The sequence below is a fragment of the Carya illinoinensis genome, chromosome 12 (genome assembly GCF_018687715.1).
Source record: "Carya illinoinensis cultivar Pawnee chromosome 12, C.illinoinensisPawnee_v1, whole genome shotgun sequence".
In the NCBI taxonomy this organism is placed as follows: Eukaryota; Viridiplantae; Streptophyta; class Magnoliopsida; order Fagales; family Juglandaceae; genus Carya; species Carya illinoinensis.
The window spans coordinates 24,101,257-24,172,272 of NC_056763.1; the positions used below are offsets into that span (position 1 = coordinate 24,101,257).

The window sequence follows — 71,016 nt, forward strand, 5'->3', positions numbered from 1 at the left end:
TGTTGTGGCCCCATGTATTCTACGTGTCACAATTGCTGTGTCTCACGTAGTGTATGCATCACAATTGCTGTGACCCCATATATAAGTAATCAAGATGAACTATGACTGGAATACGAAAGGACTGAAGCCCTGACGTAACATAATGTGACTTGAACATAACTTGAAATACATGACCAACTTGAGATAGAAATATTTCGTAATATGGCATAACATATAATAGACAACATATTTAACATGGCATACTTGCAACAGTGAATATTACATGACTTGACATACATGTAATAAATGGCATACTTAGCATGACGTACTTGTAAGGTACAGTAATACATGACAGAATATATTATGTAACAGATAAAAATTGATGACAGAATAAATTCTATATAATAGACAATTACGTGATAACTTGGCATGGCATAACATATATGATAACACACATGAATACACTGTAGTTCCTTTACTTAGCACACATACACAGTAGACTGCTAGTAAGTTAAAAGCTAACTTATCTCGATCTCTGCGTTTCTTATAAAACTTCAAGTGCGATCACGAGGAACTGTAATTAGTGATTCTAAAAGTTAGAACTAAATCACTAATAATTTGAAATATGGAAAATACTAACTTAAAAAGTAAAATTTTCATTTTACTCTCTACATGTGGGAAAATGACCGTTTTACCCATAACTTAAGGATTTTGCATACTAATTCCAAAAGTTTCTAAAATTTACATTCCTCATGTAAATTTTGTCCTAAACTTAAATATCAACTCAGAAAAATTTAAAACAAAACACAACTATAAAAAACACACTATGGCCGAAACATCTATAGGCCATTTCCCTTGATTTTTTTTTGTTGCAATTCTTTTCAACTTCAAAACTCATGCTTAAACCAAAATTTTGCAACAAACATCTTCCAATCCTAAGTTCAAAACCATACTTAAAACATCCATTTAGAAAAAACTAATAATCAACACCAAACTTTTTTGTAAAAAGATCCAAGCACTTGAATCACAAATTTTGACCTTAAATCAAAACATCTCCAAGAATTTCAAAAATCAAATCTTACTTCTAACATATTCATAATATCATCCTAACATCAACCATGGTTTAAATCATCAAAATAAAGTCACCAAAATCACAAAATAACATTTGGAGTTTTTGGTTTTGCACTTAGTCCAAAAACAGAAACTTTTTCCTCAACTAGTTTTGATAAATCTCTTGATCTATGATTTATAAATATATGATCTTCAAACCAAACCATCACATGGTTTAAAAAGATGTCCTAAAATATATATATAAGCTTCTAATTCAAGATCACATGGTTAGAAATTAATCAAAACATAAATTTAGCCAAGAATATCCACACTTTGGCCTATCTAAATATCTCTTTGCATAAAATTTCATATCTTTGAAACTAACATCAAATATTTTCAAAATAATAATATAACATGTATATAAGATGCTTAGGATTCTCCAATAAAATTATCAAAGTCATTGGAATAGGTTTAGACCACCAAAGAGTTAAACTTTCTCAAAACAGAAACTGTTTTTTCTCTTCCAGTTTCTAAGTTTCTAAATCTAAGAAAATCTTTCATCAAAACCTTTAATCATGCAAAAATCCTCAACCAATAATCATATAAACATGTTAACAATACTCCATAAAAAGTTCGGACCAATATCTATCCATTAGCTTGGTCAAAAACTCCAAACTATAACATATTCTCCAGTTTATCTCCCAGAATGACCTTTTTATAGTTTATACAATATTTGACTGACCAAATGATCTTCAAATGGGACAAATAAGATATCCACATAAACTAGACTAAAAAATGAACAACTTATATGAAGGAGACTTTATGATAAAATACTTACAAAAGCTTCGAAATGGGTGTGCAAAAGACCTCCTAAAAGCTGTCCGAGAGAGAGTGTTTGATATTCTTTCAATGGAAAGTGTAAATGAAGATAATTTCGTGGGGAGAGGTGGCTGGAGATACTTATGGATGAGATATGGAAGAGATGAGGCTGGAGTTGAGAGTTAAGTGTAGTTTTCTCCTACCCAAAATATCTATAAAAGATTATCTCATAATATTCTATCCAATAGTATCTACAAAAAATCAACTTAAGATATTTTTATCTAATAATATCTATAAAAATCAACTCAAAATATTTTTACCCAATAATATTCATGAAAATTATCTCAAAATATTTCTTTTTATCTAATAATATCTACAGTTTTGAACAGACGTTTTGTCCGAAAATATGAAAAAATGTTATTGCGCCATAAGACTTTAAATAACCCTCCGAGTCTAATAGCACAAACCATAATACATTTTGACACTTCTAACTATCTCCAATAATCAAAAACACACTTCTGATATCATAGTAAATAATAACACTAACTATGTAATTAGACAAAAACATATACGATTAATGGATTCGTGAAAACTTATGGGGTTTTCACGAGGTTCCTAAAGTTAATAGAAATTTCACAATTGAATTTCTGACGGGCTGTTACAGCGACAGTAGCATTATTTTCTTCTGTGTCTTCTTCTATATCAGCATTAAAATTAGAGTCACTTTCTTCTTCATTCACAGTTGCTTCTTCCCCATCATCACCCCATTCTAGATCACACACGATGGCTTCTTCATACTTCTTATCACAATCCCAATTCTTGTCTTCTTCAAATATAACATCCCTACTGATTATGATCTTTTGTGAAATTGGGTCATAGAGTCTGTAAGCCTTTGATTCTTCACTAACTCCCAGCAATACACAACTGAAACTCTTATCATCAAGCTTTGTTCTTTTACTGTCAGGCACATGAACATGTGAAATGCATCCAAAACTCTAAAATAGTCAACTGAAGGTTTGAGTTTACCCCAAGCTTCTTCTGGAGTTTTGTTTTGTACTGCAAAGGTTGGACTTCGATTCAAAACATGCATGGTCCAATTTACAGCTTCAGGCCAAAAGGTTTTGGGAAGTTTTTTCGCCGATAGCATACTACGAACCATATTCATAATGGTTCTATTTTTATGTTCCGCAACTCCATTCTGTTGTGGCGTGTATGCAGCTGTTAACTGTCGTCGTATGCCATGAACATCACAAAAATTTGCAAATTCCTGAGATGTGAACTCGCCTCCTCGATTAGTATGTAAACTTCTAAGAAATGCACATGTTTCCTTCTCAACATGAATCTTAAAACTTTTGAAAATAGCAAGGGCTTCTGATTTCTCTACCAAAAAATAAACCCATGTTTTTCTACTAAAATCATCAGTGAAAGTGAGCAAGTACCTTTTCTTGCTGTTTGAGATTGGATTAATCGGTCCACAAATGTCTGCATGCACTAACTGTAGAATTTCAGCAGCTTGCCAGTTGCTTTTCTTTGGAATTGAATACCTGTGTTGTTTTCCCACCAAACAATCTTTGCATAGTTAGAGGAAGGCTGAAATTGTGGTAATCCATTCACTATTTTCTTTTGTTGAAGAGTCTTTAAACCTTGAAAACTCAAGTGGCCATATCGACAATGCCAAAGCTGCAAAATGTCTTTTGTGACTGTGTTAAAACAAGTAGATGAAATCGGCTGGGATAGAGCATGCAACATAAACATCCGATTTGAAGACATTTTGGTATCCATAATCAAACCTTTCTGTGAATGAAACACCTTACACTTGCCATGTTGGAACAGAATGGTAAGCCCTTTTTCTTGTAATTGTCCAATACTCAGCAAATTATTCTTCAACTCAGGGACATAAAAGACTCATGTGATGATCTGTGTCATTTCATTCACTTTCAGCCTTACATTCCCCTTTCCTAATACAGACATGCTCGTGTTTTTTCCAAGTTTCACTGAATCTCGAAAGGTTCCATCAAAATCTGAAAAATAATCCTTTTTTCCACACATATGATTGCTGCATCCAGAGTCAAGAAACCACGTATCTTCTTGATTGGTTTTGTTTAGATCCACATATGCCATCAACAACATCTCCTCTCGATTCTCTGCATAGTTAGCCCTTGTCTCTCGGTGTGGACATTCCCATGCAAAATGTCCTAGCTTGTGACAATTATAGCACTCCACGGTAGCCTTATCAAAAGATCTTCTGTTGCGTCCTCTTCCTCTTCCTCTATAATTTCCACGACCACGACCACGACCTCTGCTCCTAGAGTGATCGCCATGAGTAACTTTCAAAGCTTGTTCTTCTTCTAACACATGAGAGTTCATGCATTGTTCATGGACAAGAAGACTACTCTGCAATTCATCTATGGTTAAAGTGTCTAAATCTTTAGACTCTTCAATGGAACAAACAACATAATCAAATTTGGAAGTCATAGATCGTAAAATCGTTTCAACAACAGCAGTATTTCCTTTATCCTCACCATTGACTTCCATTTTGTTGACAATGGCAAGAGTGCGAGAGAAATATTCGTTCAGAGTTTCTCCCGACTTCATGTGAAGAATTTCGAATTTCTTTCTCAAAGCTTACAAATTTCCACGCCTCACTCGTGTGGTGCCCTGATATTTCTGCTTCATAGAATCCCATATATCCTTCGCAGTTTTTTTGTTTAGAATTGTCTCTAGGATAGAACGATCCAATGCCTGAAATAGATAGTTCTTTGCCTTCAAATCCTTTAACTGCTGATCTTCAATGTGCTTTCTCTGTGCATCTGTGAGAACAACACCTTCAGCTACTGCAGGAACTTCATTCTCCACAAGTCCCCAATACTCCTTGGAATGCAAGAAGTTTTCCATGAGCATTGCCAAGTGATCATAGTAGCCATCAAATTTCGGAACAGCTGGCTGGACAAATGAACTCTCTATCATCATTGTTCAAGTAGAACACACGTAGAAGATTGCTGCTTCTAAAAAATCAGGCCCCTGTGATGGGGCTCTGATACCAAATGTTGGAAAATAGAAGTTGAACATAGTATAGATGAAACTGAAGAAAAATCAACTTTATTCATTGAATAACAAACTTGGCTAATATATAGTCTTACAGAGCAAATAGAAAAATAACTGAACAAGCGTGAAAATAGCCCATATCTAAATAACTCATACAACGTGCTGAGAAGACCAAATCAGCAAATAACAGAACCCAAAAGAAAAGGTACTTACAGACGTAGTGGTAACTAACCACTAAACCAGTAAGATAAACATAAAAAACTAACAGCTATGATGTGTTAGACCCATGATTATGTTTTTGTCTGATCTCTTCGACATCATGGTCAACAAGTACTGGAGTAAAAGGAATGCTGGTTGCCATATCAAGGTTTAAATCTGGCAAGCTACACGAATCGTCATCCTCCAACAAGCAACTTCCAGCGTCGAATACTTGGAAGAGAGTTTCGGGAGAGAAGAAGGAAGAGAGAAGAGAGAAGGGAGAAAGAGAGAATGGATATGCACCCATTGTAAATTCAATAAGTCTATCACGTGTTGCAATTTTATATATTATTTTAATGATTTTATGATGTGGTATTAAATGATAAATTTATTAATAAAATATAATAAATAATTTTTTATTATTTAAAATCATATTATAAAGTGATGAAATGATAATAAAAAAATAAATAATAAATAGCATTATTCTAGCGAAATATTTATCTTAATAAATGAGATTATTTAAATATAAAATGCATGAACAAGTGTAAGAAAACTCTATAATCTTCAAACATTATACAGTAGTCTATGTCGATTGAAAAAAGCTATTTTGTCGCCCGGACGGTACTGTTTAAGTATATTGTTTGAAAAAAAAAATATTTTTTATTTATTTTTATTTAATAATTAAGAAAATATTTTTAAATATATTGATGTATTTTTTTTATTTAATAATTAAGAAAGTGATTAAAAAATTAAAAAAAAAAATTTTGCGCTGGGCTTACCGCCCAGTCCAGCGGTAAGGTGGGGCGGCAGAGTAGGCCCACCCATGAGGAATGGTTCAAATTCAATGACTCGAATCATCGAAATTCCAACTCCGTGTCGGGTGCTCTCAACATTTAAAAACCCTTCCGTGACGGTACTTGCACGTGCGAAGACTTTGCCGGCGAGCGACACGCTCCACACACGTACGGCCAAACACACAACACCCCCGCTTCTCCCTCCTAGAGTCTCTCCATCTAGACATAGATTATCCCTTTCAGCTCTCTCTCTCCCACGCCCTTACCTCACATTTTCCGTCGGGAAGACTCTGCAACAGTGAGAAAGATCTCTTCTTCTTCGAAGCTATTTTACGATGTCGGTTAGTCTCTCTCTCTGTTTCGTGTATCTTTACGATAAAGGTTTTTTCTTGATTTATCATGATTTTATCGATCGATCGATTGCTTATGGTATAAGTTTGGTGTTTGACTTGGTGATAGGCACAGATCTGTGTGAAATTGTGAATGATATATTCTTTTCACAGTTTATCTTTTTTTTTTTTTTTAAAATATATGAAACTACTGTTTTTTGTGGGTTAATCGAATGTTTATTTAACACGAGTATTGCGCTCATTATTTTCCGGCTATGCTGCTTCTTCTTTCTACTCAGTTTTTTATTTTTTTGTCGAATAAAGTTTTTATTATCAGAAAGATGTTTACTCGTGTTTCGATTATTGGATGGGGACTATTGGGTTTGATTCGTACTGTTTTTCTCATGGAAAGAAAATCTTCGGATGTTATCCATCTGTCTTGTGCAAAATAAAGTTATTTTAAGGACATGTGAACGATTAATTTATTGTATAGATTGATGACTCTATGTAATTTGATCGGACGGGAAGTTCATATGTGTGCACCATTTGTTAATCGAAGGCTAGATACTTCCCTTTTATCCTAATCATATCATTTCTGAGAGAGTCAACCTTAATGGATTGAAACACATGCCATGAGCATGATAGTCGTAAATGGCAGATGTGCTTATTGACGAGGCATTAGGTGGGTTTACAGATGTGTCGCATGGGTAAACTGGGGCTTGACGCTAAGTCGCTAATCATAACTTGAGAATAACTTATTATGAAGGAGCGATCTTAGAAAGAAATTTCCATTCAACTAATTTTCTTACTACGCAAGAATTTACTCTCTGCTGTAAAAAGCTTCTTTTTTTTTCATTCTTCATTGCTTTCTACGCGGTGGTTCTCATGGATATTCTTTTCTGACTTGCAGTTGATGATCTCAGCTTCTAATTTTGTGTGACCCCTTGTTTTGCTACATTTTGAGTGCTTCTGTTATTATTTTTTTTTACAAGTTAAACACATTATTTATTTTTTAATCTTTAAAACCTGATCTCCTTTGCTGTACTGGTTTTCCCCTGTGCTGTTTAAATTATATATTTGTTCTAATTGCAGGCGAAAACTGTTAAAGTTAGCAATGTGTCCTTAGGAGCATCTGAGCGAGACATCAAAGAGTTCTTTTCTTTTTCTGGTGATATTGAATATGTTGAAATGCGAAGGTTAGTGTTTCAATTTGTTCTGTTGTTCTCTCTCTCTCTCTCTCTCTCTCTCTCTCTCTCTCTCTCTCTCTCTCTCTGTGGATCATTATCGTATGAATAGCAAGCTTATCAAATGCTTATGCAGTGATAATGAGCGGTCTCAAATTGCTTATGTTACCTTCAAGGATTCACAGGGAGCTGAGACTGCAGTTCTTCTTTCGGTAATTTCACTTACGAGTACATATATTTTTTGTGAAAAAGGGAGAAAACCACATACTTAAACCTTCTTTAATTTTTCCATTTTCCAAGACTCTAAAGATGGGGTTTGCCTAAATGAAAATGCATTTCTAAGATGATACTAAACATGCCGTACACCTGGGATCCAATTGAAATATGGATTAGAGGTAGCCTATAAATTAATCCTGGCTTTTTGGGTAAAGACGTGATCTTAGGGTAAGCTAGGTGAAGAGAAAAGAAATCAACTACGGAGCGATGCAATCCACAGGTGTGTGGTCCTTGAAGTTAGTGGGAACATCCATTCTTGACGAGCTCAAGAACGATTCCAGTCTAGAGATGCAAACTGGTTCTGCAAATAACATTTTAGGAACTTTATTAGAAGTTGTATTCCCATTCTTTCTTCCTCTGTATGCTCTGCTTCAAGAAATCATCCCGCCTTCTCATATGTGCTGCCTTTATCGAGAAGAAATTTCTAAATGTGAAAATTCTCTTGAATGCACATACATTTTTGGCTGTTTGACTTTGCACCTTCAACCAGTCCTAGCCGTTGGACTTTGAAGGGCTTGGTTGTTTTAGTTAGTGGATGTTAAAGTTTGACTGGCAATTCTGCCTTACTGAAAGAGAGATTTTCTAATTGAGACAGAAATCAAGGAGAAGAAGCTGGATTGTTTAAATAATGTCTTCAGTGGTACTAATGCTGAAGAGGCTACAGGACAGCTGCAACAGAGGGCAAAGACTGCCGCGACTCATTCTCATTTATAAAACAGTTCTCCATATGAAGTCATGCTATCTAGTCTCCATTTGTGGGGGAGTATGTGTCCATTGCAAAAATGACATGGTTTAGATTGGGTGTATTTGTTGAATATCCCCACTGTCTGTAATGCCTGTGCTTTCTCCTGGCATCCTTTTAAATCGGTGGAAATTAAGAAGCTGGGAAAAAATTATGGGGCCTGTGACCTGGCCAGGAGAATTAATTTGGCTTTTTTAAGTTCTCTGTAATCTAGCAGAATAGTGAAAAGTCAAAGTGCTAGGGCTACATCAATCTTTTTCCAGCTTAAAACATATGTAGTTTCTTAATTTCTAATAATGCTAGGAATATAGAAACACGTGTTTATAAAACATGTTGTAGTAGCCAGAATGAAGTTGTTGAGATTGCTGGGTGACAAGTTGACAACACTAAAATAGTGATATAATAATAAACTCCATTCAAATATTGCATTAACTGTGGACTAGATGAGGACAAGTTGTTGTAAATGGTTTGGTCATCCGTGAGAAAGATCAGTAAGTGTACTTGAGAGGAGAAGTTATTTGATTAAAGCTGCTATAAGTTCCAGAGAAATAAGAAAGTTGGTTGTAGGAGTGCAATGAAATCATGTCATGTGATTGGAGGAAGTATATGACTCATATTAATCAGCCAGATGATTTGATAACTAAAGCTGATGGTCTGCTTCAGGGGGAAAAAAGAGGAAAGAATTAGCATGGGTGAGCTTGATCCTTTTGATATGTGACACGATTTATAACCCATCAATTCCCATAGTTTTTAGTATTTTTAAAGCTGAGTAGTGAGAAATGGTTTTAAGATTTCTCCACGCATTGTTTTCTGAATCTTAGGCTGGTAGACTTGGATGTGAGGGCATGCTAGATTTATGTGGGGCATCTCTCTCTCTCTCTCTACACACACACACGCACACACACATATCTGTATATATATAATCATCATCATCATCATCATTATCATTGTTTACAAATAATGATAGCTTCTATAAGAGGTTGACTGTACCATGGTATTGCGCAAGTTTCTGGTTTTATTTATAGGAAAAAGACTGAAGAGTGGATTTAGTTTTGGCTGTAAGCTTTTATGGCCTACGTTAAAATTGTTTTCGTTTACGCATCATAAAGTTTGCTCCTGTCGAGGATGCATGAATAGCTAATGGATAGAGGCCTTGGATCTCGCTTTATATATATTCAGTGTGATGAACAATGTACGGACTTTGGGTTTGCGGCGCTATACTATTTGTCTTTATTGAAATTTATTTGGTGATTTTATGATGTGTTTGATGTGTCTCATACATTACATGGCTCCCAACTCTTGGATGCTCATAACTAGGTTTCATTTATTCCTGCATTTATCTCAGGGAGCAACAATAGTTGATCTGTCTGTCAGCATAACTCCAGATCCAGATTACAAGCTGCCACCTGAGGCTTCCGCGCCACCTGTAAGAGTCTCTGAGTGAATTACCATATACTGCATAATCCAGATTACCGTGACCAATTATAGCTTAAATCTCTGCAGGCAACACAAAATAAAACGCCAGGTGGTACTGAATCTGCTTTTAGAAAGGCAGAGGATGTGGTTAGCAGTATGCTTGCTAAGGGCTTCATCCTGGGCAAAGATGCAGTCGGCAAAGCAAAGGGCTTTGATGAGAAACATCGGTTATCCTCAACAGCCACAGCCAAAGTCACCTCTCTTGACCAAAAAATTGGGTTCAGTGAGAAAATAAGTGTGGGAGCTTCTGTGGTTGGTGGCAAAGTACGTGAAGTGGATCAGAAATTTCAGGTTTCAGAGAAAACCAAATCGGCAATTGCTGTTGCAGAGCAAAAAGTTAGTAGTGCTGGATCTGCCATAATGAAGAACCGGTATGTATTAACCGGGGCTACATGGGTGACTGGGGCTTTCAGCAAGGTTGCAAAGGCAGCTGAGGAAGTTGGCCAGAAAACAAAAGAGAAAGTGGGAATGGCCGAGGAGGAGCAGAAAAGAAAAATGGTGGATGACTATGCTCAAATTTATCTCTCCGAGTCTCCAAAAGCATCTGCACCAAGTGAGCAGCAGCAACCTTCTAAACCAGCACCTGCTCAAGGTTTAATCCTTTGACAAGCTATTTACTGTAAATACAATTTGTCCGAATTCAAAAATCCCTCACTGGATTACTTGCTCTGTGTTTTAGTGTGAAAAGGGACTGTAGGACAAATTCCCCAACTAGTTGGTCATGATTTCATTTAATTTGACATTTCTTTATTTGGTTCAGGCTTTATTTCATGTCTACTAATTGGATTTAAATGTTTATTTGGTTCAGGCTTTTTGACATACAGTTTCGATTCAACTCGAATAACAAAACACGACGATAGTCTTTAATTTATTATTTTAAAAAATAAGGAGTGATATAATAATTTATTATAAATTATCATTGTAAGACAAAGGTAGAATGCAATCTATAATTTTATTTTAAAAATTATGCTCGAAATGAAGCTACATGTTGTAAACTCAGCCAATGAATAAATTACTCAGAGAGTCACAAGCCTGTGAACAACAATCACGGGCTCAAGTGGTATCGCTCCTCCTCGTGATTGCTGTGGGGGCCATCATACTTCATCTTTCCTGCTAAGCAAAGGCGACTCTTTTCAAGCGGTGGACCTGTTGCGGGAAAATCATGGTTTTCATTACTAATAATTCAGCCAATTCATATAAGTCACAATGCCAACACGGTTAAGATAAATTGATCAGACTTATATATTTAAATAATGCATAAAATTGATCAACAACATGACGCATTTTAACTCGTTTCAAACAAATGGATTAAACTAATCCACATGGTTCATTTAATTCGTTTAACATAATTTTACATAAAAATTAAAATTCATATTTATTAGTACTCATATTATCTAAAAAAACAATAAGACTACCAACTAATAAAAAATATCACTATTTTTCAGATTTTAACTTATAATAATAAAACTAATATTACAAATCTAATAATAATAAATATGAGTATAGATTTAGAATTACAATCCCAACAATAAAAACACAAACACTTTGATAAATATCAATATTACAATCCATCAATAATAAATTGTAATTTTGAAATGAAATTTAAATGGATTCTTGCAGCTTGATTTTAGGTTAATCAAGCATTATTGATCCATTTATTAATCGTGTTTTAACGAGTGAACACGTTTTGACCTGATCTCGTTTATATTAAATCAAGATTCTCTAATCTCGTATTGTGTTCGTTTTAGTAAAAATAAATTTTATGAAGAAAAATACTAAATATACTTTAAAAAAAACTTATAAAAAATTTATTTTTTCACATGTCAATTATTGATATGTTGAAAAATCATAAAATTTGAAATTTCAATTTCAAAAGAAAATTAACGAAATGAGTCTTGTAAGTAAAACTGTAAGTACATGTAGCACTACTCATCAAATGTGCATCGCAATTATATGTTAATGGTAATGTTATATATCCTTATAATTTTATTTACAAAACTCACTCTGTTAGTTTAAAAAAAAAATTAAATTTTAAATTTCAAAATTTTTGATCTTTCAGCTTATCAATAACAGACATGTGAAGAAATAAATTTTTTGTAAATTTTTCTTCAATAAATTTAACATTTTCCTCTCTTAAACGTTAAATTTATATTTTATACTACTTGTAAGCCTGATACATACGAACCGTAGAAGTAGAACCTAATATATTCATAAAAGAATAAACTAATACATCATGACTTTTATTTTTATAAAATAATTACAAATACATCATTACACTTTATTTCTGTGGACTTTTTACCACACTGCTGGCCCACCCACCAAAGCATGCTAATATACATCATCCCATGTGCCATGATGTTGTGTCACGTGATCACCATCGCCAATTTCATCTTTCACATCTCAAATCCGGTCCTTTTTTACGCAGCTTATATGAAAAAAAAAAAAAAAACAAATTAAAAAATAAGAGAAAGTTGTACTAAAAACGTACTTCGCATGAATCGATCTTTTCACTTACATATTAATATTTCTCATCATCGTTTAATTACGTAATTTAGATTAAATGTTCTGTTAAATATTAAATAAAATATTATTATAATATAATTTGTTAATATTAATTTTATTTTTAAATTTAAAAAAATTGAATTATTTATTATATTTTGTGTAAAATTTTAAGAAAGAAAATTAAATACATAAAATAGATTCATAATATTTATTAAATATTTAATGTTGTCTAAAAAAACTATTTAGATGGTTATAAATGACGTGAAATCCATTTTATGTTATATCTGCGCCTCTAAACCTTAAGAGTTTAAACAAAAAGTTCAGAACATCAAGCAGTGAAATTATAAAAAAATAATATGTATAAATATTATATAATTATTTTAAATATAAATAAATATAAGATATATAAAAAATTTTAATAATAAATTCTACAGCAACTACGCAATATTTATAGCTTTGCGACATTATAATGTGAGCGGCGCGGCGCGTACAAGTACCACACCAAAACAGCTGTCATTCCAACCCCCATTCGAGGTGTAGTAACGGTCCGAACAGCCAGCTGTATCCATCCTTTTTTTTTAATAGATGGGGGGTTTCGAGATGTAAAGACTCGTGAAAAAATAATCTTGTTTATTTCTCTGTTCTTCTAATATTATTCTGTCTCGGATTGGAGACGACGATATCTGTTGTTCGCTTGATAACGATTAATTTCTACAGATCCGAAACAAAAAAGGCATGCTGCAAACCAATGTACTTACACGTGTTAGATTACAGAACAAAAAATAAGATTATTTGTATGGAAGATGGAGTTCTCGTATGGATTCTAGAGAGAGAACCGGAAAATGCGGTCTATAAATCGGCGAGTTTTCGGTGGGAGCGAGATTTCGGGGACCGTTTTCCCAGTTCTCGCAAGTTGCGGAGGCTTCGGATCGCCCAGACATCGCCTTTTTGGAGCTCAATATGTCGCTCGACATCGTTAATCTCGGTCGGGTGATCTACGAGGAAATCGAAACAAACGCATCAAGGTAAAACGGCGACATCGTGAAACTCATTCGATAAAAAAACACACGCACGAACAAATACAGAACAATTACAATAATTTTTTTTTTTTTTTTTTGTTGAAAAAATATCAGAATCTGCATTTTATACCAATGAGCTTCGCCGGTCGCTTAAATCCATTGAACTGAGCCAAATCTGAAACAAATAAAGCGAAAACCAACGACGACAATTAAACAAACGGAAACGATGAGGAGGGGGCGTTGATAACTTGATAGTGAGTAGGACGAAGACGTACCAGACTGAGATGGACTGTGGGAGCAGAGGTAGAGAATGAGGAAGCAGAGGAGGGTGAGTAGGGGGATGATGTGGACGAACTTCTCGGGCCTCAGAGGCGTCGGAGACGACAACGACAAACGGCGAGGCTTCAGTGCTTTGTACTCGTAGTCGTCGTCGCCGCCTCCGCCGCGCTTTGGATCTTCGACAATGAGGGTATCGTCCTTGGCTCCACCATGGCCATGGAGCTTCGTGGCAGGCGAGCCCAGTGACTGTCTATGCATCGCAGAGAGAGGGCCTTTTTTTTTCCTTTTTTTTTTTGTTGCCGTTGCTTTCAATCCACCTCTCTGTACTCTGTAAAGGAGACGGAGATAAAGAGAGGATAGGAATGCGGGTGGGTGGGGACTGTATTGATTTGCACCCCTCTCTCTGATTTCGGCCATTTTCTCCCTTTTTTATTTTTTTTTTTATTTATTTTTTATTCTTTATTTTTTTTAAAAAAAAATTAATTTAAATTATCTGTCCGTCTTGGGTTCACACTTCACAGTTTCTTTTTGTGTATAACTTCATTTGTCCAGAGGTAAAATGGAAAGATTCAAAATTATAAAACGATTAAAATCAATATTTGGTTATGGTCAGACTTTATTACCAGCTGTAGAAAGTCTTCGACAGATATCATTCGAATAACAAAGCAAGAGATAAATTTTTTTCATTTAACTTGATAAGACGGTAGAGTGTAGAAATTTTATTGGTCTTAAAATATGAAACTTACATGTATATATATATATTTTAAAATAAATAAATATAAAATTCTTATAAAAAATTTATTGCCTTACTTTTTTTTCAATAAGAAAAATACAAAATTCACACATTTTAGAATTATATCTGTCATTGATTTTTTTGGTCAAAATTCTACTTTTAAGTGACATATTTATTTATTTCTTAAATCACCAAGAAATACGATATTTTTCTGCATCTAGACATCTTATCACGAGTAACATAGAGAAGCCCAACCCCAAACCAAATGCTGTCGGGTCGATTATCGATCGACCCGAATAAGACCCTCTTTCAATATTTCTTCAATCCCAGCTCCGCTCGGCTCTGCAGATCGTAGCCAGAAGCTAATTCCTCAGGCAAAAGAGATCAGGCAAAAATAATTTTCCGCCAACTTTATGCCAAACAGGTAATCATCTGCAACTTCCCCTTCTCCGTTGGATTGATTTACATGTAAATGTACCGATTCGAATTGTATTATTTTTAAGTTATGTTTGAATTATATGTACTTATTGCTGTAAACCCAAGGAATCGGGTTGTTATAACGAGCTTTCCGAGATAATCCTGTTTTATTTATTTATGAATGTAAGTTAAGCTGGCTTCCTCTTTCTTGAAACTGCATGAAGCGGGGTCCTGGTAGTGCAAAAGAATCTAATTCATTTGTGATCTGCTGTGGTATATTGGTTTGGGGATTTGGATCCTCATGTGTGTTGTTTTGAGGTGATACCTTTAGCCCACATGTTCTCTCTACCATTGCAATTTTCCATGGACTCTGGTCTCCGGTAATCGGTCTCTGATGAGAATGAAGCTTTTGTTCACAAAACAATTATGATTTATTATTATTTTTTGAACAATTTAGGGTGTATTCTCACCATTTTTAAGTTCTTAAAATTTACAGAATGTGAGTGTATATTATTGTAGTTAGTCGAGGTGGATTTTGTATAGGAAGGGGAGACATGGTTTTATTTATTATCATGGCTTGTTGTTTTAACTACTTCTTTCCTCCCATTTTATCCCTCTTTCTGGTGTTGGATTCGGGTTGGGGGATGAAGGGATTAGGATGGCACAGATGTAAATGGTGCTTGAATTTGAAACAAAAAATGAACAAGTTTAATGGCAGGTGAGGAGGATAAATTCTTTTATCAAAAAAGGAAAAGAAAAATAAGGATAAATTCTCAAATTACAAGACTAGATCAAAGATGTCTGCATAAATATGATGATGACGACGATAATAGTAATAAGAAGAAATTGACTTGTATTATCACTATTATAGTCATTATTATTATCTTTATTCATGCTATGGGTTGATTGGAAAGTAAAATTATGGTATTCCATCAAAATAAAAAAGATTTTTCGGAAAGGGAACACAAAGGATGCTGTGGGAGCATGAGCATTGTGGTTAAAATCAGAAATTTATAAACAAGGTTTGGTGTTTTGATTGTGCCTTTATAATATGTCCCTGCAATTGGAGAATGAAAGAGAATGAGAGTCCATGAGTTTAGGTTACATGAGGATAACAAATCAGTTTGTACTATTTTATGGCTTTGAGGTTCCCTGCTCTAGGCAATTTAACTTAATGGTTGAAAGCCTCATATGGTTGCTCATAATTGAAACTATTAGCAGTATCTGTATTTTTGGATTGGGGGTATTTTCAGTAAAATTTGGTTTTGTCGAATTGATGTTCAATTACAAGCTAATTTATATGCTCTGACTCGCCTGAAGGTTCTGTTGTTCTTGTTATCATTTCTCTTTCTTGTGCATTGGTGGGCGGGAGGGTTGGTGTTTATTATTCTATTACTATTGCAGGGTGGGAATTTTGGTTTCCTATGTACAACGTGTTGAGTCTTCCTTGAACGTATTTCACAGGCAGTAAAAGGGACAGACATCAGAATGCAATTAGCAGACAGGGCTGTTGGGTTTCTATTATCTTTCATCAGCATATCCATATTCACGTATTATACTTTTTGGGTGATCATTCTGGTCAGTCTTCCTTCTATTTAATTAATCTCATCTCCTATTTTTTAACCAACTAACCAAACAAACAAACAAAGCATACCATAAGGTAAAAATGTCCTATTGATGTTGTGCTTATAGTTTTTTTTTCTTTCAGCCATTTGTAGACAGTGATCACTTCATCCACCAGTATTTCCTCCCGCAAGAGTTCGCCATACTAATACCTGTATTTGCCGGTGTGGTGCTCCTTTGTTTCTTATGGGTATTTGTCGGATTTGTGATGCTAAAATCCAAAAAGAAGAAGGCTTGATGGAATCAGTTTAGTCATTTATTTTTTATTTCTTAAAATTAAAAAAAAGAAAAAAAGAAAAAAAAAAAAAGACCCATAGACCTTATACTTTTCTTACTCCCCCATCCCTCCTCCTCTTTTCCAATAGATTTTGTGACGATATGGACAAGAATTTTAATTTAGATTTGTTGCAGCTTGCAGATTTTGGATATCTGTATCGTTTTAATATTGGAAGCTCACATTTTATATACTATCTTAGGATTGAAGCTCAGTTCGGAAAATAAAAGATGAGCCACTTCATGTGCTGCATTTTGATTATAATTTTTCTATAACGATTGCTTTCTTTAGCATTTGGTGTGCCCTGTTGGGTAGAAACATGTGTTATTGATGACTTTGCTTCCCCTCCTTCGCTGCATTCGTTATTTTGCCAAGGAGGAACTCGAGTCTCAGTATGAGCTGCCTACAAATTACAGCCGACCCCACTGCTTTTGAGGGCGACCGGGGGGTCTCATACTGGCAGCTCTAGAGATGTGAGGCTACGAGACACTTCGATTGTAGAAAAATTTGCTTGGAAGATCTTATGGGCTGTTTGACAAATCATATGACTGGGTATAAAAATATAAATATACATATATATATATATATATGTATCTATATGTCACATGTGTATGCATGTATGTATCTCCTGCATGTGGGTGATTCAACAAATCAAAGAGTTGCAAATCACAATTCTGATGTTTTGAGATCAGGACAGTAATGATAAACCGCTAAAACCAACACTTTGAATACTGTGGCAATATCTCCAAAATCAAAGGCCATGAAATTAACAAAAACAAAAAAGCTTACAAACCTAAGAATTTAGAACATGTCTTTAACTAAGAAAATGGGAGCTGGAGATCATGAACAATCTTCCTGACTAGTTTATAACCCAATGTCTAGAATATTGATCATCATGCAAATGTCACTCATGAATGAAAGGAATTAATGATCGTCAGCTCCTGCGTACGTAGCCAAATAATTGTAGATGATGATCATCAATCTTACCGATCTGCATGGCGTGGGAGTTTGTCCAACCTGCACCAAGTACGAGAAAAAGTTTTAGGAACTTGTTTCAGCATCCATGCATGAACTATATATATATATATATATGTATATATGCTTTGACGGACGGTAGAATGTTGTTGATCTGTGAAAATCATTCAAACAACCTAGATGACCAAAAGTACTACTGCAACCTCATAAATTTTCAAATATGGCAATATCTGCTGTTTTGCAAACATTAATTCTGGAAAGACGAGAACTTCCGGAGCCAGCACAAGAACATTATATGTTTGGTCTAGCTATTAGAAATCTTATAACTTCGACTGTAACTATTATATATAAATATATATTTATATATATAGTGCTCATGACATCATGAGTTCCTTTCTAAAGTTCATGCATCTCTAAGTCAATTTTTCAGGACTGCACAAGCATTAACAGTAACGAGAACGAAATTTTGAAAGAAATAAAATAACAGAAACATACGTACTCGTAACCCAAAAAAATAAAATAAAACCAGAAAATATAAAATCACCTAGCATAGAGGTTCTGTTGAGTTGGCAAGAATGAACTGAGTCATAAATCATTCAATACAATGTGTTCAAAGAATTAATCACATGCTAATTACAACAGTACTAGACGAGATGTAACTCAAGCTGTAAGGGAATTTTTATCATCAAGCGGAAGGCCAAAAATCAAAGCCAAACATGAGGAGCATGGCCCGACTGAGCAACCCCTAGGCCCATTAGAGGTTCCCAACCCTGAAGCAAAGGTCGACTTATAGCCATAATTATACGGAAAGTCTCCAAAACACAAAGAAGGAGGGGACATATAACCTCGACATTTTCCTATGACACCTAGCCTCAGATAACACTGTACATGCAAGTGGGTGGGAATGCGGAGAGCCATTGATTTTCTAATAGGTGAAGGAGGAGGAGCTTGATAGTGTACACCTATAGGATAGAAGAGACAGAGAGCCACGCTGCATTAATTGTGTCATTCAGAAGCCACGTGCATTAAATAAATTTGATTAAAGGAACTATTGAGGGGACATATCTCCCTGATACCGGGTATGGGCGGTTAATCCCTAGAAACCTAGTATAAAAGTCAATCTTCAAGTATTAAGAACTCTCTCTGATTCCTCTACTCTCTCGCACAAACTATTAAGGTAATACTGATTTAAGCATCGAAAATTCCTCAGCCTCCACCAAGGCTCCGATTCTCTATATTTTCTTTGAGCCCAAAAGAGTCGAAAACCTAAGTCACTTGAGTTTGAGATAAAGGTATGCAAAACACGACATTAACAAAAGCACTAGAACGTAATGTTGTGAGATCAGGTGATAATTAGAGAATGGCAGCCAGATGGCTTCATATCATGATAGAATCTGAAACATTTAATTTGGAAAAAAAAAATTAATAATTAGATCAACCCCCAGATTTGAGTTATATTATGACTTTACTTCCCAAAGAGGCAAAGAAAAGAAAGTATAACATACATCTAGGCATCATATATGCTTGTTCAGATATATCCTGATCACGAGGAGAAAATTGGTACTCTCTCGATCGAGTTAAAACTTATAATAGCTTCGGATGAAAAACAAAAAGATGACTTATTCATCGATCATCGATCATGTTTGCTGTGTTTTTTCAAATATTTCCATTAATTTTGGCTAATTCCTTCTAAATAATCCGAATTGTATGCTAAAATCCCATTCCAACCAATTAATGGAGTACTAGCTAGAGATCATGAATTGAAACTATTTGGCAGTTCATAAGTTAAAAAACCGCGAGATATTAATTAATTAATTTCAGAATTCCTAGAGATCTAATTTGGAAAAAAAGACTCCAAAATGATCACAAAATTAAGTATTCCACTCCGCACATATTCCAAGCAATTTCACAAAGAAACACCCACAAAGAACTAAGAAGTCATACATATGCTAAGAACAAATGAAAGATCAAAGAAAATCAAAACAAAATTAAGCAAATTAGAGAAAACCCATACCAAAGAGAAACAACATCCCATGATAAGTGTTTCATTTCAAGCCCATGAATTATCAAATGCAGCAGAGGTTATCGCCTGCGAGAATTCCTGGAAATTAATCCTCCCATCTCCATCCGTATCGGCCTCCTTGATCATCCCTGTCAACTCCTCCACAGTAAGCGCATGCCCCAGCTTGGCCATGGAGTGTGCCAACTCGGCTGCCGTGATGAACCCGTTTCCATCTCTATCAAACATCCTAAACAGCTGCTTTAGCTGATCTTCTGTGTATGGAGATTTAGCAGGAAGAAGCTCCGGCGCCACAAGCGCCACAAACTCCGAGAACTCGATCAGACCGTTGCTGTTCTTATCAGCCTTTTGGGTCAAGGTTTCGAGCTGTTCCGGGCTTGGTTTTAAACCAAGGGACCGTAAGAGCGATCCGAGCTCAAGTTGTGTGAGACTCCCATCATTGTTCCGATCAAAAGAACGAAAGATTTCACGTAGCTCGGCGATTTGCTCGTCGTCTAATTCAACTTGTTGTTGCTTGGTGCTCATGTCAACAATATAAATCAATCTTCTGATCTTTCTACCTTAATCTCTAACTCTTGTTAATATGATCAACGTCCTTGAGTCATGGTACGATAGTTCTATCACAAAACTATCGTAACCAAATATGAAACTTTGCAGTTCCTTATCTATGTTTTGAGAGAGAGAGATAGATCAGAGAAATCATGATCACTTTGTCTTTGTGTACCTGCAGAAAGGAATTAAGCGTTGAAAGATCCGATCGAGATCTACTTGGAGATCGTTCTTCTTCCTCCTCTTTTGATGGATTTTCCTAAGTAACAGCAACCTCACCAGATTCTCGGATCCGAATATTGAATTTTAACTGAGAACAACAATTCAACAAGAATAGAGAGAGAGAGAGAGAGAGAGAGAGAGAGAGAGAGAGAGAGAGAGAGAGAGAGAGAGATCACGATTAAGTTCCAAATTAATCTTCGATCATGTCCTTGTCCTTGGGGTTGACCTTTAATCGAACGCTAGTTATTTCACAAAAACTGAATTTGAAGATCGAAGCACCATCTACTCTCTCTCTCTCTCTCCACGAGAAAAATCCAAAAAAAAAAATGCTGAGAAACAGGCGGGAATTCCGTGAGTAATGCCCACGTCTTGCATGATGGCCAGTGTCACGGATACGACTTCGTCAACAGCTTGTTTTTCACAAAATAAATCTATAAATTAATATATTTTCATGAAATTCGTTAGATTTATTTTATAATAAAGATAACTTTACAATCTGACGTACCATATCAAACCACATCAGTATGTAAATTTACTTGTATGTAATCTTTTTGTGACTAAAGTATTTTCTTTTTAAAAAGTATGGAGTTTATGAAATGTATACAATACATAAGCACTATGCAACTACTTTGAAAAAGATAAAAATTTATTCAAAAATTTTATGTCCAGTCACTTTGATGTACTTTTTTGCATGCTTCATTGATGTGATTGGTTATGTATTAAAAAAAATTAATACAGTCGATTACATCAGTGAAGTATACATATAGTACACAAAAGTGATTGTATATATTAATGTTACTCAAATTTATTATAAAAAAAACATTAGTTTTTTTATATGATTATCGTATTTTCTCATTTTTTAACTAATTTTCTTTCTATGAATATCATATTTACTCACTTTCTTTAATAAAATTATACAATATTTATATACTCTACGATTATAAATATCATTTCTTTTGTGAAATATAAAGTCTTTAAATGTTACATTTGGGCCTCTAGCCAATACCACTTTCGAGGTATTAATAAATTTGTCTAAATTTGATCAGAGATTGGTTCGCAGGGTGATGTGGTTGGTTGGTATTAGGATATTGGACTGTTGGATTGTGGGAATAACTCGTTATAGGGGATATAAACCAATTAATTTTCGTGGGAAAACAAATATAAATCTAGAAGATTGGAAGTTGGAACATTGACCAAGGACGGTGGTGTTTGCAAAATTCAGAGATTTATTCCCTTCCTCCATCGTATCCCTATCATTTTACAATATGATTGTTGCTTGGGTTCTGAAAAATGTAAAATCCAATCTATATTCAGCTAATGGATTGAAGTGATCTTTGGGGGGTAAACATAGTTGAGGACCTGATGCGTCGGAGTGCCTAACAAAACATGTACTAAAATTGATGATTGTAATTACCTAAAAAGCATTAAGCTTGCATCCACTTTTGAAACATTACTTGTAAAGATTGAACAACTGGTCCTCACCAACATAGATATATAGTTTGGAATAATATATGAAGTAAGAGGTTTTATATTTGCCATTTTAGAGTATGCAAGCGCAATTTAAAAAAATAGATAAATCTAAGATTTGCATAAAAATTATTTTTTAATGAAAAATCTAAGGCACGAAACTTACACAATCTAACATTACTGAAATTATAAGTCGAGTGGTTTGTTAATTAAATATATGCATTATGCATTATGGTAAGGAACATGGACCTGGTAATAACCAACACCATTGCTCTGCTGGTACGCATCAAAAGCACCAACCGTTCTGTCTTCCATCCACTCCACTGTCCTACCCATTTTGACATCTTCCCTAATGTTAAAAAGTTTATAATATAAAAGGACGGTGCTTCAATCATGCATATATGATAGAATCGTCAAAGATCTGACCTGAATTTGGTCACAGGTTTCGATTTGCCATCTGCCAATCGATCCATAATCTTTCAAACACAAACAATATTACAAAAATATTGCCTCGGTGTGGACAAATTAAATGGCAAATATTGCTTATTTTGAATCTCTTCCCTTCAAAATTTAACAATTCTATGTATTATTCCAATGCATGCAAGGAAAACACGAGCTCTGTCTGACTCTTGCTACGGCTCCCTGTCTTCCTTCATCCTCTTGGCAACTCACAGGGTAACTAGGGGAGAATGACATCTTAACCTTTTTTGTTTTTATGAAAAAAATAAAAACCACCATGGATATACAGAATGACAATGACACAATTGTTTTTTCTTCTATTTAAGCAGAAGGGGAAGGCGGGAAGAGACTGTTTATGTATATGCCTTCTATAAATAAATGGTGGCAACATGGACCTCGCTACTGATCAAGCAAGGGACTCCCTTCTTTTGCAAGCACAAAAAGACCACCATCTCCCCTCGAGATTCGAAAATCCTCGTCAAGGTAAGTAGTCAAAAGCCAGGAACTAGTACGTTCACCTGGAATGGGAACCTTAAGAGGCGGCTGACCAGAAACAACCCGTGAGATGCTTCCTACTGCATCCTGCAGTGGACCAAGGGATTGCTGCACAGGCGACAGGTTGATTTGCTGCCCGAAAACGTTGAGATTTTCTGGGAGATCAATAGTTGATTTTATCTCTGGAGGTTGAAAGGTGCCTTCCTTAAATGCTACCTGAACATATTAAAGTGTATGATAGTAAGATTTTATACTCAGATGTCTATTGTAATAAAGTTCGCCAATACACAGTTCCAGAAATAATTGCTTCGGTAGGCAAATTAAAAATATGCTAAAATGTAATCGTCCAGTTGGGCTACTACATAAAAATGATGATGCTAAATTCTATTATTAATATTAATATTATTTTAAAAAAAGAATTAAATGGATATTACCACTAATACTATCATGATCATTGTCTATATTATTATTCAAAATACATGCCACCTTGTTACAGTAAAAAATTGTTCAGTCACATACTTTTAGCTCATAGCAATACCTGTATTCTTGTGGGACTGCGAACTTCAAAAGTAGCAGATGCACTGAAAGAAAGAGTAGCAAAAGGACTAGACAATGTTGTAGAGTTCACGATGGTAAGATCTCTGGTGTCAATTGTTTGGCGTATCTCTTTCACTTCCAAAAAGGGTGAAGTCCCTGCTGCGAGAAGTGGCAACAACTCAGAAAATGCAGTGTACCTGATTAGTTGGAAAGCAAACTGTGTAAGCAAATCAGGAAGTTTACTCGATAAACACAATGATAAAAGCAACAAGCTTCATCAATTTTAATGAAGAAGCTGTCCACATTGTTCCATTTATCCAAACGACACCAATACATTATTTTTATGACAACTACATCAGCCTTCTATTGGATCCATATTCCTGTGCATATGCCACATGGTCCAACTCAATAGGCCATGGCAGAAAGGAACAAAATACAGGTCTGAAAATGATTCATAATACAAAGTGATTTTCGGCTTCTTAAACAGTACAACTCGATCCAATTCGGGGAAAAGCAAAAATGCTAAGGTGCCCAATATATGTATATATATATATTTGTAACTGATGCTAAGGTGCCTAATCCTGGGAAGACAATTAGATGTCATTTGTATCATTATCAAAACTAGCCAAGTTAATTCATTTTAGCTCTCTTTTCTACGAGTTCCACACAATTTCAAACTTCTGCATCCCAAATCGTGAAGAAGGCTGGCATGATTTGATTTGATTTTTTTAAAATCCTACTGCCAAATTTTTACTAAGCTCAAAAGCGTAGAAATATACATTGTCTAATAACCAAAGAAAGATCGTCCGTGTGGGAGTGTTACGCAAATATCCAATTCAAAAATAGAAATTTTACATAGGTTTGCTCCTGCCAATTACCATGCCATAAAAAAAGAAATCGAACGACAAATGCCAAGCCAATGAACTCACAGCAAAATCCAGTTTCCATCGAGAACCCCCGGTGCTTCGGTAGGCGCCGGAGTCGGGTTGACCGCCTCCAACTGACCGACCAGCTCCGAGACCTCGGCCCTCACCTCCGGCCCAGCACTGAACCCAAACTTGGTCCCGTAAAAAGTGTCCACCAAGCACCGCTTCAGCTCCGCACGCTTGTTTGGAAACCCATCTTCCGTCGGCACTTCAGGCCTACCCGTAGTCGCAGCGGAGGCTGGGCTACCATTACCGATGGCAGAGTCCTCGTCCTTCTCCTCGTCCTTCTCCTCTTCCTTCTCCTCTTCCGTATCACCGCCTTCGCCCCACTCGTCCTCGTTCCTGGGAGGGTCCGGGGGAGATTCAGGCTCGGATTCGGGCTCGGAAGGCTCGCCCCACTCGTCGGAGATCCGGGGGTTGGGAGAGGGATCGGAGAGAGAGGAGCGGGCGAGGCGGAGGGAGAGAGGATATCTGAGGAATTGACTTCTAGGGTTTGGGAAAGATAGAAAGGGAGAGAGGAGGAGAGGGAGAGCTTTACTGGGATTAGGGATTCGTGAAGAGAGGGAAAGGTGAGAGAGTGAGGAAATGGAGGTGGCGGTGGAGAGCAGAGCCATCTCTTCTGGGTCGAGCGTGTAAGGTGAAAGACTGAAGAGCGTGAGTTCATTCTCTTTTGTGGGAGGTTTTGTGACACGTGTTTCAACCTTCGCAAAGTACAATTGATCATAGAAAAATAAATGAGAAAGAATAATATTAATTATTGTAAAATGTGTAAATATCGCGTAATATTTTTAAAAAAAAATAGAGTTCATAATTAGAAAATTAATTTTTTTAATATGAGTTTCGTATTAATTCATTTTTTTAAAAAGATTATACAGTGTTTGTATAATTACGACTGTAAATATCATTTCTCAATAATAATAATTCATTCATTTTTTTTTCAGAATTCTTAATTTTTAAAAAAATTAAAATTAAAATTACGAGCGACTAAAAGAATAATGATATATGTACTATTATTTGTGTAATATTTTATATATTTATCTCTTAAAATAGAATATTTGTATAAATTAAGAGATAACCTCTTGATGCATTAATGAAAATCAAAGGAATAAAACATAGTATACTGACTTGAAAATATCAAATTAATGAAAATACCAATAACTTTAAAGTTTAAAGAGATGGGTTCCTACCAAATACAAAGATTAATGAAAGTTTAATGAAAATACTTATAGAGATTAGGGAGATGGTTCCAAATTGATTTCTTGCTCTGGTTCTAATCGCGACCTATTGAGAGGACGGAGCGAATGGAGAGAGAAACACTAAAGCCTTCATGAGAGAGAGAGAGTGGGTGGAGATAGAACCACCGAAGCCTTCCAAAATCTGCTATTAGAAGTGTTTGAAGCCTAAGCTCGCACCCATTATAAGTAACATAAATTCTTACGTGTCCTTTTTCTATTGGACAGTGTAAATTACAACTTTACACCATTACTAGTTTGAAACTTTTCTTATAATAGAATTTGTACTATACTTAGCAAGAAATATACTTTTTTCTATTGTTCATACATATCAATTTTATTAAGGATAAAAAAGAGAGGAGAGAATGAAAGAGTAAAATAGACAAAAAAGTATATAGCATATACATAATCTATCTTTTACTTAAAAATTAATATTAGAAAAATTTTATTTTCAAGTCGGTATGTAGAGTACACATACTATAAAATGTTTATATAATATAATTTAATTTGAAAAATAAATTTTAAAACTTAAATTTTATAAAATATAATCTTATTATTTAAGTAATGTCTGATTATTGGGTAGCGGACTACTGGCTAATCCTAATGAAGAGTCAAGGAAGTGACTCTCATCAGAGTTGGGAGGTGCAGTCTGAACCTCCATCCCCTTTTAAATCAATAGGGGGCTCATCCATCCTTCCTGTGATAAGCTGATGATCTCCTAGCACGAAAGCCATTGATCGATGGGAGAGTCTTTCTCCTTTAATGAGAGAATAAATAAAGTTTTTGGATAACTTATATGCTCTGTACACCATCTTGATAATAAAATAACTCTTCATATTATATATACACGAATTTTAGGTATAAACACATATTGTCCATGTATCTACCGATTTAAGAATGTGAGTATTATAAATTTTTAAAACAATTGTAATTGTAGAAGAGAAGAGAGATTTGGGATAGCTGAGTGTTTAGATATTGAGTTAAGTTGAGTTGAGATGAAAGTTGAATAAAATATTATTAAAATATTATTTTTTAATATTATTATTTTAGAATTTAAAAATTTTGAATTATTTATTATATTTTGTGTTGAAAATTGAAAAAACTGTAATGATTAAATGATATAAGTTGAGAGAGATTGAGTAACGAAACGGTTAGAATATCTCATGATATCTGTAAATAGTAATAAAATAGGTTGAGTTAAGATATTTTATTGGACTTTGGGAGATGAGAGAATTTTTTTTGAATAAAAATATTACAAAGTTAAAAAAATTATTTGAATATAATTTTTTCATATAATTTTTGTTTTAAAATTTAAAAAATTTGCATTGTTTGGAAATATGGAAAACTTGCAATGATTAGGTAATGATTAAATGAAAAAGTTTAAAAATTAAAATTAAAAATTATTTTCTGTTTAAGTGATATTTAGAAATAAAATATTTAAGTATATACGAAAATAATTAAAAACACCTTATTTCTCATACAAGCCTTACGAAAAGCGAGAATACTAAGGGCTTGTTTGATGAGTGAGATAGTATGAGAATTTTGTGAATGGTAATAAAATAGTTTGTGAATAGTAGTGAGATAATTTGACTTTTAAGTATTTTTAGATTTTGGGAAAGAAGAGAAAAAAATTAGATAAAAAATATTATTATAATATAATTTTATAATATTATTTTTGTTTTGAGATTTGAAAATGTTAAATTGTTTTTTATTTAAAAATTTGGAAAAATTATAATAATTAATTTAAAAATTTTGTATTTAAATTATGTTTAAGAGTAAGATATGATAAGATTAAAATTTTAAAATAAGATGTATTTCCAAATAAATCCTAAAAGAAAGTTCAAGAACTTTTTATACTAAAAAAAATAGTACTATAAAATCGAAAGAGATAACCTTCAAACCAAAAGTGGGCCACCCAATGGCCGGGAGGCTGATATTGTTTTCTTGAAAAAAAGAAAAAAAGAGGAATCAGATGGGGGAAAAGTGTAGTAGCATGATTAGTGAAAGAACAAAAATACTTTAACTTGTGTTTTGGTTTGATTACATGATCGATGTTCATGGGCTACTGGAAATTACAGAAGACAAAGCCAGCCAAGACCACAGACCGAACCCAAATTGGTTAATGTTCTCGATCTAGATCTTTGTTCTTGCTCTATATCTGATCTTCATGTTGATCATGCCCATGTGGATCATGGGAGCCGATCTATATTTGCAAAGATTACACAGATAGCGGGCCGTTGCTAGCCTTGTTAAAATATAAATTAAATAAATAATAAAATCTACATCTTTCGATTAGTTTAACTTTTTGAGATAAGTGGTAATCTCACATGTGAAATCAATCAATGTCAGCAAGAGAGTCTTCTACTATGATATCATTTGAAATCATCATACATGTCCCAAAAGCTTAAGGTGATAAAAATTGAAGATGTAGATTTTATTATCTATTTTATATATTAACACTCCCCTTTACATATATATGGGCCAGATTCACCCTTAGTGGATGACCCAACACGTATAATATTCAAGTAAATAGAATAGAGTGTAAAGTCATGATGATTTAAATTCATGACTTCTATTATGATATCATGAAAAAAATAAACATTGGGTGTATGTAAGAATGTCTGTAACACTGTGGGAGTGTTGATATATATATCCTTCTCCTTGTATATATATATATATACACGTTAATTACAATTTGTTTATATGGTAAGAAATCACAAAGTCGTTGGAGGACTACTCTGTACAAGGAAATAATCAACTTGAGTATAAATTATATTTAGGAACATCTGCTAGTATGGTCCGATATAGCCGTTGGAGAGGAAATCATGGTCTTAGCCGTTGCTGGAAAAGTATGGAAAGTCTTCTCTGTTTCGATACGATCGAGCTAGCTCTTCTCTTTGATTTTGGTAATTAATAAGCTTAAGATTAATTGGAGACCACAGAGAGAGAGAGAGAGAGAGAGAGAGAGAGAGAGAGAGAGAGAGAGAGAGAGAGAGAGAGAGAGAGAGAGAGAGAGAGAGAGAGAGAGAGAGCTAAACTTGCACACTACAACATTTTGTGGCTTTTGCCACGAATTCTTTTTCTGCGGATATCCGTCGTGGAAAAAAGTGGCATTTTGCCACTAAATTGATTGGAGAGAATAAACATACGCATTTTTTCATGAAATTGTCTTAGTGAATAATGTTTGATGGCAAAAGATTTTTCTCTACCACGTCTGTAGTTTTTGTGATTAACTTGTTTCCTGGATAATAAATATGGGCAACATATAGACCTTTAGTGGAAAAATAATTATTGTGACGAGTTAAATTGACGTTTTACCACAGATTAAAGTCGTCGCAAAAAACTATTTGATTATCACCTTCATCATCGTGGCTTATTGTTTTTTCCCGCTACTAAATAAGTAATTCCCACAAATATTACTCCCCACAAAAATCTCTACATATTTTTAAATAGAAGAATATTATACATTAGCCTATTGTATACCCACACTCACACTTGACGTCGATTATCTTTCTTTAATTTTTTTAGAAATTTATTTCAGATATTTAAAATATTAATTATTTTGTTTTAAATTTATCGAATTTCTCACTGAATTTATTTTTTGACTTTTTTAGTTGTAAAAATTATTTTGATGTGCTTTATTGTTATTAATTATTATTTTCTAGTTGATAAATTTTATTATTTTATTTTACTAAATCACTGCATTTAAATTATATTATTTTTTTTATCATTCTAAAATCATACCCGTTAGATCTATTTTAAAACCCAGATTAAAAATTCTATACCTTATTTTTTTCCCTTCAATTTTTTTCCCTCCTTTTCTTTTTTTCCTTTTTCCTTTTTCTTTCTTCTTTCTTCTTTCTTCTTCTTTTTCTCCTTATTTCTCCTCCAGCACTGCGCGACCCAGCCCCCCGATCTGCCGTCCTCCACCCAGCCACGCCGTCGGCCTCCGTCCGGCGACACCGCCCAGCCCACCAGCTCCCCCACACACCGGTGACCTCCCCCACCCCAACCTCCCTTCCCCACGCTCTCTCTCTCCTCCCCGATGGCCGTGCGAAACTCATTCGGGGTGTGGGTTGTTGCGCTGCCGTGCGCCGCCCATTTCTCTCGCCGTTGCTCCCATTCTCTTCCCAATCAGCTGGAGACCTCACCCCTCTATTTTCAGCCCCTCTCGCGCCGCCAAACTCCTCCACGAACGGCTGCAAGCCGCCGCCCAAAATCCTCCCCACGCCGCCGTCGCACCACCATTGGCCACCATCTTCTCACCATTTCATTACCGGCCCTTTAGCAACCCAAACCACCCTTCTCCAGCCCCGATCCGCCACCCATGAAGCCCCACCCGCCACCTCCGATTCTAAAGGCTTAGTTTATTGCTTAATTTTTGCTTAGTTTATATTTATTGCTTAATTTAGTTTATTGCTTAGTTTATATTTATTGCTTAATTTTTTTTTTGTAGAACTTAAAGTTGGTAGAACTTGATGTGGGTTTCTTGATATATTTACGCCTTCTTGATGTTAATCGGTTAAAAATTACATTATTCTAATGATTTCTTTAAGCCATGACAATAGGGGCAACCCCAAGGCAATACTGAATTTGATGGGCTCATATGGATTGACCATTTTTCATGTGAAAAGTCATCTGCAGGTATTACAACTTTCTTTCAAGTAGGTGTGCTTTAGATTTCACATGGAGTAGTTTATCTCAACTAATTTCAGACTTTGTATATGTATTTGATCCAAATGTAGGCTCTTTGAATATTTATACTTATTTCTACTCTTTTTAATATTGAGAAGATCTTCTATTTTTAATATTGAGTTTGATTAATAGTTTTGATTATGTTTAACCTTTATGACTATGTGTTAAACTAGTGGATATGAGAATTTATTTTTTTTAACACTTTTCTTCAAGATTAATAGTCTAAGTAAGCAACCAACGATTTTGTTCAAACTAGTAGGTTCTAACTGTCATGTTGGTACTAGGCTGGCAACTTAGTTTTTTTTTTTTTTTTCAATATTAAAAAGAATACTGGCAGCTGTTTTATTTAGCAGCATAATTTGTCTTGAAAATTGCAGGTTCATGTACACTTCAAGCATTTTTACTGAACTTAGCAAATGGGTTTTCCATGAAAGAGGGCATCTCAAGGTTAGCATCTTATTGTAGTACTTATGTTTATGGGATCAATGATGACTAGCTTGGTGATTTTTATAAAGCAAGATCAATCCTATTTATTTACTCTCCTGAAGCAACTTATCATGCACCCTTAGAAAATATCATTGATGCAGTAGCTTAGTTGAGCATGTTATATTAATTTAGAAGTTCCAATATTCATGTACTAGAGCAGGATATAAGTTAGAAGTTGAGTTTGAACAGCTAGGCATTGATGTTTCTTCCAAAGTAGCTCTTGATTCAGGGTTGTCCACTGGAAGTTTTTTTTTTAAATGCTCACTTCAGTATCTTTTTGTATTCTTGCCTATTCTCAATCCATTTGTCAAATTAAATTACAGATATAGAAGCTCATCATAAGTCACCATTTATCTGTTTTTATTTATTGTTTGTAATTTTGAAAAGCTTGTTTTACTTTTATTATAAACAAGAGAAATTAGTTCAACCTACTGCTTGATAAGGTAGAATAAAATTCTGCTCTGTTTTGGTTTAGGCAATTTGGGTTCTGTTCTGTTTTTTAACACTACTTTGAAGAAGTGGGTTCTGCTCTGTAACACTGCTCTGTAACACTAATTTGGGTTCTGTTCCCCTTCTTTTTCACTTTGAAGAAGTAGCATTTGTTTTCTCTATGCATTTGCTTTCCCCTTCATTTTTTGCTAGTTTCTTTTTGATTGATAAATGCTGAACTTTAGTTGTTTGTAGGTCAAGCTGAGTTTGTATGACATGATTTGGTATTGGTTTCTAAAATTTGAATGTATTGGGAATGGATAAGTTTGTAAAAACAAATGTAAATTTTTATAATATTTTCTTTTTAAATTATTGTACGTGTCAATTTTGATCTCTAATGTTGGAATACATTTATTTAAGCCTATATTAGACTATTTGTTATGATTATTTTTGGCTAAATCTCTCTTTTTTCTTCTTCTTATCTGTTTTTTTTATTTTTTGTATATTTTTTTTTTCTAAAATATCTAAGCATTTTCCATGAATGTAACTCGTGGCATATACTTTTTATCACTATATGCTTGGTAGCTAATATGTATTTGCCACCAAATTGTAGACTTTCGTAAAAAATGAACATTAGCAATCATACAAGATGGTGGGAAAAGATGGAGTTGGACAACAAAAAATCATTGTGTTATTTTTGGCACCACGAAATATATTACAAACATGTTTTTGGCACAAAAAGATACATCACAAAAAACTTAATGCCACCATTTTTTTCATGAATATTATCGTGAGAATTGTATTATTTCCGACTAAAAATATTAGTGGGTAAATAAATTTAAAGGACCATAAGGGCTTAAATCCAAACAATTTTTGCCACGAACCAAACTAGTTTTTACCACAAATTGGATTCATGCAAAAAATGTACCTTTTTCCATGAAAAAAAAAAAAATTGGTGGCAAAATAGTATTCGCCACTTATTATATGCCACCAACGTCCCATGAAAAATTTTGGTGAGAAAAATTTGTTTGCCACTTAATCTTAGCTTTTTCCGACCACTCTCCTCTGTGGAAAAAGCCACAAAATGTTGTAGTGTTGGACCTAATAACGATGGAGAATTGGAGATGTAAGCAACATCGAATGAGAATGTGTATTCAAGTGATGGTTTATGCGATCAAGGATGGTGTTGTTTCTCAAAATCTCCCTTTCTTATTTCAAATACAATCAAATTAATAAGATAACTTTTGGATCATATATGGTTTTGTGTAATCAATATTTCAGATATAGGAAGAAGACAACTTCATTTTGTTCGACGTACCAGCTATTATCAAATGCAACTCATTCAAGTTTAAAATTTATGAGTCAATTGGATGGTGTAAATCGCCCTTGGCATGAGTAACCAACTCTCAAGGGAACAAATGTAAGTGCACAAACAGATCATAACATGAGAGGATTGTTCATGGCGGGTGGTGCCCTAGATCATTAATATATGCATGATCTTTCGCAATTAAATTAGTCACCCATGTGCGAGAATTAGCCATTAGAAATATGTTTAATAATATTTGTAGGAACGATTGTTTCTGAATTGAAAGACCCTCACAGATTTCTATATAGAGAGTATTAGGTAGGAGTTTTCAGTCTATCATTATTTACGTTAATAAATGTGACTGATGAAGAATCAAAAACATTTATATATGGATAAACCAAAACTCTTATCCATTGTTTTTCTAAGTGTTGATTCCTTCTATCAAGGAATGTAACTATTGATTTTTAAATGAATAATATCTTTATTTTAATTGCCCAAAGTTTTTAATATAAATATAAAACTATTAAAATAAATATATATAATATATTAGAAAGGATGTGGCACGTAAGCCATCTTTAAGTCTCCCAGAAGGAGGTGTTCTTTCATTGAGACGCTTAATTAGCAACCTGCTTACAAATTAAGAAGGGTCATGTACTTGCGCGCAGTACTTTATACATTCACTTTAGCTTACATGCATTCAATATTGAAGAAAGTACTAGTTAATATGTTCTGCCATATTACAAATGATCATATACAGATGGATGGGATGGATTGAGATGAATATATAATAAACTCATCGATTGATCTTTTTTAATATATAGGATACATGCATATAATGATCTACTGCTCAAAATACATGATATCTAGTGCTCTACCGTAGCCAGCTCCCAACTAAAATACAACTAAAGTAAGCACCACATTTAAAGGAAACCGATCAAGAGAAAATAAAGAGAAAAGAATCTTTATTTCAGACTTTCCTGTTTAAGTTTCTCGCCAAATCTCAAGTCTTTGAAAAGAAATTGATCTTCATGGCTCAGAAATTAACTATTAATTTGATCTTCACCTCATGTACTTGAGTAAAATGAAAAAGAAAATTTTGGTGAGCCAAAAAGGAAAACACCGAACTATATATTATCTTGATCTTCAAAAAACGGCAATTATTTCAAGTTTCATCTATGTCAAAACAAGGAAAAGAATTACCTATACATGTATTCCTCACGCATTAGAAGGGAAAAGAGAAAACTTCATTTTTTTTTTTAATTTTCTTAATATTCTATTTTCAAGCTGGTGTACAGAGTACATGAACATCCATATTAATTAAATGATAAAATTTGATTTGAAAGATTCAGGGGCCTTAAAATAGTAGGACTCGTATCTTAATCACAAGTCATGCTCACTAATCACTATAGTTTGGCTTTCACATGATATGATTAAATATCTCACAGCTTAAGAGTAATGATACATTATACTATCATCTCACTAGGTAAGATGTGACACATTCATCATTATTAAATAATAAAAAATATCTAATAAATAATTATTTAATAATAATAAATATGTCATATTTTATTTAGTGGCCGATATAACAATGTGATGATAGTATATTGTATATAATTTTCATATAAAATAATTTCATGAACAAATTAGCGTACGTACACTGGTAGTACAAGATCATTAGACCCCCAATGAAAAACCATGCATGCAACTCGATCTGCCAGATCAGAGGGAGACAAAGTTGTAGATTTTCTGCCGGGACCCATGGCTAGCTCGCAAAAGAACGGTCACGATCCTTTGACATTGTCATGACGTTTTTTCTAGATTTTTGCCCTTCAACGCTCTGATCACTCTCTTCCTCTCTCTCCCCACGGCTTGTCTCTTTCGAGTCAAAAGTAACCTAACCCTAAACCCCTCTCCCGGTGACTTTAAGTTACCGTCTCGGTAAAAACCCCTAAACTACTAACGTACAGCAGCACCATCTTCACTCGAAAACGTAGCATGTGCACCACACGGACGAGTAAAACCTCGCGTGCATTCTCACGGATGTTTATGTACTCGTGGAGTGGTGAAGAGGGAGAGGTGCTTTGACTTTGGGTATGGCTGAGAGAAACGCTTGGATTTCCACAGAGAAACAGCCACGTGTAGAAGAAGAAACAGCTCGACTGAGTAAGTGGGCATTTGGTCGGTTTCTGTCGATCCGCATTTACCACGCCACAGTAATTCATTATATTGCCGATTTATGGAACAGAGATGGCGTGTGTCTAGAAATTGTATAGAGAAAGAAAAATAATCTGCGAGTGACTGAGTGAGAATGTGTGTATGCGCGTATTTGGGGGTTGTGCAGTAAGCTAGGTTTCAAGGTGCAAAGCAAGTTGAGGGAGATTTTCTTTCTTCATCACATTCGTTCTTCTGAAGTTTGTCCTTTTTTCCAAAAAACACAGACACTGGTGGGTGTGGTCGTGGTATAGTTTCTCCATGTCTCACTCTTCTTTTTCTTTTTTTTTTTCTTTTTCTTCTTCTTCTTCTTTGATTGTCTTAAATTCCGATGAACTCTCCTGCACTGTTTTTAGTTCCTCCATGGCTGTTTTAGAAAACCAAATAAACCTGAATTTGGTTTTTTATGCCTGTACTTTTTTTTGACCTAGATGTAAATATTATTGGTTTTAGGAACGCTTCTCTTTTCATCTTGTGTTCCGCAAATTTCGAGCATTATCTTTCTTACGTCTTCATTCCTTTTTCCATTCTTGTAAATTTTGAGATTTCACAAAGTTTTGGCGGTTCCTGCTATATCGTGGGGTTATGCGGCATGCCCGTTGATCTAGCTAGTATTTCACATTCTGAATCTGAGCTTATTTTGCTCTCATGACTGTAATATTTTTCCCAAATTTGTGGTGTAATTCCCATCTAAATTCTGATTTTGAATATCTTGTGTGTTTTTTCGTGAGATAAAATTAAACAGGTCAGGTTCAACGGAGCAAATTCTGCTACTTTCATTTGGGAAGAGAATAAACCATGTATGGAGACTGCCAAGTAATGTCAACGCTACGAGGTGACGTAGTTTCACCAGAAACCCTCTTTTCGTCAGCGCCGGCCCAAAACCCTAGTTTCAACTTCATGCCTTTCCAGCCTTTCCCTCCCATGATTACTGTAAGTTTTCTACTGTATATCTTCTTTTCATGTCCTCTTTCCTCCAAGATATACAAGTGCAAAGTGCAATAGGGATATAAATACCGACTTTCGTGCACATTTCCTGCAGAAAGAAGAAAACGGGCTGCTGAGAGGAAAGGACGAGATGGAGAGTGGGTCTGGGAGCGAACAAGTTGAAGAAAAGTCGGGGAACGAGCAAGAGAGTGAACAGCCTCCCAAGAAGAAACGTTACCATAGGCACACTGCTCGACAGATCCAAGAAATGGAATCGTACTCCCCCCCCCCCCCCCCCCCCCCCCCCCCCCCCCCCCCCCCCCTCCCCTCTCTCTCCCCCCTTCTAGTTTTCTATCATATTCGCAAGATATTTCTCACAAAACCTCTCTCTATACAATTTTCTGTAATAAATGTTTGTTTCTTCTACTATACAGTTTGTTTAAGGAATGTCCACACCCAGATGACAAGCAGAGGCAGAAACTCAGCCAAGACCTTGGCCTCAAACCACGCCAGGTCAAGTTCTGGTTCCAAAACCGGCGAACCCAGATGAAGGTACTCAAATTTGCACTTCAGGGATCCATTAAAAGCTTTCATTTTCAATGGCAACCCCCTAACATGTGCCAACCCTTTATGAAATGATCAGTTAAGCCCCACGCTTAGACTATCTAGCACCTTTCCCAAGGAAGCGCGTTTCATTTTCCACATCAAACATTTGAAACGGCCTAGAAGAAGAATCTCATTTACTTCGGGATACACTTTTTGCTTATAGTTTTGTGCACAGCCTGTATTTCATTAATGTGCGCAATTAAACCCTACCGGTGCATGTGCTTCCCAAAGAGTCAAAGACCAATCGAGAATAAATGCTATATACCCCATTTAGGTTTACATGGTGTTGGTGAGAGAGTTTTTTTTTGGGGGGGGGGGGGGGGGGGGGGTGGGCTCAAAAGTTTTCATGCCAGATTCGATGTGTGTTCATTATAAGATCGATGGAAGGCCGATTTCGAATATTTGTGTGCAAGAATGGTGTTGTCTGCTGGGCTTATTTAAATTTTTGTTATTACTTGGGAACTTATTTTATAGGCACAACAAGACCGGGCGGATAATGGGATACTTAAAGCGGAGAATGAGTCTCTAAGACAGGAGAATTTCCGGCTACAAAGGGCGCTAAGCAATGTTGTCTGCCCTAATTGTGGAGGTCCGGGAATGCTGGGAGGGGAGATGGGCTTCGACGAACACCAACTTCGCCTTGAGAATGCTCGGCTCAGAGAAGAGGTATGGTTGAAGATAATTTGGGAACTATGAAAGATTAATAATCCCCGTATACAAATTAAGACCAAGTAATTAAGAGGTGGTTTGGATAATGAGACGAAAGTAGATAATTTTAAATGAAAGTTAAAAGTTTAATAATAAAATAGTAATGTTATATAATATACTCTCATTCTATTTTCATCCAATTAAGTAAAATGTAACTCGATTATTATCATTAGATAATAAAGAAATATGCAATAAATGATTATTAAACGATGATAAATGTGACATATCATATTTAATAGGATGAAAATGAGATATTAGTATGGTGTATAGTATTTTTTTATTACTTTTAGTAAATGAGCTTCAATCTGAGTTACGTAGCACTCATTCTTGGATCACATGCTGTGAGAGTTCTCTAACCTTTTCTGTGCAACTTTTATAATTTGTGCATGTTATCTAATGCAAGTTTCAAGTTGGAGCATAATAATTAATTTCCTTCGGCGCGATTACATGAAATGTTGGAAATAACGTTTTACAGCTTGAACGTGCTTGTTGTCTCGCTTCGCAATATGCTGGTCGGCCAATCGGAGCAATGCAGTCAGCTGCTATGCTTATGGCCCCTTCATTGGATTTGGATATGAATATGTTTTCAAGGCATTTCTCAGACCCTATGGCTTCATGCACAGATCAAATGATTCCAGTGCCTATGTTAATGCCTCCAGAAACTTCCCACTACCCAGAAGGCGCTGCTGGTCTATTATTGGAAGAGGAGAAGCCAATTGCATTGGAGCTTGCCGTTTCATCCATGGATGAACTAGTGAAGATGTGCCAAGGAACTGAGCCTCTTTGGATTCGTGACAATGAAAATGGAAGAGAAGTCCTCAATCTTGAGGAGCATGCGAGGATGTTTCCGCGGTCGTTGAACCTCAAGCAGCACTCGAATGAGTTCAGGACGGAAGCCACCCGCGATAGTGCCGTGGTTATAATGAATAGCATCACCTTGGTCGATGCCTTCCTTGATTCTGTAAGGAGTTTGTTCATAACCAGAGGATCCATGATTTCTGAAGTAGCATATACATATAATATATCTTTTTCATCTATTTCTAGGCTATTATATACATAATACTGCACATACAATATGGGCTCTTATTTAGTAGCCTTCTAATTCATGATTAGGCTTACTTTTATCAGTCAGCTCATAATTGGGCACAAGTTTGAATTTTTACCTTCATGTTTCAGAACAAGTGGGTAGAATTGTTCCCTTCAATCGTTTCAAGAGCAAAAACTGTTCAAGTTATTTCATCAGGTGATTCTGGGCACGCAAGTGGTTCTCTTCAACTGGTATGCTAGCTAATGCTATACCTTTAAATCTTTTTCTACCATTAATTTGTTCTTACATACACTTGATCATGGTTTGAGATGGTTTGAGTGTATGTAGGAATATAAATTCCCTTAGCCATCGCTTTGTTTTTCTGTTATAGATTGCTCGTTTATATGTTTGCTACGTGAATGTTTGGGCATGCAGATGTATGCGGAATTGCAAGTTCTTTCTCCTCTGGTACCCACTCGTGAGGCTCATTTCCTTCGTTACTGCCAACAGAATGCTGAGGAAGGGACATGGGCAATTGTTGATTTTCCAATTGATAGCTTTCATGACAAACTTCAGCCCTCCTTTCCCGTCTACATGAGACGGCCCTCTGGCTGTCTTATTCAGGATATGCCAAATGGCTACTCCAGGGTGTGTTACTGCCACCATTATTTGATTTAATTTTTAATAATTTGTACAAGTTCCAAATAATTAGATAACGATATTTATAACTGTGAATTATACAATCGTCGTATAATTATTTTGAAACAAGTGAATAAAACATAAGACACATAAAAAAGATGATTTTTTTAATAATAAATCTCACTTTTTTTCAATGTGATTATTCGATATTTACACATTTCTTGATTATATGTAAAATTACTATTTCGCTGGAACCTACCAAGAGCAATCATATTAAAAACTGAGACAATACATTATGTCTAACTTCGTGATCTTGTGATTGGTTTTCAATGTGGGAAATTTCCTTCGTTATATTGAAAGGCTTCCTTGTATATATATATATACATAGGTTACATGGGTTGAGCACTCAGTGATAGAGGAGAAACCTGTTCATCAACTATTTTGTGAGTTTGTCTATAGTGGGATTGCATTTGGAGCACACCGCTGGTTATCTGTCTTGCAGAGACAATGTGAAAGAGTCGCAAGCCTCATGGCTCGAAATATATCGGACCTTGGAGGTTCTTAACTTTTTTATTTTGAGACAAGTGATGTTTTAACCAGATATTTCATGATTATCTATTTTAACCTTGATCATGTTGCATATATATACAGTGATACCCTCTCCAGAGGCACGAAAGAACTTGATGAAACTGGCTCAAAGAATGATAAGAACATTCTGCATCAACACCAGCACTTCTAGTGGGCTGATATGGACGGCTCTATCAGATTACCCTGATGACACTGTTAGAATTTCTACAAGGAAAATCACAGAGCCTGGACAACCTAACGGGCTCGTACTCTGTGCTGTTTCCTCTACTTGGCTTCCACACCCTCATGAGCTTGTCTTTGATCTCTTGAGAGATGAACGCCGTAGATCTCAGGTTCAGTCTAATTGCAACTCTTTCAATTTACTACTCTATTTAATCTACTCCTTTATGTATCCCAATATTAATATTCAAACTGGCTTATTTGAATGAGTTACAGCTTGATGTTCTCTCCAATGGGAATTCGTTACATGAGGTGGCTCACATTGCGAACGGGTCTCATCAGGGAAATTGCATTTCTCTTCTTCGCATCAACGTAAGAACTTTTTTGAGCTATGATTACTGTGGCTTTCGAGTGGTGAAGCGTTGCCTAAAAAACTCGATAGAAAATCTTTTTCATATTTCTAACTTAATTCATACTGCAAGCAATTTGGATCGAGGCTCAATTCCACATCCCTTAATTGTTCCAAATTTCTGTGCGGGGAAGATAACCTTTTTTACTGCTGATCTACTACTATCCGACCCCAATATATGGCGTCAAAAGCTCAGTTTCGTTGCACATGGTCCTTACAGATTAACATGGCGCATTTTTTCAACTCATTTTGGTTTTTTATACATAATATACGAATATTTGTCACATTTTTACACTATTTTTCTCCACCTTCCTGCTTTAAAAATGAAGAAGATTCCTTTCTTTATTTGCATGCATATGCAGGTAGCCAGCAACTCATCCCAGCACGTTGAGCTAATGCTGCAAGAGAGCTGCACCGATCCGTCCGGTAGCCTTGTTGTGTACACCACCATTGACGTGGACTCCATCCAACACGCAATGAGCGGCGAGGACCCCTCCTGCATTCCCCTTTTACCAATAGGATTTGTCATAGTTCCGGTTGGATCCACGGACACCACTAACATTTCCGGCGATGGCAACCAAATCCCATCAACCGAAGATCCAGGGGGTAATGCGCCTAGTTCTTCTTCAGGCTGTCTACTCACAATCGTAGTCCAAGTTCTCGCAAGCACAGTTCCATCCGCAAAGCTCAACCTCTCCAGCGTGTCGGCCATCAACAATCACTTGTGTAACACGGTGCATCAGATCACTGCTGCTCTCAGTAGCAGTAGTACCACCGGTACGACCAGCTGGCCTGATAACAGTACTAGTGCCTTAGGCTCTTGTACTGAAACCGCAAGCGCAACACCCAATTAGCAATAGCTTAGGAGGTGTATAAATTTACCGAGAATTTCCTCCCACTTTTCCCAGAGAAACTATCTAGCAGGCAAAACCAAAGACATTTTGGTCCACTAGGGACTGATCTAGGGTTAGTTTTTTGTGTAGGAGCGGCATGCACGTACAGGCCTGGGCTAGCTCTAACTACCATCTATCCTTTTCCTATTGGGAACTGGGAAGAGTGGGAATAATTCTAGGTAATTTAGTTGGAAAGCGATGCGGAGCTAGGGGTGCCAAGTTAATAATTAAGATCATGGGTGAAAGGTAAATAAGGGAGACTGTAACCAATGATACTGGTAGCTGTTATTTTGTTAGGTGGGGGGTGAAGGTGGAGATCATGGGGTCGGGTTGGTTCTGGGAAACATGTTTGTAGCTAGCATTAATGATGATCATGATGGTACGTAGTAGTAGTGGAAGTAAATATCATGCATGTGTGTGTGGGTGAGATCAGAAGAGGCCAGAGGGGGAGTCAAGAGCGCACCAGACATATATATATATATATATATGACCCTTTGTTTTTTGGCAAGGCTTTATAAAAACCTATCTTATAATCGAAAACAATGAAGATGGAGCTCATCACTAGTCAAGGGTGGTGGTTCGGGTATTGACTTCTGCTTGTCTGTCGGCCTAACCTAGGTAGCTCGTTTTCCCTTTTCTTTTTTCTTGGTCTTTTGGTGCATTCAATGCTATTTTGAATTGTGGGTGTTTTGATTTAAATTGATGTTCACGATCATGACTACTCTAGGTATAATGTTGTGTAACTCTGTTATGGGTGCAAATGCTTAATTTCATGGTTTGTTCCTTTTGCATGGTTCGTTACATGTATGGCTAAGCTTTGTATGATTAGTAGTGTACGTAAATGTTAATGAGAAATGATAGTTAAAGTCGTAAGTGCGTAAGTGTCATGCAATTATCTTAAAAAAGTGAATAAATACGAGATTTATATGAAAAAATTAATTAATTTTTTAATAGTGAACCCTACTTTTTTTTTAAAACGACTACATGACACTTTATGCACACTCAATGACTATATATAGTATTAATCTATGTTAATTATCAAATAGAAGCGTGAGTATTTGCATGACTCATTACTTGCTAGCTGCATGTAAGGCTGGGCAACCGGGCCGGATTTTTTTCCTGGTTCCGGTTACGTTACAGGCACCGGCTTGGAAAACACCCAGGCCGGTACCCGGTTTCTAAAACCCAGGTGCACCCGGGCCAGGTACCGGATTTAAAACCCGGTACCTAGGTTTTAAATCCGATACTCGGGTTTTTTTAAAACTCAAACCCAGTGCCAAAAAGACGTTGTTTTGGCATTGGGTTATACAGCATCCGATTCTCTCTCTCTCTCTCTCTCTCTCTCTCTCTCTCTCTCTCTCTCTCTCTCTCTCTCTCTCTCTCTCTCTCTCTCTCTCTCTCTCTTCTCTCTCTCTCTCTCTCTCTCTCTCTCTCTCTCTCTCTCTCTCAACGAATTTTCCCGAAACCCTAGCCTCATCCAGTTGTCGCCGTCATCCACATTAGGCCTCCCGTCAATCATATTTTTCATACATTCAAAGGCAACCGCAGCATCATTTAACGAGGCAAGAGAGTGAGGGGAGCTGAAGGGCGGTGCTGGAGATGAGGTCGATAAGCTGGCCTTTGGAGAAGAGCTTCGGGAGGTTGGGAAGGGAGTCGGAGTCGGAATCGGATCCGGAATCAGTGTTTAGGGATTGTTGTTGTGGTGGTGGTGGCCGGGGTTGGGGTTTCCGGGGCTTTCCGGTTTTGGGTTTTTTGTTGGAGGTGGAAGTGGTATCGACTTCTTGTTGTAGATCGTCTTTCTTGAATTTTTTTACAAGCCTTCGCTTTTTGATTTTGGGTGTCTTCGCCATTGGAGAGCGAGATGGAGTCTTGGAGATAAGCCTCTCAGGACCGAACAGAAACCGAGAGGTCAGGTGAGTAGAAGGTTAGGGTTTCAGTGGATCGAAATCGGCAAATCCAAGTAGCAAGTACAACTCATTATGTACTGCACCAGAAAAATTCTCTGATATTAGCCAGACATTTTTAGGTTTTGCCTAGCGATTGAACGGCGGTTTAAGATGGGCCATGAGGAAGCGGAGGAGGTGGTCATGGTGGTTGGGTTTATGGGTGTGGTGCGAAAGAGTGAGAATGAGGAGAGGGGTGAGAGAGTCCGATGGTGGTGAGAGAGTCCGGGTAGAGGCCGGAACCCGGATTTCCGGGTTATAAAAATCCGGATCAATCCGGGTTCCAGCCCGAGTCATAACCCGGCTATATCCGGGCCGGGTATACCCGGATACCCGGTCCGGTACCTGGTTGTTCAGCCCTAGCTGCATGCTAACAATTTCGTACCAAAAGAAACATTATTGTTGATCAACCAAAAAAAAAATAAAAGAGAATTATATTTGTAGTCATGAAGTGCGCAAGCAAGCAAGCAAACAATCTCTTTAAAAAAAGTGAGTAAATGCGGAACTCACATTAAAAAAAAAAAAATTTTTTAATAGTTGACTTCACTCTTTTTTAAAACAATTGCACTACACTTATGCACTCTGCAACTATTTGTAATATCACTTAAATTAAAAATGTGAGGTAGCTAGTCATGATCCCATCTTGTGGGTATGTAGTTGAGGTATTAAAGGAGAGCAATGCTTTGTACAGTCCCCATTTGGAGACTGAAATACAGTCATAGGCAATTTTATCTTTAAAATTTTTAAAATTACTAAGATATACATCTTAAAATGATATTTTTTTCTCATTTAATAAAGGGTCTGCACATGCAGTCTCTAAATAAGGACTGCAAATAGAATTTCTCATTAAATGACTTATTAATTTTTAAGTTAGTCTACATATAGTCCCCATCTAGGGACTGCTCATGCAAACTCATGCAATTATATTTTAAAAAAAATTTAAAATAACAATAATAGTCTTTTGAAAATGATATTTTTTTTTTCTTTTTACCCTCATTTATCAATGAGACTACACACACAGTCCCCCACTCAAAACTGCAAATAGAATTTTTCTTAATTCTCGTAGTAAATGATTATTTTCGTTGTAAATATCTAACTACCAATAAATGTTGTTCTTTTATGCCTTATTTGATTACACATTATATGAGATAAGATAAAAGTTAAAATTGGAATTAAAATATTGTTAGAATATAAATTTTTAATATTATTTTTATCTTGAATTTGAAAATTTTAAATTATTTATTATATTTTATGTGAAAATTTTAAAAAGTTATAAAAATTATATATCTCTCCTCATCTATCAAACCAAACCAAGCCTTAGTGTGCAGTCGATTATCAAGTAGTACTTTTTATGTAAATCTAATAGTCAAGATTGTGTCATGTCTATTCCAGACTGAGCTTAGGCCAGCATTGGGAAATATATTAAGAAACATAATTAAGAAAGAGAAATATTTTATAGAATTAAATTTTATAAAATCTCTTTACATCAATCAAAATAGACTCGTAACAACATTAAGAAACACAACCCGATCGAAACCAATAAAAGTATGGGCTTGGAGGAGGTCGAGATCACGACCCAACTACTGATATTCGTGGGCTGGACTACCAAATGCATCGACACTATTTTAAATCAGTGATAGCTGATCTCTCTGTTTGATAAGGAACAATCTGACCATCATGATTTATCCCAAGAAAAAAAAAATCCCAACCCTTTGATCTATGTTTCGGGACAAAAACAATTATCATAATTTTAATCATATATTTTCATCGTCCAAATATTGTCGGGACCTTACCCAAAGTTTTTTGATTAAAAAAAAAGACAACGGACTCAAATTTTATTAAAAAACTCATTACTTATAGCGGAAGAAGATTATGATTACAGCATACGAATAGCCGATACTCCCAAAATTCAAAGTCAGGTATCAAAATAGAATGCAATAACATAATTACAAGAAAACAATAACCCTAATACACAGTAATAGTAGACCAAAGTAATAGCAAAAAAACCTGCAATCAAAACAAAGTAACAGCAAAAACATGCTTCAACTTGCAATTAAAAAAACCTGTTATCGATGTCGTATAATTTGTAAACTAGCTTGATCCATACGAATAGCTCCCCTAATGGTTTTTGGAACTTACCCAAAGTTACGAATCAACTACAACTGAAATGGATGGCTTAACCACAGCCTATCCATTAGCTAATCACATTACGGGTGAAAATGTCACATAAGTCTATTTGTTTCACCGTTTGTTTAAACTTTATTCTTGGGATTACATAATTAAATGGGCTTTTGGTCAAATGTTTACCAACTTTTTATAAAAAAAACATCTGAAAGCAATCATTAGCTCTCTTGATCATAACGTGCCATACGGCCACAAAACAATTAATATGACTATTAACTTTATTCCAATAATGTAATATAAAGTTTTAGGTTGTCTAAGTTTTGCATATTTTATTTTTTATTTTTTATTTTTTTTAAAAAGAAAAATTTTAAAATAACTTAAAGAAAATTATTTTTTTATAATAATTCCTACCTTTTCAAAATGAGTGTGCAGAACATACACATTCTATAATGAGAAATTTTAAGTGTATTTAAGAAAATAAAAATTTTATGTGTAATCACTTAGACGTGTTTTTTTATACATTTTACTAATATAATTAGTTGTGTCAATTACATCAATGACTATATATAATATTACTCGAAAGAAAAATTTATAAAAAATTTAATTATCGACGTTTTAATTATTGATATGCTAAGGATTATTAGTATACTTTTAAACTATATGTCAATGGGCACAACAGGATAATTCCAAAGTACTTTTGGGCCTAATTCCTCTACAAGTCAATTCTGTATGCAGCCCATGCATGTTTCTTCGAAAGTGTTGGGAAATTAATTGTTGAAAACTTGAAAGTATGACTCGGTAAAGAGAGTGCTGTCATATGCATGTATTTAATAATTTTTAAAGTTTTCTGCTTCTATTTTTAATTCAAATGCGAAATGATAGGAAAAGGTTAACTTTAGAACCCAGATTTGGTTCTAAATTCAATAAAATGGGCAAGTGTGAAAGGAAAGATTCAATTGAGAATGACCAAAAAATGCTGACTCTTCTTCGGCACTGACTAGTATATGATGGTGATTTTTTTGGTTAGGCGCAGACCAAGACTTGGGACTTCGTCTTTTGTCATGTTGAAAATTTCAGTCCCAATCATAACACATTCAATAGATTTATGAATATGGCTACTATTTGACAATTTTTTAATTTTAGATATAGAAAGTGCATAAACATCGCATAATTGTTTTGAAAAAAAATGAGATTTATTATTAAAAAATTTATTTTTTTATGTAAATCTCATGTTTTATTCACTTTGTTCAAAAGGATTACACGGCGGTTATATAATTTACCGTTGCAAATATCATTTTTTTAATAGACTTTTCTATAAACACACTTGATTGAAAATGACCTTATTCTTGTTTGATAAAGTAGTGCTAGCTGGTTCAATTCATTTCATAGAATGGTATTAGATTTAATTTCGCTGGTTTGGGTACTAAAGTATTTTAAGAATATTTTACTATTATTTATTATTTTATTATTATTTTTTTATAAAATATCTTAGATAGTCTTATTATCCAAACCTAACCTTAAAATAAATTAATAAATTTACGGTTAATTAATATTTATTTTATATAATTTTATATTTATTTTTTTTAAAGAGTTGCGGAAACTTGTAAACTTTAAAGTATAAATTATTTTCCATTTTCATATTCTTACGTATACGACCGAAAATCTTTCACATCTCATCTTTTCCCGGATAGGTTAAAACAAGTAGTTTACTCACGTGTTAGAAATCATCTTGGTCAAAAAACTCTCTCTCTCTCTCTCTCTCTCTCTCTCTCTCTCTCTTCGTGTAGACTCGTGAGTCGTGACTTCTCAAATCCTAGGTGATTGCAATTTTGATTCCACACGCAAATATATATAGATATATATATATATATGTTTTGTTTTTTCTGATTTTTTTCTGTTTTTTCCAAGCACATTATTAGGAAAGCATAAGGGAGGAACATGCCTCCCCAAAATATGGTTACTTTTATGCAAGTTTGGATACGACATGTCCGTGATGTTGTTAAAAGGGGAAGCAAAAAACAACAACATTTCAACAGAAAAACTGAGTATCATGTAAAAAGATGAGAAGTGCAGAATGCATGCATGCATGCAGCCAAGTCATCGATTCAAGACTTGGATTCATCATTTCTTTTCGGCGTTATATCACATATATATCGACTTTGCAAACTTGGGTATACGACCAAACATGATATCACATATATATGGGTATCGGTTCATGACCATAAATGAATAAACAAAACAACATAACACAACTATCAGAATGGCATTAAAATACTAAAAAAAGAAACCAAAAAGATAAAGGCCATCGAGAAGCCAATTGATTAGTTTTGAGGCATAAAAGGCTAAAAGACACGTTGAGGTGCTCGAGGCATCATATATATTTTAAGTGAGTGATAATAATTACAAGACTGGTACGTATATTTTAGGCTGTACAAGTCCGGTACATTTCTTTAACAATAGTAAGACATGAGTACCTAAAATGCACTTGAAAAATTTAATTTTTTCATTATAAATCTCGTTTAAAAAAAAAAAACAAAAAAACTGTGTAGAATTTGCATGTCTTAGACTGTTTTTAGCATTTTAATAACAAAATGTATGATATATAGGTGAAATATATAATTAATTAGTAGAATAAAAGGAATTGGCTATAGGGTCGGATCAATTCAAAGGGACAAATGGTAATGCAAGCTTAGTGACAATTCCACACCCAATCGATCAGCCTCTAATTCTGAGCCAGCAATATGATAATGACCAAATAAATAAAGAAATAAATAACAAGAAAAAGGTAGATTTGCATCATATCAAATTAAAGCCACCTCCTACGTACGTCGCTATATATATATATATATATAAGATTTGTAGCTTTCCAGATCATTTACTGTGGCACTGAATCATATATAGGTGAGATTGCATGCAGTAGTATGAAAACATTGACCAAACAACTTTCATTATTCGTGTTGACGAGTAGCGTTATATATAGCTGGCTAGCAAGCATGATAAACTTTATCTTTGCTCCTTGGAAAGAATATTAGAATAAAACCACTACACCTTAACTGTACGTATATATCAAGTATTCTTAGTTTTTATATATGCATGATTTTTTAAAAATAATGTTTCCAACATTCCAAACAGTTTCATAGTGCTCATGCTCATGCAATATTCTCACAATTTTTTCAGCATTTTCACAGGGAAAAATGAACAAAACTTGTTTCATAAGGAAATTATTAAAAAAGAAATAATTATTGTAAAATATAAAACTTCTTATGGTACTCAAATAATAAAAATATGAGTAAGTAGTGTATGAAATTCTGCATTGTTTGAAAATGAAAAATTTTTACTCTTTATAAGATTTCAATAAGGTTCAAATTATATCATTAACTAGTTTGTTTAGAGTATAGATCATGTGGTTTAAGTCATTTATTAAGATGATAGAAATGGTATAAGAGCTTATTCCAATAAAAAATATGAAACTTGAGTCGTGACACTTATAATAGATGGATCTAATAAAAATGTCAGAAATTTAAGAAATTTTTACTCTTTATAATATTTGAATTAGTCGTATATATTTCGTAAACGTATATATACTTAACGTAATCAAATTAACAAAACGTATATATTGTCATATTGACTATTGAGAACACGTGAAAGTAGTAGAAGGAGAAAACATTGACCCATGCGCCGAAAACAAGAGGACGAGGTAGAAAACTTTAAACCTACATTAAAAGAGAAATGATTTGTGCAGTCGGTAAATACGGTCGATATGCAGTCGTTTTAAAAAAAATAAATTAATATAAAATCTATATAAAAAAATTCATTCTGTACAGTCATGAAAACAAAAATATTTTTATATTTTTTATTTATTTATTCTGTACAACCGATTGCATATCAATTATATTTACGACTACATCTAACAAAATCTAAATTAAAAAAGAAAAGAAGAACAAAATCAGAATCTAATTAACTCGCGAGAGACTCTTTCCACGCGTCCACAGCATGGCCGTTTCCTCTTATGTAAATCGGTAAAAGGCGTGCGTTTTGGTCAGAGTAGACGACTAGATTGGGAAAGCTGCTTTCTTTTCAACGTGTCGGCTAATTTTGTTTTTGTCTGATCTGGAAGAAGCGGAAGTAGTCATACTTTTGCACCGGTTTTCTCAACTTTGTATGTTTTTAGTGAATGAGATCTTGACAAAATTGGGTATGTGATCAACTCTGAAAATGATATTTGCGGAGGAGATGAGGCCTCATAAAATGTTTTTACATTTATATTTTTGGTCGCTCGGAAAATATCATTAAGGAGACTCTGTCTCTGTTAAAAGAAAAAGTAAATATTACTATGCTGCCCTAATTAATTTTGTCTCATTAATGACTTAGATGTGGCACTATCATGTCACATGATTTATTAAAAAATTAAAATACAAACATAAAATGAGCTGAGTGAATCTAGATTTTAATTTTCATATTTTTATATTTTTAGAAACTATTCTATTTTGAATATATATATTTAATAAATCACATAGTGTCATGTCAATAAAACAAAATGAGCAGTATAACTAGGATGGCATAATCGTGGCAGTTCTCAAATACATTACCTTTTTTTAATTATTATTATTGGTCATCATTAGCGTTTTTTATCTTTGTATCCTAAAGTAATAATTTGATAAGTCTTGAAATGTTGATCAGTTTTTCCTTCCTGTTTCATTCATCAATGTCAGCACATGGACTGGGTAAAGACACGGTAGTACATATGCTGCTAATTAAGAATATAATCTGTTGAGGGCATGAATAAATAAGTATTCAAGTAGCTGACTTTTGAGCCACATTCCAAACATCAAATTCATAGGATTCTGTTTGTCATCTTCAAGAAGGATTTTTTTCATTTTTGTGTTCTATTTTTGTTGACCCTTTTATGAGAATGTACTTTGTTTGTGGAATCTTCCGTTTGGTCTTAACATCTGTTTTCGACCAAATGATACAATAGGTATCAGCTTTAACCTTCTAGAGACGAAATGACCATATTTTGAGACGAAAATTTCATCCTTAGCTAAAAAATAATTTTGTTGCAGTGTATAGGGGTTTTAATTGTAGAGTTTTACTATTAAAAAATTATTTACTGTTTGGTAAACATACAGTTTAAGTGGTTGTGTTTTTAAAATTAGTCATTGCAGTTTTTTAAAAATTTAGCATTAACTATGGGAGCTTTTCGACAAAAACTTTACAATGGTGTTTTTAAAAAGAATATTTTCAATTGTTTTAGGTGCTCAGAGTATTTTTTATAAATTTACTGAACATATTATTATTTTTTAAACAAGTATATATATATCCCAATATGACTGGCCATATTGATAATTATTCCTCACTTACAGCTTAGATTAATCCGTCTTTCTTGAAGCTAGGGTTTCTCTAACAACAAACCAATCCAAATATGCCTAGCTCCATTAAATGTCATCTCTAAGAAGTAAGCTTTCCTTTTTTTGTGAGTTCATCAAGTCTACTTCAAGTTACCCAAACTCTCACTTTCAACATATATCTATATAAATCTTTCTTTTCTTTCTGATCTGATATCCTTGTTGCAAGCAACAGGCCCCATGCAGTCCCAATCTGCGCCATTGCCATTACAACACACGAACCTGCAGGCAACTCAATCTAATTAAGCAACCTTTATTAATGTCATCAGACACCCCGAGGCTGAGACGCATAGATGTCAAATAGCTGAATAAGACTTCACTAACCCTTGTTACAATCTGTTTTGGGTCACCTACTTCTTTCTTAAATTCCTTACTTTTATATATTCTTGTTGGTTGGTAATAGGTCAAGTACCTCCCCTCCATAAAAGATTTGTTAAGCCATGTAAAGGGCGTTGAAATCTTATTTAAATGATACCTAATATCGAGAAGGAGATTCCCCTATATTTTAGTGCTCTTGTTGGTGCGTTGCTTATTGGATATATATATATATATATATATAGAGAGAGAGAGAGAGAGAGAGAGAGAGAGAGAGAGAGAGTATGTGTTATGTTGAAAAGAAAAGTAGGCGACATCAAAAAAAGAAAGAAAAGAAAAGTAGGTAAGAAAGTATTAGTATATGGCAAGGCTCTATGATTGAATACTTAATGACTCTTTTGCTTATGCCGTGGCTTGATGAAAGCCAAATATTGTTTATTTATGTATAAGAATATGCTTTATGGAATCAACCAGAGAGAACGTGACACACACATACACATACACTGATTACGCAAGAAGATAGAGATACCAAAATAATTTGATTAATCCTGACGGGTAATTTGCTGTGAATCATCAGCTTTATGACTAGGATTTTCTGAGATTATATATTCGAATAATCAGCTTTGGATTTAAATTCCACAAGTTTGGATGAATGCCTTTGTGCTTGCCAAGAAAAAAAGGAGAAAAAAGATTAACAAGTATACCTATTAATCTGCACATTATAATGATTTTAGAAAAATATTTTAACTACAAAAGAATTATATAAAAGTTCAAAGTACAAACTTATATGATTTGATGTATTACGTTAAATTGTAAAATTACATTTATTATGAAGTAAATTTAAAAAATTTCATAAAACTACATCAATCTATGAGTTTACTTTATATTTATAATAGGTCTCGTGATTTTATGTGAACATCATTTTCCTAATAGTTAAGTGATAAAGTCAAGCTGATTGAACCCATAAAATATTAAAAAAAAAACAAATAGAAAACAATTTGTCAAAAAAAGGATAATATAAAGGAGAGTCAAATGCTATATATAATTGTTAATTATGTGTTAAAAAAGCACGAGTTACTACCAAAAAAAAGTTCTTACGACACTTATTTCATGACATCGAGTATATGCATGCATTCCTCAATTTGATATATACCCCATCATTGTACATAAGTACCGTCTCAACTAACCAATACCATATAGAGAAATATTTGAATTACAAATAAATTTTATAAAAATATGTTCATAAAGTACCGTATCTTAATGTGTTATGTAAAATTATAAAATTATTTTTATTATAAAATACAATGTAACGTAACATAAAAAATTACATCAAGTTTTTAGTTTATTATATATGATAATTGCTATTCAAAAGCCTTTACACCACATATTTTCTACTTGATATAATTTGATTTCTAAAATTTTATCTTTTAAATTAAATTATAATATATAGGTAATGTATAGTGTATAAGTCTTAAAATAAAGTTATTATATATATGAGTAATACTACATACAGTCAATTTTAAATACTCATTATGTATTTTATTAATATGATTAATAGAATTAATTTTTTTAATATAGAATTAATTATATCACTAGAATATACAAAATATATACAAAATGACCACATAAATTTTTTTATATATATAACACACGTATATATAAATATAAATATATAAATAAATAGCCAAAAACGATTGGTGGACACTGGACATTCACGTACTTAACATAACATACCTGCACCGTATAATAGAACCGGAAGCACGAAAAGGTCCGGTCAACAAACACGTGTCTTGGGCTGTTCCCACCTGACACATCGACCAAAGTAATTATTTTTACTCTCGAAATGGAGTTTTGTACATCCACGTCACTCTTTCTCTTGGCAGTTGAAAAATGGTATAATTCTCGCTGTTTTTATGGACAGAATCTCACGGCTACATTTGACTTCCTCGTTCCAACCTTATTGGCGTGTAAACTTGGAGCTTTCTCAGGGGGTATTAGATCTTATTAATGTCAACCCATTATTGCTAATAGCAGCAATTTTAGAATGTAAAGTCTCAATAGGATATTTTATTCTTTTAACTCTAATGTGTATACTTACATTGGTGTGTAAAATTCAAGTGTGAATAGACTTAACTTACATTTAAGCATTAAGGTGATATTAGATGATCTGTAAATAATTATAAAAAAATTATCAAAAATTCATAATAAAATATTAAATAAAAGTTCATAATGAAAAAAATATATGACACAATAATAATAAAATATTAAATAATAGTCCACCTAAATAAAACCTTAGAGGCATTGGTGAACGGGTATACAAACAAGACAAACACTTGTTTATGATTATATATTTATAATAAAAAATACATTCTTTATTCTTCTTGTAATTGTTCATTTTCATCGCAAATACATAATTACGAATAAATATTTTTATTTTTAAAATAATTATGGTTATAAGTTATAAATATATGAATTGTTTCTTACTTTGATATTAATTTAGTTTGGACAATAATAGGGAAACCAAGAAAGGTACCGAGAAATGCAATTATTTTTAAATAGCTTTTAAACATTTAAAAAAATTATACAAAATCTTTAAAATTCACTTTCTTAACAATTAAGTAAAAAAAAAAAAAAAGTATCGATCATTTTGGAGGCACCATTCCAATTTCTCAACCCCCAAACATTTTCCATTTAGTTAGTAGAATCAAATCTCTACCAACTATACTATGAGTCTGTCGACTCATCAGGATATATAAATATATTCTATTTATGTTATAGATATATCCACTTTACTTGTAAGTGAAGATACATTTTACATGACTGAAAAGAGAAAAATGAAATATTGGTAATCTTATGTAGTGATGATGGGAGAATACCTTTGATATAAAATGCATGCCTCAAGTGGTGGGAAACTTCTTTTTATGGTAGTAGTATGTACAAAATCTTTAATCACAAACATTACTACAACATAATATTGTTGTAAATAATCAAAACACATTTCAAGTTTTATTTAGAGAAATTAAGTTGTCAACTCGTGAAATTGATGTCACATCATAATGACATTAATATAGCTCTCTACCTTGCCTTTATGTATGGTACCCACCGGCCTTTATAGCGCAATGGATGAGGTTGTTTCCGCATCCCCATCTCTACATGTAAGTAACACATTTTTTAGTTCCTTCATTTTTTTTTCTTGATGTGCATGCTTTTAAATTAAATATAAATAATGATATATAAAGTTATAAAGTGTATAAGAATCATGTAATCATTTAAAAAATATATATATTATTAAAAAATAGTCATTTTGCAATATACGCTTTATAGTTGTCTAAATAATGAAATACATATATTTGATAATAATTTAGAATTCGGGTGTTTGTATTCTCCACTGTCTTGAAATATATTTATCTTTTTTCTTTTAGAAATATTAATCTTATTATGGCTATATTATTATTTTTTTAGATGGAAAAATAAACCGAGCATGCATGCGGAATCCAGCTCAGGACTACTCTTTTTCCCAGTGGTTTTTTTTTTTTTTTTTTCTAATTTAATTTAATTTTTATAAAAGATAATGTAATTTAGGTTCCAACAAAGAAAGCTGGTTTCCCAAGTGGTCCAAGGACCAAAGAGAGGGACACCTTGCAGACCGAAAGTCCCAAAAAAAAATTGCATCAAAGAGGGAAGGCATTCAAGTTATTTTGTACTGTTCATCAGGCAATTTCGGCAATTCAAGTACTTTTCAGCAACAGAATCTCTGCTCTGCTCCCTCCCTAACCTCTCCATCGAAACTCGCCCTTCGCTGCAGGTATTCCCCTCCAAAGCACTTTCTAGGACAGGTGTTCCCAATCCAAGGCGAGTATCTCATCCTTAAAGTACCCGCAAAGTAAGGAAGCTGATTTCTGCTGTCGAGTAAATTTCGTGATGCGATGGGTTCATGTGGCAGTTACTTCCAAATTCAAATTAAAATAAAAATATAAAATAATAATAATAATAATTAAGGATGAAAGAACACGAAGCCGGATAAAGAGGAGCCTAGCCTTGAAGCCGGATAAGGTTGACTTAGCATTAGAGCCGAGCCGCCAAATCGACTGAAATTAGAATAGTATTACGCATACTTTTTCTTCGGAGTTGAAAGGCTTCGTTTTCGCTGACTGTGGAAAACTAATCATTAGACCAACCTCCGCCTAGCAAAAGCTAAAAGCGGCAAACAGCCAATAGGATTAGGAGAGAGAAAGAGAAGGCACCGGAAACCGGGTACGCCGGTCATATAGGAGCGTGAAACCCGCTTTAACCGCCAGCTATGTCGGTTCTGGCACCACATCCCCTGACGGCTCACTCACATTCGAAACCGCTGCTTCATCCGCCTGCCACCTGTACTTTTTTTCGCAGAATATTGCGCGCCGTGTTTGGGAGCACGTTCGGTCACCGCGTATTGGTATTTCTCTTCCATTGGGTGCCTTCCTCGCTAAGAGGATCTAAAAAGTCCAAAACACCTCTCGGCTTTCCACCTAATGGGATTAACCGACGGGGAGACGGTTGTCTTTTGGTTCACAACACCAACTAACTGGAAGGTGGGCGAAAGTGACCCGTGTATAGGCAGTTAGTTTCGACGTTAAAAAGTACGTGCGGATGGGATTTCAGATCCGCTACACTCGTTATTTTTTGACCGTTCAAAGTTACAGATGAGGGAGAAGGACGGTCAGATCGCCTTATCCTGTACGTTTTTACGCTCTCGTTAACCACACATAATACGGCTCCGTTTTCCCTGCCACGTCAGAGAAATTCAGGATTGTAAAGGGTAATATGGTAAAGTCGCTAATAGAAAGTTTCCGAAACCAAAGAAACGTGATTAAAGGGAAGAAAAAACGCGTTTTGCCGGCTAGCGTTTGGTTGAACCACCACCCTCCACTTTGTTTCGCACTTTCTCCTCGCTTTAAATTTAATTAAAATTGTTTTTTGAAAGAAAAATATAATTTAATTGGTTGATAATAAAAGAAAGAAAAATTAAATTGATAATAAAATTTAATAAAATATTCGGTTTAACCTTTTAAAGCGCTAATATTTTGAGAGTATAAAATTGTAAGCTATCCACCCTAAAGCCTTTTTCGGTTCCCAAGCCTTCTCTTTTCTCTCTCTCTCTCTCATCTATGTTGTGCTCTCTTCATCCCTCACCGGTAAACCTCGTCCCTCGCCGGTAAACCACTGCTTTTTCCGGCGACAAGCCTCCGCATCTCGACGGAAATCCGCGCATATCTCTCTCCGAGTTACGTTGGTTTCCTTTTCATTTTGCGTGACTCTCGGTCGTATAAGGCTTCGGATCTCCGACTCTGACTTGGCTCGGTCTCGCTCGTCGCATTTTGAGAGAATGTGGCGGGCCTGGTTCGCTTTAAAGGCTTAGCGTTGAGTCTTTTGTGGCTGGGATCGTGATCTAGGGTTTGGTTTTTGGGATTCGGACTTGTTTTTGTCGTTGTTTTTTGTTCTGCTCACGGCGAAGCTGAATAAAACCGAGGCTTATAGAGAAGGACCTCGGAATGAAATGGTATGTGGTTCATCCTTTTGGCTTTTGGTTTTTTCTCTCTTTTACATTTAATTTGCATTTTCAAAAATTTCGGTTCAAACTTTTGTAAATTTATTTTCTTCTGTTTCATTGTTTAGATCTTGGACATTGTTTTCTTTTGTAGCGGGCTTCTAATTTTCCCCTTAATAATGGTAGTTTTTGTGATTTTTTCCAGATGTTTTTTATTGGGGTCTGGTTTGTAAACATTCAGAGTTTTGAATCAAACTTATACGATGTAGCATTTCTGACGAGTTTATATACATATATATGCATACATAAAAATACATACATATGTGTATGTATGTGTGTGTGTGTGTGTAAAAGAGGAGTTGTTTTTTTCTTCTTATCCCAATTTAAGAGTTCTTTTTGTCAAAAAATTAATTACAAGAAAGTTGTTCCGTTTGTAATTTTTCCCTCTCCATTTTTTTTTTTCTAATTATGTTTTGTTAGAGAGGCATGTAGTAACGAAGTTGGTCATGAATCGTGATGAAGATTTCATCGATACTGTTCAATATTAGAATCTGGTTTGACTATATATATTTTTTAACTATTTCGGGAAAATGGATAATTGACAGTTGCCTTGATAAATATTGAGCAATGCATGGTTGATAAATTTGTATCAATGTTGGTTACTTCAACTTCATTGGGTAAGCTATGTCTGTACGCTGTTCTGACCTATAGGTATCACTTCTGTCATATGGAGAAGCAGTTAAAAGTTGTAATTTTCTGTGTCTTAAATTCACCTGTACTTCTGCTACCATTTTGCTGGTTCTGAGTGCCTTAAGTGATATCTTTTGCCAGGTAGAAGGAAGGGTTTGTTTATCTAAAGAGGTTAAAAATGGGTTAGAACTTCTGAAGCATAAAAGGCTTCAGCGAATGAAATCAGAAACCATTACTGAGACAGCAAGTATCACTAACATGATGACCAGGAGTGGAGGAGATTCTCTGAGAGCTTCAGCATCATGTGGCGTGAGGCTTCATGGTAGTGCAGATATCTTTTCAAAGCGCAAGGTCGATAAGTTTGACACAAGTGATCTAGAATGGACCGAGAAAATTCCAGAGTGCCCTGTGTACTGTCCAACTAAGGAGGAGTTTGAGGATCCTTTGGTTTTCTTGCAGAAGATAGCCCCAGAAGCCTCAAAATATGGTAAAATCCCATGCATTTGTGTATGGATTTTGAATCAAGTCACGCTTGTTGTGGTGTTTACTGTTTAGCATAGTTTCTTGAAATTACTATTTGCCATGTTATTCTGTGGGTTTGATGCACCATATTTGTGCCTTGCCACATGCACAGATACACAAATGATCCTTGCACATTGGGGTGTGTCTTTGTAAGATCTTTCACATTTTTGTCCATAAATTTCATTAGGCTCTTTTTTTTTTTTTTTTTTTTTTTTGTAGTAGTAGTAGTAGTTGAGAGTTAAGGTTTTTTTTTTTTTTTCCTATTATTGTAGCAACAATTTTTTGTGACAAGGATCATACTTTAGGCTTGCCAGGCTAAATTCTGAATTATAAAGTTTAAATTAATCAATGTACTTATAAAAAAAAAAGTTTAAATTAATCAATGTGTATGGCTACTGGGCATGCCAATTGAAGGGGTAACTACTCATGTTAACTCTATGCTGGCATGCATATTTTGTCCTCATACATTACCCTCATATATTCAAGTGCAGCTGGTAGGATATAGGCATACATTGGAAAAGGGGTGGATTTTGTAGCTATATGGGTTTTTTCTTTTTTTCATCACTTTCTGATTATATTATCAAATTCTAGTTGAGGTCATATATGGGTTTTATTTCATCATGGTTTATCAAATTCTAGGTTGAGATTTTGGATGCCAGTAATTTTTATTTTGTCAGTAAATTATTCTTTTATTGATGATATATTGTTCTGAAGAATTTTTTATCGAAGATTGGTTGAAGCCCAGTCAGTGTTCTGATATATTGAATTATAAAATGGATTTCATCGAATAAATGGGATAGCCTTATGTTGACACAATGGCTTCAGGCCCCGGGATGTAATGAACCGATACCACATTAGGAATTTTGCTCCTAGGTCATCATATTAGTTTGTTTTAGCTTTTTTTTTCCTCCCTTCTTTGGATTTTCCTCCCTTATTTTTACCATTTATTATTGGTTGCGATGACTTCGTTGCTTTATTTGATGCTTCTGGAAATTAAGCTTTGGAGCTTTTATTTTCCTCATGAATTGAATTTGACCTCTTCCCCTTTTGTATTTTTACTGGTCACAGGCATATGCAAGATTATTTCCCCATTGATTGCGTCTGTTCCAGCTGGGGCTGTATTGATGAAGGAGAAATCTGGATTCAAGTTCACAACTAGAGTGCAGCCTCTTCGTCTTGCAGAGTGGGACTCTGATGATAAGGTCACCTTTTTCATGAGTGGAAGGTAAATTCCTTTACCTTAGAGAGCTATGATACTTTGAGTTGATTTATTCTTTGGTTTTGAGTGTGTAAACCTTTCAGGAATTATACATTTCGTGATTTCGAGAAAATGGCGAACAAGGTTTTTGCTCGTAGATATTATAGTGCTGGATGTCTTCCTGCCACATTCATGGAAAAAGAATTTTGGCAAGAAATTGCTTGTGGAAAAACTGAAACTGTTGAATATGCCTGCGATGTTGATGGCAGTGCCTTTTCATCTTCTCCCGGTGATCTGCTTGGAAATAGCAAATGGAATTTGAAGGTTTTAGCTTCTTTAACCCTTTATTCTTCTATAACTTTTAATGGAGGTTCTTCTGCTCAATTTTAGCACCAGATTAACAATTTTAGACTAATTATCACTGGCCAAGTGTCCAGAGGATATTATCTCTTGCTTTATGTAAATGGATTTGCAAACCCCACGTTAAGTTCTCCTTGATTTTGAAACCCCAATATCATAACTTTATTTCTGTCCCAAAACCCAACATAAGCAAACATAAAATAAATTCTGTCTTTTCCTATGTCAAATGATGTAATACTCCAAATTGTGTATAGGAGGGTGGTGAATGTGGTCCCACGTTGTTAGGAGAGAGTTGTTCTTGTGGCTTACAGTGATTACTATGGGATCTAATTGTAACACTGACTAGTCCTTTGGGAGTATAGGCTCATATGTGTATAGACTTTCCTTGGCTCATTGTGAACACCCATACTATTAGCAACTTCTTTTATCTAATTGAGTGTAGACCTAGAAAATATGTTTATAGCTTTTGTGACTGGCTTTTAAGTCCTTAGCTAACCCCATAACTGTCAAATGGTCATGCGTGCCTCAGATAATATGTTTTCAAAATTATAGTCAAGTCTTTTTTAGTATCTTGATCGCTTTATTTACTTATGACGAGTGGTTATACTGTCTTAAAAGCTGAAAATAAAGATTGCTATTAATTTTCAGCATCTTTTTTGTATTTTGTTCTCACTAAGGAGACTGAAATACTTGGCAGAGATGTGCATGATATTTTGTTCTGTGTAGCACTTTGTTTCTTTCCTTTCTTTGCCTTTTTTTATTATCTGCCTCCAAAATAAAAGAAAATTTTCACTTCTTCTTTCTATTTTGATTCATCTTTTCTTTCTACCACCCTAAATATGTTCAACAAAACTTTACATTATTTAAACATCATTTTACCCTTTTCTGTTCAGTTTTGATATTTGTTCTGGATTATTCTTCCACTGAGTCTTATGCATAAAATTTTTTCCCTTTGATTTCAGAAACTTTCACGCTTGCCCAAGTCCATTTTGCGACTTCTGGATAGAGCTATTCCGGTACCAAGAAGAAAACATTCTGCTATTTTGAATTTTTTTATTTTAATCCGAGAGTTTGTGTTCATTCACTTATTTACATCTATTTCAGGGAGTAACTGAACCTATGCTTTACATTGGAATGCTTTTCAGTATGTTTGCTTGGCATGTGGAAGATCATTATTTGTACAGGTACGTTTTTTTTTTCTTCTGAGATTTTCAGTGATCCAGCATATCTGCTTTGTATATTGAGAGACATCATTATATGTATTTTATTTAGTTATCCTTTTATGATTATGGCAGTATGAATTATCATCACTGCGGGGCTGCAAAAACTTGGTATGGCATTCCGGGTCGTGCAGCTCTGGAATTTGAAAAGGTGGTCAGGGAACATGTCTATACTCACGACATTTTATCAACTGGTGACGAAGATGGAGCTTTTGATGTTCTTCTGGGAAAAACTACTTTGTTTCCACCGAATATTCTTTTGGAACATGGTGTCCCTGTCTACAAGGCCGTGCAAAAACCTGGGGAGTTCATAATTACCTTCCCAAGAGCATATCATTCTGGATTTAGTCACGGTAGGATTTATAATTTGGTTATCCCACTGATGAAAAATAGGTGAAAATACTAGTAAATAGATGTTCCATTGATCTCCCTTTTGCTTAATTATTTCAGAATTTCTGAAATGTATTTATGTTCTTATGGGACTCTAGGTTTCAATTGTGGTGAGGCAGTGAACTTTGCAATTGGTGATTGGTTTCCTTTGGGGGCAGTAGCCAGCCTACGCTATGCACATCTTAACAGGGTGCCTCTGCTTCCTCATGAAGAACTTGTGTGTAAAGAGGCAATGCTTCTCTCTCTGAGTCTTGAACTTGAAGATTTGGATTATTCAGTGGCTGACTTGGTCTCACATCGTTGCATTAAGATTTCTTTTGTAAATCTGATGCGTTTCCAGCATTGTGCCCGTTGGGTATTAATGAAATCAAGGGCCTGCAATGGCGTTTCTTTAATTTCTCACGAAACTATTGTATGCAGCATATGCAAACGTGACTGTTATGTAGCTTATATCAACTGCAGCTGTTACATGCACCCCGTGTGCCTTCGCCATGGTATGTTTTGCTTGATATGCTGTTTCATGTTAATTAACTGATGTAATTTGTTTAGAGACTGTTCGGTTGTTACGGAATTTAAATGGTCCATTCATTTTTATGGTGTTTACAGCACAAATCCATCATTTGAATGGAGTTGACAGTGGGGTATTATTCTCTTTGAAAAAAAAAACAGGTTGACAGAAATGGAAAGCATCACCACTGTTTGTAGAGGATTAGATGTTGGAATTCATGAAGTGCCCTTTTTTAGGATTCTATAGTTATTCATGTTGCTCTTGAATTTCCTATTCATGATGATGGATTCTATTTTGTTCCCCCTCTATATTTTGTGCAAAACACAATAAATGAATTCAGTTTCTATCAAGCCTCTATTTATTAAAAAATAATAGTAAAAAACCTATTATGCATAAAGATAGACCCTTATTCTTGCTTGCATCTTCTTTATTACTTAATGCTGATCCTCACTGCCAACCCAGATATTGCATCTCTTGACTTTTCTTGTGGGAGCAATCATACGCTATTTGTGAGGGAGGATATTACAGAAATGGAAGCTACAGCCAAGAAGTTTGAGCAGGGAGAGGGAATATTAGAGGAGATTAATCGACGAGCTAGAAGTGGTGATAACTTGTATTTACACCCCTCTTCAGATATGTCTGGTAGAGCTGAAGATGGATATTCTCCTTATTGTGAGATAAAATTGGAGTTGAAACCTGAACATTGTGTTACAACTCGAGATCAGTCACAAGAAGTAGAGTGTCTTGCTGATAGCCAGCCCATGTGGAGTTCTGGTGAAGAGAATATGAGATCTAAAGTGTCTGAAGCTTCCCTTTCTTGTGCTGCATCAACTTTTTCCTCTTCAGTAGAGCCTCTTGAGAGCTCAGTACAAAACAATGTAAGATCTAACTCTCTGGTCACCATTTGTGGCTGCCCTTCATGATACGTACTGTTTGTGTGGTTATTCATTCTATTTTTGTTCTGTTAAGCAGTTAAAGGGGAATGCTAACTTATATTCCGGGAATCCTAACTCCAAAAAGTATTTTGAAGAAGCGTCGCGCTGTGCGCATGAATCTTCTCTATCCTCCCACTCTTATGAAGAATCCTTCAGTACACCTTCCAACAATCTACATCAATCCGGATTTAAGCCTATTGTAGATCAATACATTGATGATTCTGACTCAGAAATCTTTAGAGTTAAGCGTCGAACTTCACTGAAGGTTGATAAAAGAGATGTGAATGATGCCTTGCATCTAAAGCGTTCTGATCACCAGGTACATTTTGAATGTATTAATTTCTGATGCATGCATCAGGCTGTGTTAATATGTTATGACATTAGTACCCAACACCAGACTTCTACCAACTATATATTTGTTGTGTATTTTAGCTGTGATTTATTTTATGATCCGTAGTTTTCCTCCAGCATCATCATGTAGCTTGGCACTGAATTTGTAACTAAAATTCTTTGGGATTATGGTTGCAACTATTATTTCTATCGAACCTACTCCCAGGGTCTATTGAAGTTGAGACTTAATTCATTATTTCTTTTGTTTTGGGGTCCTTCCATTTTTGATGCATTGTTCTCTGCTGTAACTTTCTTGTCAATAAAACGTTCTTTGTTGCTTATGTAACTTTACTTTTGGTCAGGCAACTTGCTGTCTTTTTATTGTACTTTCTCAGCTTTGTTTGCCATTTAATGAAATATTGCTCAGTAGTAATTATTCTCATCAAATGGCCTCTTCATCAGCTAGTTATTTTTGCAAATGTTGCTAGTTATTTTTTTCCTTTAAAACCTACTTATCAAAAAAAGTTTGTTTTCCCTTTAAAAACCTAGGGGCTTACGTCCTGTCTGTCTACTCGGGCTTTACCTAGATTTCTATTAAAAGTTTTACTTGCCAAAAAAAAAAAAAGAACTTCAGGGCAGGTTGCAAGTTTGTGAATCACTTTTGCCCCTTCTTTGGAATGTTATTACTCTTTTGGATGCCATCACTTTTCACAAATTTAAACTCTTGTATTATACTTTTTAAGTTCTCTTTGTATTTCGTTCTAATCATATGGTAGTAAGTTTTGCTCACTACTGTGGTATCTCAATACGTTTCAGGGGCTTAAACGGCTGAAGAAAGTCCAACCTGAAGGGAGATGTGGGCAACTAATGCCATCTGATTGCTGCAGAACTGATGAATCACATTGTAAAATTATCCCTCCTACTTATTATAAAGAAACTCCAGATTGTGCTTGGAGGGACGGGTTCGCCAGAGGAAGTAGCATTCCCATTTCCATCAAGTATAAAAAGTCTGCCAATGAGGAAGCAACAAGTAGACAGCGGGAACACCAAAGAATGGATAGGTTCCAGCTTGAGTTGGGAAAGACCTTGAGGGAACCACCCCCTATAGAGATTGGGCCAAAGCGCCTTAAAGTCAGAGGTCCGTCATATTTAGGGACAGAGCAGGTTGGAGTGAAGTTTAGATCACTAGAGTGACAAAGAATCGTGGTTTGCCTGCCTCCAGAGCAGATCTTGAACCTGACTTTGCTAACTTCACTTACTCTAATGGGGTTCTAACTACACACGGATAATCTAAAGGATTGATTACGGGAGCAGTGGCCAAAAGATTAACCAAGATTAGGATTAAGATTTATATTCTTTGTGCAGGGGCCCTAATTGGGGCGATTTGCACGGGTGGTGGTGATTCTTGGGGTTCTCGAGCCGGGGTGTTTTTCCGTCTTTGGCAGGAGAACCTTCCCTGCTTGTTAAAAACTTAGAGATCTGATAGTAAATGATGTAAATTTTCTTTGTATCACTCAATTAATTTTTGTGAGGAAAGTTTGGGTATTATACCCACCCATTGCTTTCTCATTTAAGGTCGGTCCCTGCTGCTTCCGTTTCTTCTAGGTTCTTTATTCATTTCGTAGCAATTGGTCATTGTACACACCTTGGACTACTTTAATAAAACGCAGAGAAATGCCCTTTTTTTCTCAATATTTTCTTTTCCTTCTGCCTCTAAATTCTGGATGTGTTTATTTCATTTTATTTGCCTCCTTCACGACAGAGGGAGTTAAATAAATGCATCAGACCGTATGGCTATTGACATTATTTCGTCATTTTTTTATTACAAAACTTGTAATTCCCATGTAAACAAAACAAAAAGGGAATTGAGTAGGTGAGAAGGAAGAGATTGGGAACAAAAGAAACGGCAGGAATCAATCAACATCATATATATATATATATAGTGCAGTTGATGCAGACAAAATTGGCTAAATTCTTGGGTTCATACGACTGCTGCCTTTTTTCGTACTTTAAATATTTGAGCAAGGGTTGAGAAACTACAAACACTTCACTATTGCTATACCATGTTCCCCCAATAATAAGCTTGCACATTAGAAACCCTAAAATCCTATTCATTTTTCTGGTGTAATATTATTCAATTTCTTAGGTACATGATGTGCGTGTGTCGGTTGAAGTTTCCAGGCATCATGTGGTCATTCTTTCCAACCATCTCTCCCCTTACCCACCCCACACACACGGAATTAAAAAGAAAAATCCCACCGGATAAGCGTATTAATATATTATGCCCATCCAGGAGAGTTAGAAAACTCAAGTCCCATAAAGGCAAAGCAGCGCATACAACAACCACCACCGAAACAAGAATCCAACAATCTTGTTATTTGTGAGAGCTGCTTTTACTCACAATTATTACCTCATCCTTCCTTTGCCATTAAACATTGTGTTTATGTCCACCATAAAGTGTACTTTAAACTTAATTGGGCATTTTTTGCAATTTTGGGCTTCACTCTTGTCATCCATTCGATCCCCACCCCCCGGCCTTGCAAGGGCTCCTAACCATTAATAAACTGCTATTCCTTTCATTATATTGATTTATAGTACAGACTACAGTCTAGTAATAGCCATAAATAGCCCCTAATTGATGGGTTCTTCGAGCTAGGACTTGAATCTGCTCCTTCATTGGAAGACACATGACCGAACAAAGAAAAAAAACTCTTTGATCTAGTTGAATTATAAGTTGTTTCCATGGATTTTATTTGTATTAGTTAGTTTAACAAAGGTACCTTAAAAGTTTTCAAATATCTTAATGCCCAGAAATGAAAAAACTGAAAAAAAAAAAAAAACAAACAAACAGATCAGAGAAGATGATGATGAACTTCGCCTTCTATTTGCATCAGACTCATGCATGTTATATCTATATATATATATACACATACCTGCAGGCCGCCAAGCACCAGCCCAAGTTGGGCGCACGTCAGTCAGTCTCTGTGTTTAGATTTTAAAATTGGCTCAAAGATGATATTTATAATATATGATCTATCTATAATATTAATCGTGGGGGCGTGAGTGTGTGATCAATTTGGAGGAGGAACCTTCATCATTCTTTTACGTTCTTGACCTACTTGACGAAAGGCATGCAAGGGCACCAAACTTGAAGTTTGATTGATTTTCTAAAAAGGATAGTGGGGCCAGCTGTTCCTACAATCATTTCCACCTTTATTTGAAGAGAATAAATGTATGGAATGGTGGAAAGTGAAGGAAGAAAATATAGAATGAGAGAAAAGGAACAAAAGCAAATTTATATATGTTAATGGGTTCTTGTCATAATCTAGCAGATATCTTTCAGTCACTAGTTTCTCCAGATTTGTAGGGCATATGATCTCCAAGCCCCTTCCCTTTGCCATTAGTCGTTGGAAAAGATTCAAAATGTTTCATCTTTTTGTTATTTTTGTATTACGACTAAGAACAGGATCCTATACCTATTAATGCTTGGACTCAAATAGCAAAAGTCTTGTTACCTGGCTTTTTGATTGGAGAAAATTATCTACTTTATTTAATTTGTTTCATATAAGGAAATCAAAGCCCATGCATGATCTGGCAGCTAGCATTTCTCCTTTAAGGTACAGAAATTTTGGAATATTATTGACGTTTCCCACTAAATATATACTTTAGATTTTATCCAATAACCTGCTGGTTCAAAAAGCGATAACCAATTGAAACTGTACAGAGATCATGATGATGATCATAATTCTTTGATCCTATATAAGGAGACCACAAAAGTAAATATAGAAACTAACATTGTTTAGATTTACTTTACATTAATCTAAAGTACCACGTTAAGACACGTTAGTTTGTAGGTTTAGTATTTTTGTGAAATCTCTTTGTGGCTAAAGTAACCTAGCGTGGCTCCTCTTTCAAATTAAGTACCCAACCATTTTGAGAATAAAAGTATATAGTACTATTCTAAAATGTGTTTCTGCATGCCAAAAACTAAAACTGATAAAATATGACAAGATCGAGCTTGATGGCATGTGACCTGGTTTTTCAAATGAAAAACTTGGGTAATTTGAAACCCTCCACCTTCTTGTATTAAAAAAAAAAAAAAAATTAAAAAAATAAAATAGAAACTGAAAATATTTCAGAATTAATAAGTTGAATATCGAGAATGCTAATTTAGTAAGTGTAGAGTGAAAGGGGGAAAAACAAAACGTAATATATCCAGCAAGATCAAGATTTGGTCACACAAATGTTAAATAAAAAAAGACCATTATATATATCCATCGTTCTTTGCCAGATTCCTTTCTCACAAACATAAGAATCGAAACTGTTACAATATTGATAATGTCGGCTCAATTAAATATGATCTTACAATTAATATATAGTTTAGTACTACTAGTACTATCTTTTTTGGGTGTTATATATGTATTAATATGAAGTTATACTAAGTAGCACTGCATGCATTAGATACCAACCACATGATAATATATATACAGTAACCGGCCTTGTGGTATTGATCTCTCTCATCTCGGAAAATCTATTTACAAACCCATTTATCGACACACCCAAATTCAATATTTCGTGTCGTGTACTACGTTGTATCGACTCATGTTTATTACCTTTGTGTGTGTGTGTGTGTGTGTGCATCTTTCAAGGGAAGCATTAATTCACATGTACATATAATTGGCAACAAATACTCTTATGAATTGTTTACCACTCATTCATGATATGATCTTTCGAGTCACACAAGAGACAATAAAGAACTGCAGGAACATCCCGCGGCAATTATTTTGACAATATAGGTCATCGATCCATGTTCAATTACATTTATTTGATTGAATTTCTAAGCATGATTGACTGGTCGAGAAAAATTGCCAAGCAAATAGAAAACATGTTGACCCATTTGCAACTAAAGCGCAAAAAAAATGTTCATTAAATAGTGACACATTTAATGTCGGCATAATTAGTGATTAATTTCCCCTATAATTGAATTAGTTATTTTATCTTCAAGTCACTAATATCACAACCCATTCACATTCTGTACGTCCTAACTCACATGATTTTAGCTAAATCTCACTGATAATTAGTCAACATAATCATCTAATTACTTGATCGAAAGCTGTTTAGAGGGCTGATCAATATCTCACAGCCATGCTAGCTCCGAATCAAAATTTACCAGATGATCAAAGATTTCTGTATATCAATCATGCATGCATCATCTTTACACCACACATCTACCTTAATTTTTTATCTTTTTATTTTTTTTTTCTTTAGCAAGTATGTGGTGTATAGATGATGAGTAGAAGAACTCAAATAATTTAGTAGAAATGATTTTTTTTTTAAAAAAAAAAAATTTAAAACATGTATGGTGTGTGGTATAGGCCGGCTGTGTAGCAATCCTCTACTCTTCATACTATAATATTATATCTGTAGTAAAATGCTATGAAATTCTTCCACAGATCAAACGATCAAATGCTCGCCCTATTGATGGTGCGCAATCAAAGAACATAACGTTATCCTGTCGACATATCATGATCAGATCACTTCCTAACCTATGTAATGCATACAAAATCTTACTTACCGACTTTGCTAGCTATTTTATATATATATATATATATGTTGATGTGAGTAGCACATAGAATCACGCAAGATATTAGATTGACATACATATTCCACAAAAGTGGTTTTACAAGAAAAAGAAATGAGACGGCTTGCATGCATGAGGACCTAGTACTACTATTACTACTCCAACGTTTCACATCAATCAAACATATTGATCATGAATTGATGATTAGGTTCACATAATCGTACCAATGTCAAAAGAAATTATAACACGATTAAGGAACCACCTTATAATGACAAAAACAGCACATCATGCAGACTAGGCTCAGTTTCCTGAAAATAATTACTCGCTATTCATGATAAGTTTCTGCTAGCATCCATTTTACATCATATTCATACCGATATTTTGAGTGAGTATTTTGCGTCTTTACCGAACTAAGGACATTCTTGCAATTAAGGAGATGGAAAACGTGCATCATGCACAAGATCGATCATATTTGATTGACCACATATATACAGTTTATTTCGCATGCATGTCCCTTGATCTGTTCTTTAAAGCAACTCATGATCATCATCTCCAATATATATAGAGAAGTTCTATGATCTTGTAGTAATATTACGCTACTTATAAACAAATATAGAACAGTAGCTTGGCATTTTTTGATGATATTATTCTTGCCTTTCAATTATTTGATCCTGCCTCTAGTTTTACATGATCGATGGACCTATTAATGGTTGCGCAGATGAAAGAAGAAAAAGAAAACAGAGGAATCGATTGGAGGAAGAAGAGAATAATGAAATGCTAAAAGTGTGAATAACTGAATTGTATTCCGTAGTGATTATCTGTGTACAAACGTGTACTGCTATTTATAGCTTACAAACCAAAATACTAAAAATGAATAAAAGAATGAATTTACAGCTCATGTTATCGTAACAGAAAAATATTCTTCATCTTGCCATTCTGTTTTTATCGGGAGGAACCGTAGGCATTTCCTTCAGTCCAATTCCATCTTGTGATTTCATCATCCCCCCGCAAGATGGAGAGTAAATGTTGATGACTCCCATCTTGGATAGTAGTCGAGAGAATGTGGGTGAATGAAGTGGTTTTGTAAGTAAATCTGCCAATTGGTTTGATGAGGGAACATGCGCAGTGGAGATTTGTCCAGCCGAAACTTTGTCTTGAACTAGATGACAATCTAGTTCAATGTGTTTCGTACGTTCATGAAACACAGGATTGGCAGCTATATGCAATGCAGCCAAATTGTCACAATATAATGTTGCGGGTTCAGAAATGGTGATGCCGAAATCATTCAGTAGAGATCGCAGCCATGTGAGCTCACATACTACAGCAGCCATGGCCCTATATTCAGATTCGGCGGACGAACGAGAAACCGTGTTCTGCTTCTTGGATTTCCATGCAACAAGAGACTTACCAAGGAAGACGCAAAATCCAGTGGTTGATCGCCGTGTATCTGGGCAATTTGCCCAATTGGCATCTGAGTAAGACACGAGTTGAAGCTGAGATGAGCTGGAAAAAAAAATTCCTTGGCCTAGTGTGCTTTTAACGTACCGAAGGACTTTGATTACGGCATCATAGTGAGGTACTCGTGGACACTCCATGAATTGACTTAATAAATTTACACTATAACTGAGGTCTGGACGTGTGTTTGTGAGGTAAAGTAGTTTGCCTACTAATTTCCTGTACAGCGCAGGGTCCTGAAAGTGTTCTCCTTCATCCTTTTGAAGCTTGAGATTAGGTTCCATTGGAAGGGGAGAAGGTTTGGCTGCAAGTAACCCAGTCTCAGATAAGATGTCCAAGGCATATTTACGTTGACAAATTTGAATTCCAGCCCTTGAGCGTGCAACTTCCATGCCGAGAAAATACTTCAGTGGCCCAAGTGTTTTGATTTTGAATTTGGTGGATAGGAACTGCTTGACTGCATCGCTGGAATCAGTGTTTGAGCTCATTAAAATAATGTCGTCAACGTAGACGAGGAGAGCAACATACGAAGCCGCTGTTTGTTTAATAAACAGGCTGTAATCCGCTTTGGATTGCACAAATCCGAATTCAGCAAGTGATGAAGAAAGCTTAGTATTCCATTGCCGAGAAGCTTGACGTAAACCATAGATGCTCTTTTGTAATCTGCAGACTTTGTTTGTGTGGGAGGAGGAAAGACCAGGCAGCAACTTCATATATAATTCTTCATCAAGTTCCCCGTATAGAAACGCATTATTTACGTCTAATTGTTGCAAGTCCCAGCCCTTTATGGCAGCTATAGCAAGTAAACATCGGATTGAAGTCATTTTGGCAACGGGAGAGAAAGTGTCATGAAAGTCAATTCCCTCTCGTTGGGTAAAACCTTTTGCGACTAACCGGGCCTTGGCACGTTCAATCGATCCGTCAGCTTTGAACTTGTATCGATAAATCCATTTGCAGTCGATGGGCTTCTTGCCGGGAGGTAGATTGACGATGGACCATGTCTCATTGAGCTCAAGTGCAGTCAGCTCTTGCTCCATTGCCTCACGCCAGATGGATTCTTTGACTGCTTGAGAGTATGTTTGGGGCTCGGTGTTTATGGACAATGATGAGGTGAAAGCATGAAATGATGGGGATAGAGAATGATATGACAGAACAGAAGATAATGGATAATGAATTTTCGAACCTGCAGTGTTGGAAGATTCAGCAACTTTCAGCTTGGATGTTGACTGTAGTGGAGGTAGTGCATTGCAATGAAAATCTCTACGGTAGGCAGGAGCATTACGTCTTCTAGTTGAGCGACGAGGTGGGGGTGGAGGAGTGTTGGTTGATTGGATGATTTGTGTAGGTGAGGATGAGTCTACGTTGGGTTGTTCTAGAGGTGGTGAAGGAATGGGTTCGACGTAAGCTGGTGGAATTGGGTGGGGAATTGAATTGGGAGGATTAAGGGGGTTCGGATCAGAGTGAGGAAAATCAGGAAATGAGGTGGGGCCGTTTGGGTTTTTAAGAGGGAAGATGTGCTCATGGAAGACCACGTCACGTGATAAAAATATTTGGTTTGTGGTGATGTCGAGAAGCTTGTAACCTTTGACCCCATATGGATATCCAAGGAAAAGGCATTTCCGTGCTCTGGGGTCGAATTTAGATCGAGTATGGCTGAGAGTAGATGCATAACATAAACACCCGAATGTTCTAAGATGGGAGTAGGATGGTTTTTTGTTGTAAAGGAGTTCAAATGGTGACTTGTGATGAAGGTTTGGGGTGGGTGTTCTGTTTATCAAATAGACAACAGTAGTGATGAAGTCAGTCCAA

General features: G+C 35.1%; 7 protein-coding genes across 9 annotated transcripts; 4 read left to right on the plus strand and 3 right to left on the minus strand.

Annotated features, from left to right (window-relative positions):
- The first annotated feature begins 5,930 nt into the window (after positions 1 to 5,930).
- Positions 5,931 to 10,658, plus strand: LOC122289196 (binding partner of ACD11 1-like). Its single transcript, XM_043096166.1, has 5 exons — positions 5,931 to 6,226; positions 7,307 to 7,410; positions 7,535 to 7,610; positions 9,762 to 9,842; positions 9,920 to 10,658. The coding sequence occupies exons 1-5, from the start codon at positions 6,221 to 6,223 to the stop codon at positions 10,496 to 10,498; spliced, it is 846 nt and encodes a 281-aa protein (XP_042952100.1). The 5' UTR covers positions 5,931 to 6,220; the 3' UTR covers positions 10,499 to 10,658.
- A 2,349-nt stretch (positions 10,659 to 13,007) lies between these two features.
- Positions 13,008 to 14,088, minus strand: LOC122289122. Its single transcript, XM_043096073.1, has 3 exons — positions 13,689 to 14,088; positions 13,544 to 13,588; positions 13,008 to 13,389 (listed from the first exon to the last, which is right to left on the minus strand). Exons 1-3 carry the CDS (start codon positions 13,948 to 13,950, stop codon positions 13,244 to 13,246), a joined length of 453 nt encoding a protein of 150 aa, XP_042952007.1. The 5' UTR covers positions 13,951 to 14,088; the 3' UTR covers positions 13,008 to 13,243.
- A 526-nt stretch (positions 14,089 to 14,614) lies between these two features.
- On the plus strand, positions 14,615 to 17,000 carry LOC122290514 (dolichol-phosphate mannose synthase subunit 2-like). Of its 2 annotated transcripts, none has more exons than XM_043098272.1 (3): positions 14,615 to 14,849; positions 16,247 to 16,420; positions 16,551 to 17,000. In XM_043098272.1, exons 2-3 carry the CDS (start codon positions 16,331 to 16,333, stop codon positions 16,701 to 16,703), a joined length of 243 nt encoding a protein of 80 aa, XP_042954206.1. In that variant the 5' UTR covers positions 14,615 to 14,849; positions 16,247 to 16,330; the 3' UTR covers positions 16,704 to 17,000. The 2 variants fall into 2 exon arrangements, with proteins under 2 accessions (XP_042954206.1, XP_042954208.1); XM_043098274.1 differs by having other exon boundaries at positions 14,616 to 14,849; positions 16,307 to 16,420.
- Positions 17,001 to 17,351: 351 nt separating this feature from the next.
- Positions 17,352 to 20,776, minus strand: LOC122290513 (probable calcium-binding protein CML11). Its single transcript, XM_043098271.1, has 2 exons — positions 19,729 to 20,776; positions 17,352 to 17,756 (listed from the first exon to the last, which is right to left on the minus strand). The coding sequence occupies exon 1, from the start codon at positions 20,257 to 20,259 to the stop codon at positions 19,765 to 19,767; it is 495 nt and encodes a 164-aa protein (XP_042954205.1). The 5' UTR covers positions 20,260 to 20,776; the 3' UTR covers positions 17,352 to 17,756; positions 19,729 to 19,764.
- A 1,721-nt stretch (positions 20,777 to 22,497) lies between these two features.
- Positions 22,498 to 25,043, minus strand: LOC122290338 (plastoglobulin-1, chloroplastic). The gene is made up of 3 exons (XM_043097977.1): positions 24,393 to 25,043; positions 23,465 to 23,660; positions 22,498 to 23,142 (listed from the first exon to the last, which is right to left on the minus strand). The coding sequence occupies exons 1-3, from the start codon at positions 25,001 to 25,003 to the stop codon at positions 22,831 to 22,833; spliced, it is 1,119 nt and encodes a 372-aa protein (XP_042953911.1). The 5' UTR covers positions 25,004 to 25,043; the 3' UTR covers positions 22,498 to 22,830.
- A 9,710-nt stretch (positions 25,044 to 34,753) lies between these two features.
- LOC122289544 (homeobox-leucine zipper protein HDG5-like) lies at positions 34,754 to 41,491 on the plus strand. Of its 2 annotated transcripts, none has more exons than XM_043096650.1 (12): positions 34,754 to 34,996; positions 35,494 to 35,681; positions 35,791 to 35,951; positions 36,110 to 36,227; positions 36,756 to 36,947; positions 37,465 to 37,950; positions 38,166 to 38,267; positions 38,452 to 38,664; positions 39,044 to 39,212; positions 39,307 to 39,575; positions 39,679 to 39,774; positions 40,174 to 41,491. In XM_043096650.1, the coding sequence occupies exons 2-12, from the start codon at positions 35,547 to 35,549 to the stop codon at positions 40,663 to 40,665; spliced, it is 2,433 nt and encodes an 810-aa protein (XP_042952584.1). In that variant the 5' UTR covers positions 34,754 to 34,996; positions 35,494 to 35,546; the 3' UTR covers positions 40,666 to 41,491. The 2 variants fall into 2 exon arrangements, with proteins under 2 accessions (XP_042952584.1, XP_042952585.1); XM_043096651.1 differs by having other exon boundaries at positions 34,754 to 34,981.
- A 14,081-nt stretch (positions 41,492 to 55,572) lies between these two features.
- On the plus strand, positions 55,573 to 63,863 carry LOC122289545 (lysine-specific demethylase JMJ706-like). Its single transcript, XM_043096652.1, has 11 exons — positions 55,573 to 56,030; positions 56,850 to 57,195; positions 58,299 to 58,455; positions 58,533 to 58,752; positions 59,751 to 59,804; positions 59,893 to 59,972; positions 60,084 to 60,361; positions 60,497 to 60,892; positions 61,369 to 61,784; positions 61,879 to 62,160; positions 62,988 to 63,863. Exons 1-11 carry the CDS (start codon positions 56,028 to 56,030, stop codon positions 63,363 to 63,365), a joined length of 2,610 nt encoding a protein of 869 aa, XP_042952586.1. The 5' UTR covers positions 55,573 to 56,027; the 3' UTR covers positions 63,366 to 63,863.
- The last annotated feature ends 7,153 nt before the right edge of the window (positions 63,864 to 71,016 follow it).

Coding starts and splice junctions, on each gene's coding strand:
- LOC122289196 (XM_043096166.1), top strand. Junction 7,411..7,534: donor GAATATGTTGAAATGCGAAG/GTTAGTGTTTCA, acceptor ATGCTTATGCAG/TGATAATGAGCGGTCTCAAA. Junction 7,611..9,761: donor AGACTGCAGTTCTTCTTTCG/GTAATTTCACTT, acceptor CATTTATCTCAG/GGAGCAACAATAGTTGATCT.
- LOC122289122 (XM_043096073.1), bottom strand. CDS start 13,950: ATGCATAGACAGTCACTGGGCTCGCCTGCCACGAAGCTCCATGGCCAT. Junction 13,589..13,688: donor CCACAGTCCATCTCAGTCTG/GTACGTCTTCGT, acceptor TATTTGTTTCAG/ATTTGGCTCAGTTCAATGGA. Junction 13,390..13,543: donor GCGACCGGCGAAGCTCATTG/GTATAAAATGCA, acceptor ATTTCCTCGTAG/ATCACCCGACCGAGATTAAC.
- LOC122290514 (XM_043098272.1), top strand. CDS start 16,331: ATGCAATTAGCAGACAGGGCTGTTGGGTTTCTATTATCTTTCATCAGC. Junction 16,421..16,550: donor CTTTTTGGGTGATCATTCTG/GTCAGTCTTCCT, acceptor TTTTTCTTTCAG/CCATTTGTAGACAGTGATCA.
- LOC122290513 (XM_043098271.1), bottom strand. CDS start 20,259: ATGAGCACCAAGCAACAACAAGTTGAATTAGACGACGAGCAAATCGCC.
- LOC122290338 (XM_043097977.1), bottom strand. CDS start 25,003: ATGGCTCTGCTCTCCACCGCCACCTCCATTTCCTCACTCTCTCACCTT. Junction 23,661..24,392: donor GATGGAAACTGGATTTTGCT/GTGAGTTCATTG, acceptor CCAACTAATCAG/GTACACTGCATTTTCTGAGT. Junction 23,143..23,464: donor GCAGTCCCACAAGAATACAG/GTATTGCTATGA, acceptor TAATATGTTCAG/GTAGCATTTAAGGAAGGCAC.
- LOC122289544 (XM_043096650.1), top strand. CDS start 35,547: ATGTATGGAGACTGCCAAGTAATGTCAACGCTACGAGGTGACGTAGTT. Junction 39,213..39,306: donor AAATATATCGGACCTTGGAG/GTTCTTAACTTT, acceptor ATATATATACAG/TGATACCCTCTCCAGAGGCA. Junction 39,775..40,173: donor TTTCTCTTCTTCGCATCAAC/GTAAGAACTTTT, acceptor ATGCATATGCAG/GTAGCCAGCAACTCATCCCA.
- LOC122289545 (XM_043096652.1), top strand. Junction 57,196..58,298: donor CCCAGAAGCCTCAAAATATG/GTAAAATCCCAT, acceptor TACTGGTCACAG/GCATATGCAAGATTATTTCC. Junction 61,785..61,878: donor AGAGCTCAGTACAAAACAAT/GTAAGATCTAAC, acceptor TCTGTTAAGCAG/TTAAAGGGGAATGCTAACTT.